At 43.3% G+C, this 72,089-nt stretch overlaps 1 long non-coding RNA gene across 1 annotated transcript; it reads right to left on the reverse strand.

Annotated features, from left to right (window-relative positions):
* Window positions 1-4,925: 4,925 nt before the first annotated feature.
* On the reverse strand, window positions 4,926-44,100 carry LOC133387578 (uncharacterized). The gene is made up of 6 exons (XR_009763521.1): window positions 43,999-44,100; window positions 36,440-36,539; window positions 31,249-31,322; window positions 15,953-16,024; window positions 8,040-8,153; window positions 4,926-4,997 (listed from the first exon to the last, which is right to left on the reverse strand). It is a non-coding gene; the product is annotated as an uncharacterized LOC133387578 (long non-coding RNA).
* Between the last annotated feature and the right edge of the window lie 27,989 nt (window positions 44,101-72,089).

Here is a 72,089-nt window from a genome sequence, read left to right on the forward strand (position 1 = left end):
TCCTCTGCTAAAAGAAGTGTGTAAGCAAGGTGAGGGGGCATGACAGTGCTATACAGCAGTTCCTGAGTGAACAAGAGGTAGAGCACCAGAACACAGTGCCCTGCAACCCACAGCAGAATGGTGTTGCAGGACATAAGAACTACAGATGGTTAGAGAAGGTGAGATGCATGCTGAAAGATGCGCAACTACTCACAAGATATGTTGGAATAGGCAGAGTTGCATGTTCCCTTGTAAAAGGGAGATGTTCCCTTTAAGGGATATTTGGGGAAATATCCCATGTACCTGTTTACCATGATGTAACTTCCTAATGGGTGGGGTTAGTTACCTGGCTTCCTCCTCCTTTGTCCTGGGGATTCCTGCATAATCTCCATTACTGAGCTTTTTACCTCTGGGAGAGGCCACATTGCAGATGCTCTCCTGAGAGCATCACTACCAAAGACTAAAATAGACTAAGACTTCTATTTTTCTTTCATCTAGGCTAGAGCCTATGTTTCCTGAACATATGAAAGGTTGTCAGTAAACATACTTTATCTTTTTACCTAAGAAGGTTGTGTCTGCTGTTATTTATGCCTAAGGAAAGGCAGGCTGGTTTATATTCCCACTCTGCTGCTTGCATTTATATCTCTATTTTTAAAATACCAAACAAGATATTGGGGAGAAGCAGCAGTTACCTACCTGCAAAACCATCTGCCAAAAAGGGCAACCAACAAGACACCCCATGAGCTATGGCATGAGTGCATACCCAGTAAGGTTCATCTGAAAGTGTTTGGCTCAAGTGTCTACACCCACATCTCAGCCCAGAAGAGGTCCAAACTGGACAACATAGCGCAGGAAGGAATACTAGTAGGATATTCCATAAAGGGATACACAGAGAGCTCCCAAAATGAAGAAAATTGGCATCCACAGCAATGTCTACTTCAATGAAAGCGAGAGCCCTCATCAACCAGACGGGGCACCATTCCAAGTAGATGATAGCAAAGAAAAAGAAACTGAAGTGCCAGCTAGCAGCACAGACTACAGCAACATGCCAGTGCTAGAGACAGTGGGGAAATTGAGCAAGAGGAGGATTTAGAACCAGAAGAAGCTGCACAGCCAGAAGGGTGGAAAAGCAGAGAGGAAGGCACCCCAAATGCACCACAGACAAGGAGAGGGGAACCCTCAAAGTGCCAATCCAGCAATCAGCCAAAATGAAAATAATAATTGTTTATTGCAGCGCGACCCATTTTGGGTAACGAAAAACCCTTTATCAAGGGCAATCTTGTGCAAGTAACATACTGCTATCTCATCAGTGTAACAAACTAAAAGCTAATCAGAACACTTCTAAGTGTTGTAGCCAACAGAAAGATGCACATAGAGCATCTAGACATAAAGACAGCCTTTTTGCATGGCAAGATAGAGAAAGGTATCTACATGCAACAACCACTAGGGTTCAAGACACCTGAAAAAGAAATGCTAGTATGCAAACTACAGAAAAGCATCTATGAGCTGAAACAAGCAGCAAGAGCATGGAATGAAAAACTGAACCAAATGCTCTTGAAAGAAGGCTTTGAATAAGGCAAATCAGACCTGTGCCTGTATAGTAGATTCAAAAACAACAGATGGACTTATATTCTGATTTATGTGGATGATCTACTGTTAGCTTATGAGAATCTAGAAGAAAAGAAGGAGCTCATGAGTCATAATGAACAAGAAAGTAGACGTTGTTACCAGCAAGACTACCCCCCTGCCAGTGAACGCATAGGGCTGAAGGTTCTTGCTTTCTCCCTTCCTCTGTATCTACACACAGTCCTTGTATGTCGAACGTTAGGTCACCTAAGCTCACAGGTTATCAACAGTAGTCATCTAGTGTAGGTGGAGAATAGAGGAGACCCCACTCAAGAATTCTTGGGTCTTGGGAAGTACCAGAAATTTTCTATTTGGGAGTCAGACTTCAGATAGCAGAGCAGTCTTCATAATATATGCTATTTATTCATATCTTGCACACTACAATAAAATGCATTCTAGGTGGCCTTAGCCATCATTGCAGAAACAGAAAACAGAAAAATAGAAATATATATATCAGCATGAAAAAAGTTGCTGGATATCCATTTAACATCAAGTATAAGACTCAGTCCTTCAACAATTGTAACTTGTTATAACTGAGTTAAACTCTAAGTCATATCACATAGCCAAAGTATCAAGAACATAGAAATGCAGGTCATGATACATCACTGATCAGATGTCATGGATGGAATAGATGGATGGTTCTTCTTTCTTCAACCCTCCACTCTAGCAGAGCTGAGGGGCCCTGAGTGCTATGAAACCTGGCCTTTTCTACTCTTTCTCTTCAAATGGAAGGCCTGTTCCCATAGTCTTATCTGCTTTTTACTACTTCTCATCAGGCTGTCATCCGATGCTCTTGCTCTCTATCTCAACTAGTCTGCTTAACCTCTCCATATAAGCATTTCCTCTTACTTCATATTTACTGTTTATATGATACACTGGCTGTCTGCCTGACCGGTTATCTTGTACTGTACTCAGCTTCATGAGAAAATAACGCTTTGTCTATTCCAGTTGTTTCTCAGGAAAATTACAACTGTAGTCAGGAGATGGAGGGAAAAAAGGTAAGCAGTTTTAAACTACTCCAGTTTTACTATTTGGCTCTTATGCATACAGCAGATTTTATACGCTATTTCAATAATTCTTAAGCATCTTCTAAGCAAATGTAAGCATATGTAAATCATTTCAGCAGATTTTATGCATATTTTAAGCCATAATCTAGGGCTTCTCATTACAAAGTGAAATGTCTGGGAGACATTACATACTACCTCAGGATCCAAGTGCAAGGAAATACTTCCTACTACACCAAATCCTTCCTACTACACCAAATGACAAAAGTGTTAAGACCTTCTCGAAAGTCTAGGGCTGACAGACACCCACTCAGCACCTATGCTGTTGGAAGTGGGATACGTGAAACCTGACCACAACAGCCAACTGCGGCAAGACAATGGAAGCTACAGCAATGCGATAGGAAAACTCCTATACAAAAGCACTGTAACTAACACAGACGTGGTGGGAGAAGTGGGATATCTTTGCGGGAAAACCAATTCACCAAGCAAGAAACTCTAGGAAGCAGTCAAAAGAGTGGGGAGATACCTAAATGGCACTGCAGACTTGAAACGAAAGCTATTAGCTAACAAAGATCCCAAACCACTAGGATATGCAGGCGTTAACTGGGCCGGAGATCAAAGGTCATTAGTCAAAGATCACAAGTCAACCAGTAGAAACCTATTGTGGTATGGAGAATCAGTTATCTACTGGGCAAGCTGGAAGCAAGAAACAATAGCACTGACTTCCACAGAGGCAGAGTATGTATCAGCTGCTGAAGACTGTAAGTAGATGATATGGCTACACAGACTACTACAAGATTCAGCATATGTGAACCAGAACCTATCAGGATGCTTGAAGACAATCAAGCTTGCATATGACTCATAGAAACAGAAGGGGTGAATTCACACACAAAGCACTTCGATGTGAAATTCTACTCTCTAAGACATATGCAGGACAAAAGACTTCTAGAATTGAAGTATTGACCAAGTGAAGAGATGACTGCAGATGCATTGACCAAAGCATTGGGCAGGGTCCAACACCAAAAACTGCAAGACAAGATGAATATCATGAACTGAAGCAACTTTCACTGGGAAGGGGTGTTGGAAGTGTTGGTATGTAACTCAACTTTTTGGTGGGTTTGCATGGGGTTAAAGTAGATGGAGAGGGGAAGCTGCAAGCTTCTTAGACTGTCTTTCTGACCTAACCTGTGCTGACTTGCTTTCAGGTGTGTAAACTCTTGGGGTTGCTGACCTCATTTCCTGATTCCTCCCTCCTCCTTCATACCACCTTGGGAGAGGAGGCATCTTTCTTTTGTTTCTCTCCCTTACAGAGATGAAAGAACAAGAATGGCTCTTTACATTTTAAACTTAGTTAGTTATAACTAGGAGCATATATTTCCTAGAATAAATGTAAGCGTTAGGGTTTTCCTAAATCTCAGTATAATTGTATCTAAGGAAAGATTTGCTCCTTCACCAAGATTCATGCACAGCTCAGCTATCACGATTGTTTTGCTGTTCTGCTAACTGATCTATTGATGTCACTGTGGCACTGGGTGAAGCCCTTTTTATTTTTTCCAGGCTTTAAAATTTTACTTGTTTTATTTCTGCTGACTGCTTTTTTGCTACTTTTTAAAATTGTATTGCTTTAATTTTTTTATTTTAATTTATTTGTGATTAAAAGCTAGACTTGTCAATCAAAATGAAAGATTCCCTCCATCTCTCCACCTCCTCCCCTCTCAAGCTCCAGATGTCAGCTTGGTCTTGTTTCTCAGTGCATTTTTTTAAAAGAAGCTGGAGCGTTCCTGATCCATCTGAAGACACTTTGTTAATGGCACAGTCCTACTCAAACATGAGAACCTTCCCTGAATCATCCTGATTCACTTCATAATTTGGGATACACACAGAGCTGATGCACACCTCTAGTACTTACTGGCACTTCTGGGGGTAATGTGCTCAGACGGATATATTCTGGGATCTGACTGAAAATGAAATTAACATTATAACCTGAAACACAATTAAAGATCCTTACTCTGTTTATTGTCACTATTTGAACATCACAATGAAAGTCTGTCTTCCAAGGAGCTAATCTAATATAGTGGTTGCTAGGTTAATCATTTTGCTGCATTGGAAGAATGCTGCAAAACTGACAGTGGATAGCTGGTATATATATATATAAAAGGTGTGCAGCAACTATGGAATACCAATTCATCATCTCAAAGTAATAAGAGGCAGGCCAAACTGGATTCTTTTCTTGCTATTTGGTTTGATTTTATGGATTTTTACAAATGATCAGAACAGAAACATAAATTAATCTGGCAAAAGCTATAATAATAGTTATATATTTTGGAGGTGTCCTAGATTTGTTTTGCTTTCATTATGTTTGTCAGGATATTTGTGAATAGCTGATACCTGCAAGAAAAAGAAAAAGAAAACATTTGAGAGTCAGTAATGATGACTAAGGCATGGCCACTTGGGAATATTTTGTTATATTGTTTATTTGTTAACATGTTTGTATTTCCTAAACTCATAATAAAAACATACACAAAAAGAGACAAAACCCAGAATAAGCTAGGTTTGAGAAGCAGCAGCTGGCCACTTTTCAAGCATGGGCAGCATTAAGTCAAACCATCTCCATAATTTTTGCCAATCTATCTTCACCTACTGTTAGGGCTACAAAGAGGGCATGGAAGAATCTAGGATCCTGTCTGGGTTTTGACCTTTATTCACAAAGAGAACCCACATGGTAGGGGAAGCCAGGCATCAGAACTAGTAATTAATCAATTCTTTGGAATTCCTAGGGTAAAGCAGGGATTAGGAAACAATCTCAGTGCATGAATAACAGACTGCTTTAAACCATTTGAGAATTTTAGGTCAGCTTTCTATCTACCCACACAATATATTTTCAACTAAGACATTGCCTCTGTTCCAGATTTGGCCCTGGTGCTTTTTAAACAGCAGAGCTTCTAAGTACATACAAATTGTTGTCATGTGTTCACACAATTTTTATACTCCTAGTTTTGCATAGCTCTAGGCTCAGACTTGATGAGCTACAGCAGTACAAATGTATGATGGATTTGTAATTGCACACTGTGATGTTCCTGTAGGTTAAGCATCTGTAAATATGGTAAGTGCGGGTCTATTGGGTGATGTATGGTAATTGACTGAGGGAGAAAGGGGTAGTACATGGGTGAGAAGCTGAAGTATGCTGGATGATGATTGGCTGAGTGGCTGGCTGGCTGAAGGTATAAATGGAGGTTTGTGAGTGATGGGGGGAGAAGTTGTTGAGTTGGTTGGAGTGAGGTCGTTTGGTGAGGGTTGGTTGGCAGAGTTCTGAGGGAAGTTTGGATTGAATTTGGCTGATATTTAAAGAGGATATATATGAACAGAAACATAAAGAGTGACCATATATGAAACCATACCCTTGTGAAACATTCCTAAAGTAATCTTGTTATTTCCTGTTGTTAGTAAATAAATACTTATTTGGTTTTCCAAAGGCCTGATCCTTGGCTGGGGAAATATACAGACCAGAAGGGAGGGCAAGGTAATTACCAAGGCTGAACAGAAACAGTATCTAATGGTGGCAGTGGTGAAGGGAGTTATTGTAACAAGTCAAGTATCCAGAGCAACCCAGAGTTGTATGCTTTAAATATAAAGATACAAGGGGGTTGGGAACAGCATAGGCACACAGTCACAAAGTAACAAGCTATAGAGAGACTGAGGCAAGGTCTCTGGGAGTATCGGTTACAGGAAGTGACTGGTGGTGCTGCCTAGCAGTGGGATCTAGTGAGATCTGTGCTAGAGTGGAGTGAGAAACCATATAAAGGACGGTCCTGACTGGTGGTGTCCCTGGTGGTGCCTAGTGAAAGGCAGTAGCCACAAGCAGGTGGGAACCTGACAGGGAGAACCAGGGATGGACGTCACACACACCAATTTAACTTTATCCTTAAAACAATTAAATATTTCTCAATGCTGCAATTACAACTTATACAGTAGAAAGTCCATCTAACCCTGGATGGATTTTATAGGCTAGAATCTGCAGACCACTGATAAGTCAAATGTTGTGGAGCTGCCTGATGGAGGTATTGCTCTGGTGTGAACATATGCAGTCAATCTGTACTGGGATTCTATATTGAACTCTGCAGCCTTTTATTTGATGCTGGGGCTCTTGCCATTTTCTTGGGAGACTGGATTATGAGGGTAGCCACAGTAGATAAGCACATGTTTCTTCTTAATTGGAAGGTGCCAGCCTCATTACACATGGACAGAAGGGATTATTGGTGTGTTCCCCCCCCTGCAATTGCTGAACAGGGGACCATTTAATTGACATGACTCAAGTGCCTCTGTATTTGGTCTCTGCTCATTGAACTTTATGAATTGTAGATCACTGATGCACTTATTTACAGACTTGCTGAACAAGTGATTCATCTTCACACACTCCCTTTTTTCTTTATTTCTTTATCTTTTGACTTGTCTCTGTGTAGCCTATTGTATGCTTGGTTGGGATTGGGAGCAGGGAGTTAGGGACTGGATATCCAGGGAGTGGGGTGGGGATCTTCAGGAGAGGGGAAATGTTTGAACTGTTTCTGAAAAATAAAGTTTAATTTAAAAAATAAGCATTTTCAAAAACATTAATCCATTTCTTTCTGTTGATAAAACTCTGTAAAGTAAACCTTACTCTTTCTCTTGATTTGTGTTAAGGGATTTTAAGTGGCTTGCTATGAAATATTGCATGAATAAGGAAAATGAAACACACACACACACTCCGCCCTATGTATTTTGCTACGCAACATCTGTTTTTCATTCTGCTTTTCCTGTATTATATTGTGCACTGCTGGAAAAGGGGAAGACAAATTATTTATGGAGATTGGACATAAGAATACAGTGAATTTTACTTATGCTAGCAAAAGTATTTTAGAATTTTAGTTATGCTAGCAAAAGATTTTTCGATAATGACTCCAAAACTCATACTCTACAGAAACATTCCTTGTCTCAGACAGTAAGGTTGCAATCCTAAGGTGTCTGTGCATATATAAACTGAAGGCAGTTGAATGTGCCTTATCCTATGCCCTGCTGGGCTTGTGTCAGCAGGGTGAAAGTGAAGGTAGAGGGAACTCTGCATTCCTCTGTCCATTTCCAGGCTAGTTTGTAAACAACAGGAGAGAAATGAGATGGATAGATGGTCATGCTCACAAGCTTGATTAAATATCTCCCCAGTTTGAGAGGGTTTTTTGATCTGGGGACCTGGACAACTTTGGATCCTTTTTATCAAAGCCACTTCCTCTAACTCACCTGACACACACACCATTTTGGCCAGGTTGGACAGGGCATTGGAAGAGCTGGTGTCATTTGAGAGGGAAGCTCTGACCTTGGATCTTCAGCTGACCTTCAAGATCTGTCTCTGACAGAGACCATAGGACTGCACCTTAAGGCTATAATCCTATAACCACCTACCTGGGTGAAAGCATCACTTTATTCAAAGGGATTTACTTCTGAGTGCTGTTAACTGGATTTTCATCAAATGTGTGAACAAAGTAAGGTAAATAGGCATGAAATAATCCTCACAACCTGTTAGCCAAGAACAAATAAGTGTTGAGAAGAAATTACATTTCATTCTTTAAAAAATTATTTCCAGCAAAATTGCAACACACTTGCCTTCTCATTTTTTATTTTTGTAGAAAAGTGGTATTAAAATTTAAATATTAAAATATTTATTTTGAAAATGCAAAAGGCCAGTGGGTTTGGCCAATGTGACAGTGTATTCAGTGAGAGAAAGCTCATCTAATATTGGGGGAGGGGATTATACAGCAGCTGCACCTGCAGAAGGAGAACAACTCACACCTTCCTTTTGTGCCTCTCTCCTGCTGTGCCAATCATAACTTACTAAGGGAGTGAGACCTATCCACGTCTCTGTCCAAGGCTCCACCTTGCAGGTTATTCCCAACCATCAAATTTATCTGAACACTGGAAACATTGCGCTTGAATCTAATGTAGCAGGTAAGTATGGCCCCAGTCTGGGAAGTATCAAGTTGCTCTTGCTTACTCATCATAGCTCATAAAGTGAAAATGGAAAAAAGGCAGTGATTTTCAGATGCATCCACAAAGGCTCATGACTGGTTTAGGCTATTCTAGTTTCCTGCCAGTTCACATAGTTGATAGCGGCTATTACAAATCAGTGAGGGAGGGGAGGGAAGAGAAATGTGCTGGAAGGATGGCTTATTCTGAGCATAGAGACACCCAGGAGAAAAGTGATTTCTGTGTCAGGGATGTTTTCAGTGCTCTCAGTTGGGCATAAGAACATGAGTCCTGCTGGATGAGGCCAAATGCTCATCTAGTCCAGCATCCTGTTCTCACAGTGGCCAATCACAGTGGCTCATGATACCAGATTAACTCATCAGACCACTGTTTTAGGACAATAAGCTAGTTCCTAATCATCATGCCTCCTCCGTTCAATTTTGTGGGAGCCAGCTGTAGTTTGTGAGGAGGAGTTGGTGGTGCTCAGGCTGCCTCACACTTTGATTGGGTGAAATAGGGGCTGCGCATTCTCCTTCTCAGGAAGCCAACTTGCAAGAACCTCCGTGTCTTTTATACCTTTAAAAAACAAGCACACCAGAGGATCTGGAGGCTTCACTTAAAAACCCTTCTCCCTGTCACTGACTCACTGTATGCTGTTGGGTATTTTACTCTGGAACCTTTTCAGTCAAAGGGGTAGCCAACTAGCCATGGCTTACACCAGAAAACAAGCAATCGTCAAACAGCACTTTAGAGACTGTACATAGGAACAGAAATAAAAACAATGAAAAGTACAAGAAAATGTCTCAAAGTAGTTATTTTTTAAAAAAAATGCTAGATTTTGGGTAGACAGTTTCAGGAAAGGCATGATAGGAAAAAAATGAAACAAGTATTTGTAGAAACTGCCAGATTCTGACCATAAAATGTTTAGCATCCACTAGATTGCCACCAGCCAGGAAAATTTATCCATATACACTACTAGCACATCAGGGAGAAGATTCTAGCCTAAAGTAAAGGTAAAGGTGTCCCCGCACTTATAGTGTGAGTCGTTTCCGACTCTTAGGGTGACATCTTGCGACGTTTACTAGGCAGACCGTATATATGGGGTGGGATTGCCAGTTCCTTGCCCAGCCTTTCTTCACCCCCCAGCATATGCCGGGTACTCATTTTACTGACCACAGATGGATGGAAGGCTGAGTGGACCTCGACCCCTTTTACCGGAGATTCGACTTCCTCCTTCCGTTGGAATCGAACTCCGGCTGTGAGCAGAGCTTCGGCTGCGTTACTGCTGCTTACCACTCTACGCCACGCAGGGTCTTTCTCTAATATGATCATTTTCTATGTGTAGGAATGCTTTTTGTGCAATAACATTGTCAAGTGGAGTAGTGGCTGGCACTCATTAGATCTGCTGGAGTGGCTTGACCACCAAAACGGCCACATGGGGGGGAGTGTCTCCCCATCCTCCTTCCTTGCATATGTATTGTGGATACTTAAGCATTGAAGCTGTACAAATACTTAGCATTTATTGTTGTTGTTATGTGCCTTCAGGTCGATTACAACTTATGGCGACCCTATGAATCAGCGACCTCCAATAGCATCTGTCATGGACCACCCTGTTCAGATCATGTAAGTTCAGGTCTCTAGCTTCCTTTATGGAATCAATCCATCTCTTGTTTGGCCTTCCTCTTTTTCTACTCCCTTCTGTTTTTCCCAACATTATGGTCTTTTCTAGTGAATCATGTCTTCTCATTATGTGTCCAAAGTATGATAACCTCAGTTTCATCATTTTTGCTTCTAGTGACAGTTCTGGTTTAATTTGTTCTAATACCCAATTATTTGTCTTTTTCGCAGTCCATAGTATGCTCAAAGCTCTCCTCCAGCACCACATTTCAAATAAGTTGATTATTCTCTTATCCGCTTTTTTCACTGTCCAACTTTCACATCCATACATAGAGATTGGGAATACCATGGTCTGAATGATCCTGTCTTTAGTGTTCAGTGATAGAACTTTGCATTTGAGGACCTTTTCTAGTTCTCTCACAGCTGCCCTTCCCAGTCCTAGCCTTCTTCTGATTGCTTGACTATTGTCTCCATTTTGGTTAATTACTGTACCGAGGTATTGATAATCCTTGTTAAGGTCAATGTCCTCATTGTCAACTTTAAAGTGACATAAATCTTCTATTGTCATTACTTTAGTCCTTTTGATGTTCAGCTGTAGTCCTGCTTTTGTGCTTTCCTCTTTAACTTTCATCAGTATTCGTTTCAAATCATTACTGGTTTCTGCTAGTAGTATGGTATCGTCTGCATATCTTACTGATATTTCTCCCTCCAGTTTTCATACCTCCTTCATCTTGGTCCAATCCCACTTTTTGCATGATATGTTCTGCGTATAGATTAAACAAATAGGGTGATAAAATACACCCCTGTCTCACACCCTTTCCGATGCAGAACCAATCGGTTTCTCCATATTCTATCCTTACAGTAGCCTTTTGTCCAGAGTATAAGTTGTGCATCACAGTGCCTCTTCCCTTTCTAAATCCAGCTTGGACGTCTGGCATTTCTCGCTGCATATATGGCAAGAGCCTTTGTTGTAGAATCTTGAGCGTTACTTTAGTTGCATGGGATATTAAGGCACTAGTTCAATAATTACTGCATTCCCTCGGATCCCCTTTCTTTGGAATTGGGATATATATTGATCGCTTACAGTCTGTGGGCCATTGTTTAGTTTTCCATACTTCTTGACAAACTTTTGTCAAAATTTGGACAGATTCAGTCTCAGTAGCTTGTAGCAACTTGTAGAGCTTGTAGATGGTATGCCATCTGTTCCTGATTTGTTTCTTCCAAGTATTTTAAGTATTTCACCTCACATTCTAAAATTTCTGGTTCTTCATCATACAGTTCCTCCATGAATGAATCTGTCATCCTGGCATCTCTTTTATAGAGTTGTTCAGTGTATTGCTTCCATCTTTTATTTCATCTCAATCAATCAGTGTGTTCCCCTGTTGATTATTCAACATCCCTACTCTTGGTTTAAATTTCCCTTTCATTTCTCTCATCTTTTGGAATAGGGCCCCTTTTTGTTGTCCTCTTCTATTTCTATACAATAACTATTGTAATAGTTCTCTTTGTCCCTACGTACTAGTCGCTGTATTGTTGCATATAGGGTTCTGACCATGTTTCTATGTCTTCTTGCTTTTGCTTTCCTTCTCTCTTTAACCTTTTTAAAGAGTTTCTTCAGTATTCCATTGAGGTCTTTCTTTTTAACTAGAAGTATTGTCTTTTTGCATTCTTCCTTGATAATGTCTCTGACTTCACTCCATAGATCTTCTGGTTCTCTGTCAACTAAGTTTAAAGCCTCAAATCTGTTCCTTATTTGATCTTTATATTCTTCTGGGATGTTATTTAAATTGTATTTTGGCATTATGATTGCTTTGTTGTTCTTCTTTAGCTTTACTCTGATTTTGAGAATAAGCTCCATGGCACCAGTGTAGCTGACTGGAGAATAAAATGCAGAGGATTGCATTAGTTCACAGCTAAGTCATTCCTATAAAACTATCAGAAACTCCAAAAGGGAGCATTTGTTTCTTTCATTTACTTGAAAGTAAGTCATATTAAGGCTCCACTCATATTCATTAAGGCTACACTAATAATGATAACAACAACTGATGGTGGTGATGATGACAAGGAAAACATTTATTCCAGCGACCACAATTGATTGTGCTATTGCCTTATATAGGCTGGAGTGGGTTTATGCCACAAAAACCATACACTCCTAACCATACACACCTAACAAACCATACACTCCTAATGTCTGCTCAGTAAGTGCCACTGGATTTAGGATAGCAGCATAAACTGCAATCCAGATACAATTCTCCACTGCAGATAGAAGGAACTGTGCAAGTGTTAAGAGGCACTATCCATTTCAGCCTCTTAGAGGTGAAAAGTGGAAATGGACTGCCTTCAAGTCCATTCCAACCTATGGTGACAGATGCTATTGGAGGTCGCTGATTCGTAGGGTCACCATAAGTTGTAATCGACTTGAAGGCACATAACAACAAACAATGAATAGGGTTTTCCTGGTAAGCGGTATTCAGAGGTGGTTTACCATTGCCTTCCTCTGAGGCTGAGAGGCAGTGACCTGCCCAAGGTCACCCAGTGAGCTTCATGGTTGTGTGGGGATTTGAACCCTGGTCTCCCAGGTCGTAGTCCAACCACTACACCACACTGGCTCTCCTTAGAGGTGAAGAAAACCAATATTTTTGTTTTGTTCCATTTTATTTCCAAAATGATAGACTTAAATGGACAATCAAAGTTTGATGTTACAGAGAATGATTATGGTAATGATGCAAGTTGGAAGGCCACAAGGTACTGTGGGGAGGGCCTATTGGAAGATCCCTTCCTTATTAGAACAGTGCAGGAACTGCTGAGCTCTGAAAGGTGAATAAGCCTACTGATAGGCATGGGATCATCAAGTTTACACAAGTATATACAAGTTGATGGCACACAAGGAATTGCAGTGGAAGACAGCAGAGGCTGTTGCCCAGTGGAACTGATAGGGCGGATCGCAAGAATGCCAGCAGTAGGGGGAGCCAGAGCAAATGGCTGATGGAGCTATAGCCAATGATAAGCAGAGCCAAGTAATTGCTTACCAGTACCAGATACTTACCATCAACAGATGTTCTTTGCTTACAGAGCAAAGAATACAATATTGTTACAATACGATCAAAACAATAAAAACAGTAAAATGCAGCCTTAAAAGAATTCCTTTTTAACAGCAGAAAAATCAAACAAATAAGCAGCTCACATTAAAAATGATTAAAAGGCCTGGATGAATAAAAAGGTTTTCACCTGGCTCTGAAAAAAATACCAGAAGAGGCTATTCTGGGAATGGCATTCTGTTGCTGGAGTGACACCACCAAGAGGGCCCTTTCCCTAGTAACTAACCATCCACCTCATTTTGCTTTGCAGGAACACACAGAGCAGGGAAGGTCACTCACCATATGCTCAGAGGCACATTTTACCAAATTCTTCCAAGCTACACAGGAAGTGGATTGGACTGTGAAAGACCAACCCAAATGGTGTTTGCATGTTGACCAATTTGTAGGGCAGTCCAATATCTCAGAGAGGAGTTCAGGTCTCCTGCTCCCCTGGTGCATTCACTATAGCTGCCCAATTTCCCTGCTTTTTAAAGTTTGATAGAATAGCTGTGGGCTATAGGTATGTTCTTAAACCGCAAGGTTTTTTGCCTATTAGTGAATTTCCCTGCTTTTTAATCCGGGAGGTAAGAAATGGGATCCTGTGCAAGTTTGCTGAGAATGGATGGATCATTTGCATGCTTATTGAGTTCAATGGGATTTACTCCCCTGCAATCATGCTTAGGATAGGTGAAACTGACCACAGAGGATGGGGAGGGGAGGAGGAGGAGGAGGGAGGAGAGGAAATGCAGAGGGGAGGACTGGGAGGGGAGCAGGCAGGATGGGGAGGGGAGGAGGACAGGTTTGATCATTTGCATGTTTATTAAATTCAGTGCGATTTACTCCCTTGCAATCATGCTTAGGATAGGTAAAACTGACCGGGGGGGGAGGGAGGGAGGGCTTGAGTGGGCATGGGAGGAGGAAGGGAGAGGAGAGGAGAGGGGAAAAGCAGGTCTGATCATTTGCATGCTTATTTTCAATGGGATTTACTCCTATGCAATCTTGGTTAGGATAGGAAACACTGACCATGGGGGAGGAGGAGGGGGAGTGGGAAGGAGCATATTGGAGGGGGGCAAAGGAAGGGGGGAGGGCAGATTTGATCATTTGCATGCTTATAGAGTTCAATGGTATTTACTTCCGTGCAATCATGTTTAAGATAGGTAAAACTGACCATGGGGAGGAGGAAGGGGGGGAGGAGGAAGGGGAAGGGGAAAGAGGGGATTGGAAGGGGATGGGGAGTGAGGGGCAAAGGAAGGGGGAGGGAAGGGGCAAGAGGAGGGGATAGGAGGAAGGAGAAGGGAGGGTGGGTTTGATCATTTGCATATTTTTTGAGTTCAGTGGGATTTATTTCTATGCAATCATCGTTGAAAATGAAAATGGACTGCCTTCAATCCCCACCTATTGCGACCCTTTGAATAGGGTTTTCATGGTAAATGGTATTCAGAGGTGATTTCACCATTGCCTTCCTCTGAGGCTAAGAGGCAGTGACTGGCCCAAGGTCACCCAGTCAGCTTCATGGCTGTGTGGGGATTTGAACCCTGGTCTCCCAGGTCGTAGTCCAACACTGACCCAGGGAAGGGGCAGGGAGTGGGAGGGGAGGAGACTGGGTGGGTGGGCACTGGGCAGAAGGGAAGCCCCTTTCCTTTCCAAAAGGAAAACATTGTAAACAGAATCATTCTTTTTCAGCCTTTCCCCCACCTTTTTATTCTACAGCAGACACATGTAGCCTCCCACCCAAATTTAAACCAAAGCTGTCCCTGGCCACATCCACACCAGGCCTTTGGACAGTCATGGCTTCTCTCAAAGAATCCTGGGAAGTGTAGTTAGTGAAGGGTGCTGAGAGTTGCTAGGAGACGCCCTGTTCCCCTCACAGACCTTCAATCAGAGCGGCTGACTGTTAAACCATTCTCTCAGGGGAATAGGAGTCTCTTAGCACCCTTCACAAACTACACTTCCCAGGATTCTTTGAGGGAAGCCACGACTGTCCACATGAAATCAAAGTCTGGTGTGGGTGTGGCCCCCTGATTAGCTGAGCCCAGCAGCTGTTAGAAGCACACGGACACATACACACACACCTTCCCTTGAGCAGCCAGAGAGTCATACATGTGACATTCTGTGCAATACACTGGAAAGCCCCCACACCCCTGCTGGTTTTCTACCTGCATAGCTATTTTTATCATTTATTGAGTTAGGTTACTAGGGAACTTGGGATTTGTTAGGTCAAAGCACGAAGGAGAAGAGTAGCTTGCCCTGCTGCTGAACTCACTTGGCTGAGTAACTCGCCTGTTAGCTTGACACTATCCCTGGGGCAGACATGCTTCATCAGCTGGGGCTTCCTCTAGCTCGTGAAGCAGGCACTCCCTCACAGGGTTGTTATGAGGATAAAATAGGTACAGTGGAAACCCATGAACACTGCCCTGAACTCCCTGAGGAATGGGCAGGATGAAAATGTAACAAAATGTCTCTTCAAAGTTTACAGGTGGGTGGTAAGAATAGTAGCATTCCCCTGTTGTTTCTCCCAACCATCTGAAATTCAGAAAAAGGCTATTTGTGTTATAACATCTTCCTCACACACATTCACATTCATATACATGAATCTTTCTTTTCAAATGCAGTAGAGATCTATAAACATGCTGGAGTCAAAATATTGCCACCACTTACCCTGATACGTCTCATGGCAGTCACAATCTCCACCCTGCTGTTTGGCCGGGGCACATCTAGGCTGCCAATATACTGGAAGAAAAATGTAAAGAAGTGAGGCAACACACCCTATTAGCAAAGATATGGTCAAACTTTCTTTTCGAACCAGCTTTCCAGACATACCTCTCCTACACTGAACTACCCTTTACCTCCTATTCTCTATACCCAGGTTATAATACCTATTGTCCTGACGACCCCCTACAGAATCAGACTCAGAACCACTGGTGTGATTATTGTCAAAGGCTTTAATCCAGGCTTGGCAAAAGACTGATACATAGATCAGACTACAGATTACACTGGCCTCTAGATCTCTAATAGGCACTGCAAGGTATGACTACTCAAGCACAGACATCACAACAAAGAACATGCCCCTAAAGACCTGCTTATGAAGAGTCAGGGTGCGCAAACTACTTGCATAGGAACTGTCTCTCAGGCCAGGACTTGCAAACAAGTGAGCACTCCTGTGAGTAGGCTGATGAGTGTGCTCAGTCTGCTCACGCCTACACAAACAGTGGCACATCCTTGGCAATGGAGGCAGAGATGCCTTGACCGCTCCCTGTCTCTGCCTCCAACCATACCTCCTGCTCTACAGACATATCAACTACAGGAGGCAGTGCACGGCTGGGATCAGGAAGCAGGGAGTCTACCGAGGCTGGAGTAGGAGAACTGGCCATTGCTAATTCTGCCTTCTCAGTAGCCGTCAGCACCTCAAGGGTGGGGCTATCGGCTGACAGATCACTGAGCTCCTCCTCGGTCTCAGCCACCTTGTTCAGGCCACTGGGCCCCTCCCTGGAATTCCAGTAGTCCTCCTCCTCTGAACAGCTCTGCTAAGAATTCTCCAAAGGGCTCATGACACCTATTTACTGATGTGGCCACTTCCTGAATCTGACTAAGTGGACTCCATGGTTGATTTGATTTAAATCATGATTTAAATCACTTCTCTGAAGAACACAAATTTAATGATTTAAATCACAGTTTAAATCACTAGCGAGGAAGATTCTATTTAATCATCATTCTTCAGTAGAGGTACCTTATTGTTTAATATAACCTTAATACATATTCACTAATAGGCAAAAAAACCTTGTGGTTTAAGAACATATCTATAGCCCACAGATATTTCTATCAAACTTTAAAAAGCAGGGAAATTGCGCAGCTATAGTGAATGCACCAGGGAGGGCTGGAGTGGGTAGAAGAGGAGAAAGAAGGAAGAGGGGAGGGGAGGAGGAAGGGAGAGGAGAGGGAGGGGAAAAGCAGGTCTGATCGTTTGCATGCTTTTTGAGTTCAATGGGATTTACTCCTATGCAATGATGGTTAGGATAGGAAAAACTGACCATGGGGGGGGAGGAGGAGGGGGAAGGAGAGTATTGGAGGAGGACAAAGGAAGGGGGAGGGGAGGGGAGGTTTGATCATTTGCATGCTTATAGAGTTCAATGGCATTTACTTCCGTGCAATGATGCTTAAGATAGGTAAAACTGACCATGGGGATGAGGAAGGGAAGCGGGAGGAGGGGCAAAGGAAGGGGGAGGGAAGGGGCAAGAAGGGGGTTAGGAGGAAGGAGAAGGGAGGGTGGGTTTGATCATTTGCATATTTTTTGAGTTCAGTGGGATTTATTTCTATGCAATCATGTTTGAAAATGAAAATGGACTGCCTTCAATCCCCACCTATTGCGACCCTTTGAATAGGGTTTTAATGGTAAACGGTATTCAGAGGTGATTTCACCATTGTCTTCCTCTGAGGCTAAGAGGCAGTGACTGGCCCAAGGTCACCCAGTCAGCTTCATGGCTGTGTGGGGATTTGAACCCTGGTCTCCCAGGTCGTAGTCCAACACTGACCCAGGGAAGGGGCAGGGAGTGGGAGGGGAGGAGACTGGGTGGGTGGGCACTGGGCAGAAAGGAAGCCCCTTTCCTTTCCAAAAGGAAAACATTGTAAACAGAATCATTCTTTTTCAGCCTTTCCCCCACCTTTTTATTCTACAGCAGACACATGTAGCCTCCCACCCAAATTTAAACCAAAGCTGTCCCTGGCCACATCCACATCAGGCCCCTATTACACTTTGGACAATCATGGCTTCTCTCAAAGAATCCTGGGAAGTGTAGTTAGTGAAGGGTGCTGAGAGTTGCTAGGAGACGCCCTGTTCCCCTCACAGACCTTCAATCAGAGCGGCTGACTGTTAAACCATTCTCTCAGGGGAATAGGAGTCTCTTAGCACCCTTCACAAACTACACTTCCCAGGATTCTTTGAGGGAAGCCACGACTGTCCACATGAAATCAAAGTCTGGTGTGGGTGTGGCCCCCTGATTAGCCAAGCCCAGCAGCTGTGAGGCTTTTAGAACTCTGACAGTTGGTTCATACTGAGCATGCTCCACGCTATCATTGGGTCCCAGCCAAAATTTATTAAATTAATTAACAATCAGCCAGGCATTTTTTAAACTTTTAAACTGCAGCAGATGAAGGTCAGAGTATGGGGCAAGGTCAGTATTAGGATTACAGGTACTCTGTGAACATGGCTGATTTTTAATGAATTTCAACAGATTATGAGAACTCTCAGAGAAAAAAGTCCAAAAGGGCTCTGAGGTTTCTCTCTCTCTCTTTAGACTTTGAACTCTCGATTCTCTCTGACTGTTTTGTGTATCGCCATGAAAATTGAGAGGGTTATTAAGCAAGCGTTTCTGAGTTCAGGGCTATAAGTTAAGTAAGGTTTTGTTTTGAAATGAGCTTATGGGAAGCATCAGAATGGCATGGGGGTATTTTCAATTTAACATTGCGGAATGTGAAAAATCCCTGCTGGCTATAGTAACAGCCACTCTCGTGGCTGTATAATTCTTAATGAGTGTCTGGTCTCTAGCTCCTGCTAAGCCTCTTTGCAAAGTTTTCACATTTGCCTTTTGAGAGGAGAGGGATTCATTAACATTCACCCAAACTTCTTGTGGTTTTGGCAAAAATTACTTCTAGGCTCTACCTGACTTCAGGGAAGCCTAGCACAGGAAAGATGTATCCTGGTGGCTAGGGGAACCATGCAATCGGCACCCCAAACCCCAAGGGTAGATCTAGGCTGAGGTTTTTGGTAAACTGGGAAATATTTTGCCCCTATATTCAGTTTAATGTTTTTAAGTGTATTTATTTAAACAGTCATAATTATTCAGTTTGTCCGTCCATCTGTCTGTCCAGCCAATGTTTCTGAGATCTGATAAAATAAAGACACAAAGTTTTCAGAATAGAATTGTACTCTAGAGCTAGATGATATTTCAGTCCGATTTCAAATAAAATTATTAAAATTTTAATTATAATTTTGATTATTACAAATCCCAAATCATCCATTATGCTGTTCTGCTTTTACTGTCACTTACCACCACATTCAGTATTGAAAGAATTAAGAAAACTCTTCAGTGAAGTTTAACCTGTGGTTACAAACTACTCCAAATCAAAAATGCTCTTTAAAACATGACTTTTACTTTAAGTTTTGAAAATTCAGTCGCTAGTTCTTTTAGATCCAGTTTTTCAGCAATTTCATGTTCTATTGACATCGTGGCAAATCCAGTAAGTCTCTCTTGCACCACTGTTGAACATAGAGGGCTCATCTACACAGTGGTTTACTGTGTGTCTGGTGCTACTCACATCTCCAAGTCACATGGTTCACATGACATTACTGGCAAACAAGCTATCACATAGTATGGATTTACAAGGGGGAAACTAACTCAATCCTCTGATAATACGAAAAGGGAAGAAAAAAAGTCTTCAGTCCGTATCTTTAGTGTTATGTTATGCAGAGCTTGGAAATGTTACTTTTTTGAACTACAACTCCCATCAGCCCAATCCAGTGGCCATGCTGGCTGGGGCTGATGGGAGTTGTAGTTCAAAAAAGTAACATTTCCAAGTTCTGATGTCATGTAATGTTATGTTATGGTTTATTTCTATGCCCCCTTTTGGCCAAAAAGGCCCTCAAGGTGGCTCACAAAAAATATAAAATACTAGTAGGAAATGAACAGTACAATGTACCAAAATTTAAGACAACAAAATGTTAAATTTTAAAAAAAAGCAACAACAGCAGCAAATAAAAACCAAATACATTCATCTTCCAAGGAAAGGCCAGTCCCCTGGAAGATGTTGGAAAGAGCAGGGGTGAGGGTACGTGGCAGGTAGAAAAGTTTCCCCCTGATAGTCCCAGTACAGTCTCACCTGTGCAGCAGTACCTCTCAGTTTGCAGCCAGGCCAGCCTTTCCCAACCAGTGTGCCTCCAGATGTTGTTGGACCACAACTCCCATCAGCCTCAGCCAGCATTGCCAATGGGCAGGAAAGATGGGAGTTGTGGTCCAACAACATCTGGAGGCACACTGGTTGGGAAAGGCTGGTCCAGGCAGAGGGGTGGGGCAGGGCAGGTGGACCCAGTACAGTCTCACAGAATACAGAAAGCCAGTTGATAACTAGAGAGCAGAGGTTCTCCATCGTTGACGTATGTGTTAAAGAGCATGAGGGCAAGACAGAACCATGCAGAGCACTTTAAGCCAAAGGCCATCAGGCAGTCTCAGTGCTTGCAGGCGCTTTGCTCTGATGCTTTCAGATGGGTGTGCCAATCTTGTGTTAGCTGGTAGAACAAATTCAGCATGCTCGGTTGCCAAGTAATCAGAGGGAGTGGAAATTAGAGGGTGTGATCATTAGGAAACTGTGTGATTGATCTTTCCCCTCAAGTGTGACTAGAAAACACTGTGTTTGCAGTGGGCATTGAGCTCTTACTGTGGATGGTGCAAATAGGAAACAGAAGAAAAAACCGTGTCTTTAGTACGAAGTAATGCTCCTGTGTGGATAAGATCAGATTTTTTTATATCAATTTTAACTTCGAGAAGCTATATTCCCCACCAGCTACGGAAACGGACAAAGTTAAAAGAATCCGTAGAGCTCTAAAAATGTTTGGAAAACTGTCTCTGAGTTTATTTTCACAAACAATTTTCATTTCTTAGTCAGTATTACTCAACCATTGCTCTTAAAGCACACATTTACAAAGGGAGTGACTTACAAGTTGAATGCTATATATGCCTTTAAAACAGTAAAAACAATGACTAAGTTAATAACTATGTATGGGGTCTTCAACTTTTGGGGCCCATGGGCACATTTGGAATTTTCAGAAAATGCCATGGATACTGCCACAAAAGGGCTGCCATAGGCAGGGCAGGGCCAGTCACAAAAGGGCTGCCGTAGGGGTGTGAATACTTGCAATATTTACTCCTGCAAACAAAACTTTCATTTCAAGGGAGCCTAAAGATACGTAACTTGCTCAAGAACCTTAGTAAACGGCTGAGGTGGGGCATACGAGCTTCAAAAATACAGCCACTCCTTTGAATCCAGTCTTCTGCTTCAACATAGCTTTAAGTTCACAGAAGACAAGTCATTTGAACAAATCATTTCTAAATAAAATACATCACCCATGACCACATGCACACCCTTTCCCTCCCACACAGGCCTTCATGTCTAGCTCCTCCGACAGCCCCTGTCCTAGATTCTCCATTTTTTTCTCTCCCCACAGTAACTAACTTTCCTTCTTCCACTGAGGTACAGGCATGACCAGCACTAGTGGGTGGCCAAGTGGAGCACTGGCCAAGGGTCTAAAAGCTCACAGGGGGCCCTTACCAGCCTAAGCCCAACCCTGCTACTCCAGTGCTTCTCCTTTTGTCACCGCCAGCGTCACCTTCATTCCCCTCAGAGCCAGGTTGGCCACTCTCCCTTCTGTGCAGGGCTGCCACTGTTCTTGGCCATGCTGGCTGGGCTGTGGGACTTGCCAGCAGATGGCAGGACTCGGGGCAGGGGGGAGGCTTTCACTTGCACACTTTCAGAGAGAAAAGGTGCTGCTGATGCCACCACCATGACCACTGCTCTTTTAAAAGATACTTCTTACTGTTACTCGTTGTTCAGACCTCTTAAAAATGTTTGGAGCAGCCACGTTAAAAGATAAGGGCAGGGTATTGCAGGCAGGGGGTTGCCAACCCTGCTTGGATATGGATGTCTTTGCAGAAGAACCCTAGTCAAGGTTTACCAACAGCACAATCCAAACTATATCTACTTAGAAGTCAGTCCTGTTGAGTTCTATGGGGCTTAATCCCTTAGTAAGTGTGTTTAGAATTGCAGCCTTCAGGAGCCTCCGTCTTTACTCCCCAAAGCTCCCATCTAACATCTCCACAACACTAGGCTCCTTTGTCCCTGCAGTGGCCTTCTGGTGACTGCCCTGGCCTGAAGGCACTTAACCCTTCTTGCTGAAAGCAAGTAGGCTAGATTAAATGTTCCCTACCCAGGCTCCATCTTTTAGCTCAGATTTCTATCTTAATTTCCAATCAGATATTTTTTTTAATTGTATGCTCCAAGCAACTGTGATTGATGCTTAATGTATCATGCTTAATGACATCACTGGGGCCCACCCCGTGACATCACTCAGGCCCACCCTGTGACATCACTCGGGCCCATCCTGTGACATCACTAGGGCCCGCCTCTCAAATCTCAGGTTTTGGGATGCTTCTGACCTGGCAACCCTAGTTAGAACTGTTCTCTCCGTTCTAATTAGTGTCTAATTGGAGAGGAAAGGGAACAGTTTTAACTGGTCTTCTCTCTGCTGGTAGTATCCTTTTCTGATTCTGTGGCCAATCATAATGGTAGAGGGCCTAAGAAAACTGTGCCAGTGAGAGTTAGGAAATGCTGGTGGCCATTGTAATTTATAATTGTGTGCTAAAAGGAGCAGAGACCCTGGAGGGCACTCTGGTAGGTCTCTGTGAGCACACTGGTGCCTTTAGGCTCTGCAGTGAGGACCTTGGGCCTGTAGCATATGTAGGGTCAGTGTGCTGTAGTGGTTAGACACTACCACCAGCAGAGTTTGTTTTGCAATTTTTTCCATTAGGTTTATGGTGCTCACGTTAGTGGGATTCTGAAAGAAAAGAGTTGGCAACAATGCAGAGTGCTAACATTCATGTGGTCCTCTGCATGTGTAAAGCCCCCTCATATGAGAGGCCCAGATAATTGCCCTCTGCGCCTCCCTTTAAAAAGCCCCTGGCTAACACTGTTACTTTTCTTTTATGGACCACCTAATTCATTTTCCCTCTGTATCTGCACAGGAATTGAAATAATGATATGTTCAACTAACTGTCCTGCTAGCAGGAGCCATTGCAAGGATTCCTACTAGCAGAACATGGCTACCCCCTCTCCTCCCCTTGTGCCCCCCCCAATTGGCCACAGAGTGCACCCAGGGGAGGGGAGATTGCTCTGTCAGGCAAACAGAAATGTTCGTGCTGACTGTGCAATCTCATTAGTGCTACATAGAACTGAAATAATGACATTTTCATTATTTGCATTCTTTTTAATTTGTATTTTTCCTTTGAATTTGGTGGGGCCTTAACTTGGCACCCTAGGTGACCACCTAGTTTGCCTATATGGACAGGCTGCCCCTGCTCGTTGGCAAATAAAACTGATATGCAGGAGCACCAGGCTGGCTTATTTCATAGAAATCACTTCAAACGGTACCTGCACTCCATAACTTTCTTTCTAGTAGGGCTAGTGACTTCCTTTTTAAAAAAAGAATGAAAGCTCAGATCCTGGGCTACCTGCAGGGAGCACCACTGAAGGTCTTTGCAGCCACCATGGCACCTATGGGCAACCAGTTGGCGATCTCCAAAGTAGAAACTGCCACAAAGAATGCCCTCTCCTGGGTTACCACTTCCACACTTCTGAGGATGGTAGAATACCAAGATGGCTCCCTCTTTCAATCTTAACAGCCAAGACTACTTAGGGAAGAAGGCAGTCTTTCAGATATTTGGGGCCTAAATGATATAGGGCTTTAAACACTAATGTGAACACCTTGAAATTGGACCCAGAAATGAACTGGCAACCAATGCTGATATTTTAAAAAAGGGGTAATACAAGTTCTGAATGGAACTTCAGTCAGTAATCTGGCCACTGCATTTATGGCCAGTTGAAGTTTCCAAGTAGTTTTCAAGGGCAGCCTTATGTAGAGTGTGTGGCAATTATCCAGTCAGAAAGTTACCAGAGCATGGAGTTCAGTGGCCAAGTCATCTCTGTTCAAAAAGGGCCATAGTCAGTGAATCCGCTGTAGTTGCAGATAGGTACTCCTAGCCACCTGTGACTCCACTTACAATGATGCATCCAGGAGTACCCCTAAGCTATGGATCTGCTGTTTCCAGGGAAGTGCTGCCCTGGGCTCCTATTGCGAGGAAGGGCAAGATACAAATCTAATAAATAAATGTAACCTCATCCTGAAAATGCTATATCCCCACCTCCTGGACTCAAGAACTTGGAACACACAACACTTCTATCTTTTCAGGATTCAGCTTCAATTTATTGGCCCGCATCCAGCCCATCACTGCCTCCAAGCGCTGGTGTAGCACCTCAACTGTCTCTTCCAATTCATAAGGAACAGAGAGATAAGCCTGGGTGACATCCACATACTGGTGACACTTCATTCCAAATCTCCTGATGACAGCTCCCAGTGGCTTCCTATAGCTATTAAAAAGTCTGGGGAACAAGACGGAACCCTGCAGGACACCACAGGACAGCTCCCATTGCACTGAATAGTGCCCCCCGTATCTACTTTCTGGAAATAGCCCTGGAGGTAAGAACAGAACCACTGAAGTACAATGGCCCCAATCCCTACACCCTAAGCTGCTCAAGAAGGATAGCATGGTCAGTGGTATCAAAAGGTGCTAACAGGTCAAGGAAAATAAGCAGGGTCACATTTGCCCTCATCACTTTCCCAACAAACGTCATCAATCAGAGTGACCAGGTGATATCAGTGCCATGGCCAGGCTTGAAGCCAGACTAAAATGGATCCAGATATTCTCCAAACATGCCTGAAGCTTGGCTGCCACCACCCTTTAAGCATCTTGTTCAAGAGGGAAATATTTGTCACTGGGCGATAGTTGTTTAACGCTTCTGGGTACAGGGAGGTCATCTTAAGGTAGGGACACACCATTACCTCCTTCAAGACAGATGGTACCTCTCCCTCCTCTAATGAAGCATTCATCACTCCCTGGAACCACTCAGTCAACCCCTATAGCTATCTCTAAGAAGCCCAGATGGGCACAGGTCAAGGGGGCAGGTGGTCGGCCAAACTTCTTCCAGCAGCTTGTCCATATCCTCAGGCAAAAATAATTGAAACTGATCAAGTACAGATGGAACAGCCAGCACCTTGGATGCCTCCGTCAGACTTGCTGTAACTGTGGTGTTCAACTCTGTTCAAATCAGCTCAGGACCCCAATATCTTCTGGAACACCTCTCCCGATATGAATCTGCCTGGATCCTTAAATCTTATTCTGAGGCCGTTCTCCAGGTCCTCCCTCTGGGGGAGGCTCAAAGGTTGGTGATAAGCAAGAGGGCCTTTTCAGTTGTGGCTTTCCGTGTGTGGAATGCACTCCCTGGTAAGGTCCACCTGGTGCCTTCATTGACATATTTTCAGTGCCATGTGAAGACTTATCTTTTTCCCCAGGCTTTTGATGGACTAAGATGATGTTGTTTGTTATTCGTGTGCTGCCATAGCTTCCTGTGTCTGTTATGGGGGTTGTTGCCTTGTTGTTTCTGTTCTGCTTTTATGGTATAGTATAGTTATTTGTGTTTTTAACAGTGTTGTTAAGTCACTTGGAGACCTTTGGGTAACAACAAATCTAAATAATAATAATGACTGGAGATGAGCAAATGTCCGTATTTTCATAAGGGCAGGAAAGGAGCATCTGGGAAACTACATACTGGTTAGCCTGATGTCAATACCTGGCAAAATTCTATTATTGGTCTGTGAGCATCTAAAAAAGAATGTGCTGAACTGATTACTAAGAGCAGATTGAGTTTATGAAGAATAAATAATGTCAGACAAAACCTCCATTTTTAATAGAGTTACTAGTTTGGTAGATCATGGGAATGCCATGGACATCTTAGATCTTTGATTTCAGCAAAACATTTGACAAGATCTCCAATGATATCCTTCTTGGTAACATGTGGTTTGGACTAGGGATGGATGAATCTGACAGTTTTGGTTTCTCTCATTTTCCCCATCTTAAATTCAGTTCTCCATGGACTTCCAGGAAGGGTGACTTCGCTTGTGCCTGCTTTTGAGACGGGCTCCCGCCTCAAAAGAAGCTTATTCAGATATAAATCAGTCAGAACATTTTTTTTTTGACTGATGAAATTTCTCCCGGGCAGGGAGAAACGTAGAGATCAACCTCAAAAGCCTGTTTTTGTTGGGAGGACTGGATTTCATTAATTTATGAGAAAAGGTCCAGCCAGCAATGCCGGACGGACTTCCGAACAAGCTCTATCTGATTAATGCGATACGTTTATCTTTTCTTCAAAGAGAAAACGGACTAACAGGCAAGCACCCTTCTTTCTATTATTTTTTTTACTTAGCTTAAATTGTTGCAGCAAAAAGAGATTTGTCAAATGAATCAGCTTTAAAGAACTTCTGGGTGAGCTATAACTCTTCTCTGCTATTTACGAAATTAACAGCTTATCTCTGTTTCTATTGCAAAAAGCTGTCCTGGAAGTGCATTCTAAAGATATAAACAGAAGAAGGATTTCTATTCCGAGGAACATTATATTGTCTGGGACTATTCTCTTTTTGGTCTATTTTATTTTGACGAATCTGCTTCTTCACGACGCCACTAACTGTTTTGATGCTGGGAACTAAATTTGTTTTGTATTTTTGAACATAGAGAGATAAGGCAGGCTGCTCTGTTTATACTGTGATGTCATCAAGCCTGGAATATTAACCCAATTGTTGCTGAAATAAGAAGTGGTTCTTCTTTATTTTTGTTTTGTTTTGTTTTCGTGGTTTTAAAAATGGCAATCAAGAAAGTGGCTGAGAATCTGGAAGTAATTATGTTTCAGAAAATAATGGATGAGATTGAGATAACGAAACAAACCCTGCGACAGGGCAGTAAGGAGCTGAAAATTGAACTGAGCAAAATGACGCAGGAGCTTAAAGAAATAGGGGATCCTGTGAGAGAGGAGAATGAGATCAGAGATGAGAAAAGAAAAAATAAAGGGAAGATACAAGCCCTGGAGATTGGAACAAATGTGGAATTGGAAAAAGATCTGGAGTTTATGGATTTTAGAAATAAAATCTACTGTTTGGAATTTAACGTTATCTCTGAAGAAATTAATGAAGATATTAGTGATAAAGTTATCAATGGCTTGGATAATCTTCTGGACTGGAATGACGTGATGGAGCTTGATATAGAGAAAATCTATGGAATTAACTGCAGCCATGTGACAATGGAAAAACTCTCAAGAGATGAGCCAGTACATTTTGTAAAAAAGAAGAACAGAGATATGACTTTAGAACAATATTTCAGCAACTTATTCAGAATTGATGGCAAGAAAATATTTGGGATAGAGGAAATTCCCATCAGACTCTTATTATATGACTATGGTTATGACAGCAAGATTATTATGGAATACTGATAATGGAAGATTGGACACTGAAATTACTGGACTTAACAGGACTATTGAAGATGGAAGATGGAATTAATATGGATAATGGAATAATGGCTATTGAAATTATTGGACCTAACAGATTTTGATGAGATGGATTAATCGATATGTTTATTTGGACTATGGTTATGACAATAAGATTATTATTATTATTAACGAGATGGATTAATCGACATGTTTATTAGGAGAAAAATTGATAGATATATTTCTTAAAGAATTGAAACCTCTCTTTGACTTTTTGTGGAAAGAATAAAGTAATGTTTATGAGATTTGATGATTAATTAAGATAACTACTGGAGGAAAGTGATTTTATAATATAATTTAAGAGACAGGATTGTTATATATTGTAGACCTATAACTGATTTGATCTGCGACAAATGGGAAGTCAACATTTTATTTTTTTGTTTAATCATTTTTGTTTTGTTTTGTTTTTTGTCTTTGAATGTTTTATGATTTTGTTTTGTATGTTTTATGAAAATTTGAATAAAAATTATTGTAAAAAAAAAAATTCAGTTCTCCACATTAGTTTCCATATATATATAAGTGCTCATGAAATTTTATCAGCATTTTAGTGCAAATTTCTCCCAACATACATATTTTTATGTATATTCAAATTTGCAAAATATATTATTTTTATATATGATACCACTCGTCAAGTACTTGAAAGGTTGTCACACAGAGGAGGGCCAAGATTTCTCCTCGATCATCCCAGAGTGCATGACACAAAATAATGGGCTGACAGGAAGCCAGATTTTGACTGAACAACTGGAAAAACTTCCTAACTGTTAGAACAGTACAGCAATGCAACCAATTATTTAGGGAGGTGGTGGGCTTTCCAACACTGGAGGCATTCAAGAGGCAGCTGGACAGCCATGCTTTAAGTTGGCTTTCTGCATTGAGCAGGGGGTTGGACTTGATGGTCTCATAGGCTCCCTTCCAACTCTGTTATTCTATGATTGTATGATTCTATATTGCAGACATATATATATTTACAAGCAATTTTCCCTTATATAATCCGTTTTGTATGTTATTTTCACTAATACAAGCGTTTTAATGCCTACATTAACCTGATTTATGCATTTTTGTACACATTACTTGGCTAGAGAACTTCATTGCAAAATTTAGAGAAATGTGAATTTTGAAAGATGGCACTTTCAGTTCATGTATTGTTTCAGGAAGTGTGAGTTAGGTAAGTTTGCCTTTAAATGCTAACTGAACCAATTTCCCCCCTCATCCCTTGGCTATATACTACTGTTAGGTGGATGCCAACTGAATGAGCAACTGTACCCAACAAATGGCTATGAATGGCTCTGCACCAACCTGGAGGGATGACATGAGTAGATTGCCACAAGGCTCTGTCCTAAGTCCTATGCTGTTCAACATTTTGAAACATGACATAGATGAGGGTATAGTAGGGATGCTTTACATAGTTGCAGATAACACAAAGCTGGAAGGGAAAAGTAACACCATAGAAGACAGAATATGGTAATGTCTCATTTAGATTATTGCAATGCATTATATATGGGGTTGCCTTTAAAAATGGTCCAAAAACTGCATTTAGTCCAAAACAGGGCTGCAAGTTCTTATCTGAACCATCCCTGGCATCACCCTACTTTTGTTTAACTTTTTAATTTTGCAAAAGTGTTTTATAGTCTTTTTATCAAATCAATCTTGAAATTGGAACAAAACAACAATTGGAACAAAACAACAAAAAGAAACTACTAGCATATTAAAGACTTATCTAATGTATTAGGCATACACTTTGTCAGCTTAAGTCCACTTCATCAGAGGCATCATTCTTGGAAATCCATTGAAGCTTATGCAATAATACATCTGCTAGCATTAAAACATAACTTGAATATTGTTTGGTTTTTGCTGTAAGCTATGGTTAGCTAGATACCCCTTTGATTAAAAGTGTACAAGTGTGATGTACCCAGCACTACACAATGAGCCAGTGCCAGAGAGGAGGGTTTCTAAGTTAGATCTTCAGATCCTGGTGTGCTTTGTTTCTTTGCTTGTTTGTTTGTTTGACAGCTGGCTTACTGAGAAGGAAATGTGCTGGCAATGTTTTTCTCAAAGTGTGATGCAGCCTAAGGGTTTAATTATTAGCACCACCAACTAGAGATGGGCAAGAATGTGGCTAATTTCAGATTTGGTACCAGTTTCCCCCATAATCTGCCTGTTCATTATCTCTGCGAAACAATCTTGTGGGCTGCAAGCTTCTGTGAGTTTTCCTGACACCAGATTGTATTTTTAAAACATCTCTTTGGCAGCTTCCTGCTTGTCCAGCAAACCCAATATTGTCTTCACTGACTAGCATTCATCCTCCTCACTAGGACTGTGCAACTCTCTTTCTTTAACCCTTATTCTGACTCCCCCCATTAAAAAACGATGCCCACAGAGGAGGTTTCAAAGCAGCTCTTCTTGCACAGACAGGAAGACACGACTCTCAGCTATGTTCTCCAGGAGAGAAGGGGTATTTCTTGCAGGCAGCAGCGAGACTGAATTGGGCCTCTCCCTTTCTGTGTTTAGGGTTAAAGTCACAGCTTCCATTCACAGTGGGGAGGAGGTTAGGGGGTCATCAGCACACGCACAGCCTTTTTCATGCTGGTAAGTTCCAAGGGGAGGAGCTTCCCTCAGAGAGAGGCAGGTGAAAGCAGCAGCAGCAGATCAGAGTGCACACTCACTTCCTCTCTCAGCATCTGTATCCTACAGCCTGGTGCCACTGGCTCTCTGCCACCCTTCCTGCTTCTGTGCCTCCCTCCGTCTCTCTCCATGACCTCCTACACTTTCTCCCACGCAGCAGTGCTGTATGCTCCTGTTCCCTCCCAACTCTCTATAGCAGAGAGTTAATGTTTTTTTCCTACAGTTAATGTTTTTTCTACCGATAAGAAGGAAAACATTGGTAGAAAGAACATTAAAAGTAACATTACTTTTCCGGCGCCAGGTCAAAACCTTCCTATTCTCTGAAGCATTTTAAGTTACACTGATTTACTTTTTAAAATGTTTATTGTATTGGATTGTTGATTGTATTTTAGTATTATTTTGTTATTCATTGTATTTTTATGCTATTTTATGTTCACCACCCAGAGAGCTATTGCTAGTCGGGCGGTATATAAATTTAATAAATAAATAAATAAATAAATAATAAAATTAAAAACAATATTAGATATCCATATTTTGAAATAACTGAACAGGCAAAAGCAGAAGAGAGACAGAACGATACTAATATGGAAGAGAATTGCCCACCAGTTCATAGGAATGTGAACAGACTGGCACCAACAGGCAGGTCCAAACCCTACCACCAACTCCTCCTCACAAACCACAGCCTCCTCCTACAGACTTGAGCAGGGGAAACATGATTAGGAAGTATGAGCTTCAGAAATAAATGGTATGAGCATGCATGGAGTTCACCTGCCTCACCAATAAGGAACCTTTGTTTATGATAAGCAGTTTCCACCACAGATAACTTTGTATAAATAGTTCATCTTACAATCACCACAGTAGAATAGCCTGCTGGATCAGGCCTTCTAGTTCAGCATCCTGTTCTCAAATTAGCCAACCAAACACATACACACAGAACATTTTTTAATCCTAAAGAAAAACAGGAATGCACCCTCCATAACACTCTCAAACTTTAAAGAAGCACATACATTTATGCCTGCAGTTCCACTTAAATGCAAAATACATCCAGAGAGAACATTTTTAAACCTAAAGAAAAACAGGAATGTTAAAACCTCCATACTTCTCTCAAACCTAAAGTCATATACATTTATGATACCTACAGCTCCAAAAATACACAAGTGTTGAAAGTTGGAACACACACACACGCCATCCACCATTTCTCTTTCAAATCCTCCTAAGAAAAAAGAGATAAATATTTATTATATAAAGAGACTTTTGCGGTGTCCACTGTTGCATTTGCTCACTCTTGCAAGGTCACAAAACAAATACTAAGCAAAAGCAAAGAATAGCAAACATTCCTCTGGCTACTAGAATGTGCTAGAGCTGTGAAACAGCTCTGAGCATGCTCAGAACAGATGTATTAGCTCCTGAATCTACAATAACAGTAGACCTGCTAACTTTAGATTCTGTGGCTGGATTGCCATCATGACAACAGGAAGGAGGGGTAAACTGCACAGCCAGGTAAACTGCACAGCCAGCAGCTGCAGTAAGATACACATTTATTATCACATGTTTTTTTTCTGCCAGGAGACAGACTGGTGGGACCTCCTGGCCATAGCAATACTTTTGGATTGAGATTGGCTGAGTGCTGTAGAGAGCTGAGCGGCTAGAGAATAGAAAATTCATAGAAATGTGTCCAGGAACCTCTCTAAATTCAAATGGATTATGGAAGGATGTGAGGAACAGGAAAAAGTGTAGCTTGGAGATTGGCCGGTGGGGGGACTTTTAAAAAAAATGTTTGGCATTTCACTCGACTTCCACTGGGTGTACTTATGTGGGACTGTGATTCCACTTTTCTCCTCCAAAAGGAGTTGCTCAGAGAAGCTAACTCCAGCCAGCTTCTTGAGATCCTCCTCTTCTTCAGAAAATATTGTGTCAGCAGCAGGATCAAAGTTGTCCGCAGTAAGTGTGAGAAACACCAAATGCACATGAAAATGTTTAGGAACTGGGTGGAAGAAAGCCTTAACACAAGATCTTCAGATGGATCACCTGAGAAAGAGCTTGAAGCCTAATTCCTAGCACTCATGCACAGCATTATTAAATAATTGCCCCGTTATCAAACGCCACTCTTGTAAAAGGCCTTTGGAAAGATTGCTGATGAGTTTCACTCAACTTTCAATGCATGTTTCAGCTCTCCCCCTCTGCAATCCACACCCTTCTTCTGCTATCCAGCTGGAACATATAATGGATGTAAAAGCCAAGGCAAATGTTGGTCCCACCCTCCACCATCTAATTGAATGCATGTTTAAAACCAGCAGGCTGCTCTAATTCAGCTTAGCACCTACAATATTGGCAATTCTTATTTAAGGCTTCAGTGCTGGTTTTTATAATTCTCCATTAATATAAGCTTTGATGTACAGTTAAAAAAACTACCATAAAAAACTACCGAGGAATACATTGTATTCCTTTCTAATATCACTCAGACTGAATATGAGCAACATCGCTCTATAACCAGAATGATTTCCCTTTTTAACAAAGTGCTGAAGTAAAATGGCAAGGATCTCTTTGGTGAGTCTGCTTCCTGTATTGCCGTTTACAGATGCTTGATAGTCTAACAAACTATCACATAAGTAACACTTGGTTGAACCAAAGCAAAAATGTTTTTAAGAAACATTGGGTTGGTTGAAGAGCATTTTTGAAGCTCCAGGAATGCCTTGTGTTATAGAGGAAAACATTGGATTCAACACAATTTGTTCACATCTATGAAACGTAATTTCTGCAATATTTATGTCACATCACATAACACTGAACTAGATGTGAAACACTCTTTGAAAGAAACCAAAAAGACTAAATACATAAAATAAAGCAACAGATACATGTATATTTTCAAAGTAGTTTTCCATTCTATACGAAGAATCTGCATTTCTTTCCTTTTCACTGCGATCAGTCAAGCAGAGAAAGTATTCAATGCTCCAAGTGGATTTCTTTTGTTTCTTAAGCAGTTTCCTATCCCTTCTGCAGGCTAGCCCTAGTTTTCCAAATCTCTGGAATGGGGAAATGATCCAGACAGCTGACCCAATTGCTCCTGAGTGTCCCCTTCTACTTAATAGAGCCAGGTTCCCCCAGGGTGGTGGCCCAGAAAAGGACATTTTCTGTGGCAGCCTCTAAGCTGTGGAATGCCCGCCCCACGAGGTGTGTCTGGCACCTTTATTATGTAGTTTTCATCATATGCTAAAAATACATCCCTTTACCCTGGCCTTTGGACATCTGCGATATTGATGTGTATATCTCAATCTACAAGCAACAAGAGACTCCAGGGGTTCCAGCGCGTAACCAGGGTTCAATTTCCTTGGAATGAAGGTCACTGGAGACTGTGATGTCTTTAGGATATATGGTTTTATTTACACATATATACAACCTGGGCATGAGAAGGGCTCATAGCATTTACACTCCAAAAGATCCTGCTTCTCCATTAGGTTCCCAGGGAAGCTTCCCAAAGCCATAGCTTTGAATTCAGCACAGAGAGCAAGCCAAGTCTCTGTCTCTTCCCAACTCCAGACCAGACTAGCCAAAGCTAGCTCCTGAGGTATTGTTCTCCTACCTACAAGATAACCTCCAGCCTGTTGTTTGTATGGCAACATGGCCAACTTCTTAGTCATACAGATAAGATGCTTGACAGACTTGGCCAGAGCCATTACCTGAACAACAGTTCACCATGTTCCTTCCACTACAGATCCTAACTTTACAGATACAAAATTACAGACTTGGGGGGAGACTCAAAGACATCATCCAGACCACCACCTTAATCCTATAAAAATATTTTACAGCCCACCCTATTCTGTTAACAAACAGGGTCTGATGGACACGTGTATTGGGTACTCTTGTGTGGACCCATCACCCTAATGACCCCTTAGACATGATACTCCAACAAGTACTTTTAGCTGGTGTCAAAACTGCACATGGCCTAAAGCGTGCATCTGAACCCTCCCAAGCTAGAAAAGGTGCTCCCACACAAAAACATAGAAAAAGAAGGAATTTATTGTAAGAAGGCAAAGGTAATTTTAATAATAAGGCAAAGCAGTATACATTTACAATATTGGGCATACATAAAATAAAATTCTAATATAGCCACATTTCTAGACTTGAAGAAATAAGAGTTCCTACCAGGGCTGTGCACTGGATTTGACCAAGGCCCGAGCCCCAAGCCAAATTGGAGGGTTTGGGACATCAGCTGAGTTGGTTTCAGACAGCAATGGATCACTATTGGCTATTGGGGTGGGATATTAGGCATAAGAGGCAGCCATTCAGTGGAAAATCTGCAAAAAGGCAGAGACCGAGAAGGTAGGTCCAATGCTGTGGTCTCCTTCCTGCTTGAACACTGCCCCACAGGATCAGTGCCTCTGCTTATCAGCTGCTAAGCTGAGGGAGCAATCTTGCGGGTTACAGGCAGAGCTTTGCTAGGGGATTTCCAGCAGGAAATCTGCTTGCAAACAAATACTGTGCTGGATGTTCCCTCGTCTCATCAGCTGTTGAGTGGAGGGAGTGATCCTGCAGGGTATGGGTGCTGGTTTGCTGTCAGTAAGGCAGGGGGAAGGAAATGTGACATCTCTTCCCCACCTCCTTCCCAGCCATGGCTCTAAGGTGGTGCAGGGGGTCCCCGAGTCAACCCAGGGCAGGTTGGCCTGCTGCCCCCCATGGAGCCATGGGGCAGATTGGGGGGGTCTGTTCACAGTCCTAGTTCCTACACTAAAAGGAGAAGACAGATAATTGCAAAGTTACCTCTTCTAGCACTGGCTAAAATGCTATTGAATGCTATGTGTGGAGGGGATGAAGGTGCTGCAGACCCAGGCATTCAGCTCACTGCAGTGATTTCAGATCTTTATTAGTTCAGCAGGATATCAGGCATAGACCCTTTGGCAAGCCTTAGGTCTGAAGTCCAGCAATGAGTTTAAAGGTGTTCTCTTGGAACAATGTAGAGAGGAAGAACCAGAGGCTCCAGATATTTAAGATGATCAGGAGAGAGGCTGTAACTGAGTGCACACTGGGAGTGGGGAGAGTCTACTATTATAGGATTGCAGGGTTGGTGGTCTGGATGATGTATTTGGGTTCCCTCCAAACCTGTAATTCTGTATCTGTAAGGTTGGGGTCTGTAGTGAAAGGAACCTGCTGAACTGATCAAACCAGTGCCTTTGTTAAGGTAATGGTGCTGGCCAAGTCTGCCATGCATCCTATCTGCATGACAAAGGAGCTGGGCATGTTGTCATAGGAACAACTAGCTGGTGATGCTCTTCCAGGAGGGGGCAGTCCCTTTCCCCTCATCTGGCTGGAGGCCACCTCATCCTGGGGCCAGGAGATAGCCTTTGTGGTATTATGATGAGCTTCCGCAGGGCCTTGAAAACCTGGCTCTTCAGGCAGGCTTTTGGGGTGGGTTAGGTTTTATTATTATTGTTTGAGATTTTTAATGCTCTAATGTAATTTGTATGTTTTATGTTGTATGTCACCCAGAGTGGCTGGATAACCAGCCAGATGGGCGACTAATACATTTAATAAATAAATTAATAAATAAATTAGCCTGATCTGGTAAGAGACAGAGAGGCTTGACTGTGCTGAATCCCGAGCTGTGGTTTTGGGGACTCCCCTAGGGAAGTTAGGGTTGTTTATATGTGTAAACAAACCATATATCCTAAAGACACCACAGTTTCAATTGACCTTCATTCCAAGGAAAGTGAATCCTGGGTAAGCATTGAAACCCTTGACGTTTCTCACCGCTCAACAATTAGGGTGTGTGCAAGACTACTAAGGTAAAACTTGTAGGTGATCCAAAAGCATGTCTAGGTGTGTTAGTACAATGACCAATGGGAAGAGGTCAAAATGAGGAAAGGGGTTTAGGCAAAACAAAGCAACAAAAAGGGATTGGTTAAAATGAGGAAATGAAACAGGATAGGGTAAAATCTAGGAAGGTTCTGATGACACCACTCTTACAATATCTTCACTGGCTGCCCATCCACTACCAAGAAAGGTTCAAGGTCTTTGTATTAAATTACAAAGCCCTGAACAACTTAGATCCAACTTAGGGACTGCCTGACCCTTATATCCCAGTTCAATCACTGAGATTATCTGGAGGAGCAGCTCTGATCATCCCCCAGGTTGGTGATGTAATGTTTCTCTGCTGCTATCATCATAACAGAGTATGTTCAATAATGAGCCCTTACCTGTGTTCGGTCATATATGCAGTGAGACTTATGTCATTTCCACTCTAGCTGTCTCCCAACCTGCTTTATAACCCACAGTTCACTGGTAAACTACATAGCCAAACAAGCTCTGGCCTGCAGAAGGAATCATGTCAATTACCTGTGTCAGCTCCGTATTCCATAGAGTAGTCATGGCTTCAACAGGAGCACCAACATCCCAAGTCCCTCAAGAATCCATCAACTGTATAGGTCCACTATTCCTGCAGAGGTAAAAAGCAACTGCCAATTTAAATCTCAAAAGGAAGTGATTGGCCAGATCTGTCACAACCAGATCACTATTCTTCCATCCTATTGGCAAAACCAAGACAAGAGTGTGATCCACTACATATATCATGTCAGTAACATTTGGGATAGCCCCATGGTTGTCATGAAATTCTGATCTACCCCTGATAAGATTGCCTCGTCATGTATGCTGAGATCCTGCAGAAACACCATGCAGGAGGTCCTCAGTGCCAATTCACAGACCACCACCATGAGCTCACAGAGACTGCTATCCCCTATCCTCTCTTTTTCAATAATAATAATAATAATAATTTTATTTATTGGTCGCCTATCTGTCCAGGTTAGTGGACACTCTAGGTGACTTACAATAGCTAAACGCTATACATAATCTACAATATACAAAACAACCACAGTCCTAAGCAATTTAAAACCAATTTCCAGTTAAAACATCATAAAATTAATCCTCCTCAATCCCATAGGCCTGCCTGAAAAGCCAGGTTTTCAAGGCTCGACGAAAACCTATCAGGGAGGGAGCATGTCGGAGATCATACGGAAGGGAATTCCAGAGGGTGGGGGCCACAACCGAAAATGCCCTCTCTCTGGTCCGCACCGGCCTAGCTGTTTTAGCCGGTGGGACCGAGAGAAGGTCTTGAGAGGCTGATCTTGTAAGGCGGCATAATTGGTGATTCTGGAGGCGCTCCTTCAGATAAACTGGGCCAAAACCGTATAGGGTTTTAAAGGTCAACACCAACACCTTGAATTGGGCCTGGTAAACAACTGGTAACCAGTGAAGATCTATTAATACTGGAGTGATGTGATCACGGCGACGGCTGCGCTTGATCAAGCGCGCCGCCGCATTCTGTACCAGCTGTAATTTCCGGACCGTTTTCAAGGGTAACCCCACGTAGAGCGCATTACAGTAGTCTAAGCAAGAGGAGACCAGGGCATGTATCACCTGTGGGAGCAGATGAACAGGGAGGTAGGGTCGCAGCCTCTGTATCAGATGTAATTGATACCAAGCTGCCCGACTCACCGCCGAAACCTGAGCCTCCATGGACAGCAGGGAGTCAAGGATGACCCCGAGGCTGCGGACCTGGTCCTTCAGGGGTAATCTCACCCCATTAAGCATCAGGTCTGTAATACCCAACCTTCCTCTGTCTCCCACAAGTAACACCTCGGTCTTATCGGGATTCAGCTTCAGTCTGTTCTCTCCCATCCAACCACTTACGGACTCCAGGCACTTGAACATGGTATCTACAGCCAACTCTGGTGAAGATTTAAATGAGAGATAGAGCTGTGTGTCATCCGCATATTGGTGACACTTCAGCCCAAAACTCCTGATGACAGCCCTCAGCGGTTTCACATAGATATTGAACAGCATGGGAGAGTGGATCGAACCCTGTGGCATTCCACAATTAAGGGGCCAAGGGTCTGAAACCTCATCTCCCAAAGCTATTCGTTGGTACCTGCCTGAGAGATAGGAATGGAACCACTGTAGAACAGTGCCCCCTACTCCCAATCCCCCCAGGCGATCCAACAGGATACCGTGGTTGACGGTATCGAAAGCCGCTGAGAGATCCAGGAGGACGAGGAAGGTATATTCTCCCCTATCCAACGCCCTCCTCATATCATCTACCAGAGCGACCAAAGCTGTTTCAGTTCCATGCCCAGTCCTGAAGCCCGATTGGAATGGATCCAAATAATCCGTTTCCTCCAAGTGTGTCTGTAACTGTTTGGCCACCACTCGCTCAATCACCTTGCCCAAGAATGGTAGGTTAGAGACTGGGCGGAAGTTGTTCAACTCTTGGGGATCCAAGGAGGGTTTCTTTAAGATGGGCTTTATCACCGCCTCCTTGAGGGCTGATGGCATAGCACCCTCTTTCAAGGATGCATTTACCACTGCCTTGATCCCTTCACTCAGTCTCTGTTTACAGCTCATTATGAGCCATGAAGGGCAAGGATCAAACAGACAGGTGGTTGGCTTCACAGTACTGAGCACCTTGTCCACTTCCTCAGAGGGAAGAGGCTGAAACCGATCCCATCGGACTGGAATGCAACTGGCCGACTCTGGCCCACTTCCTGTATCCACGGTGGACGGAATCATGCTCTTCAGATGCTCGATTTTACCAGCAAAGTGTTTAGCAAAATTATCACAGGACATTTTTGATTGCTCCATGGGTTCCGAAGACACTGGACCGACCAGACTTCGGAACACTTGGAACAATCTCCTGGGACAGCACTCTGCTGACGCAATGGAGGCAGCAAAGAAATCCTTCTTTGCTGTCTTTGTTGCCACTTGGTAGGCAGTTATCGCTGCTCTAACCAGTGTCCGATCGTCTTCAGTGCGAGATTTCCGCCATCGGCGCTCAAGTCGTCTCACCTCCTGTCTCAGACCCCGCAACCGTGGTGTATACCAGGGTGCTGTCTGAGTTCTGTTCAGGGGGAGAGGACGTTTCGGAGCCACCCGATCCAAAGCCCCAGTGATCTCCCTATTCCACTCCATCACCAGGGCTTCGACCAGGCGACCTTCAGTCAGCTCCAAATCACCCAGCGCATTCAGGAATCCCTGAGGTTCCATCAGGCGTCTGGGGCGGACCATCCTAATAGGTCCTTGTCCCCTGTGGAGGGTGTGTGGCATCGAGAAGTCTATATTCACCAGATAGTGATCTGACCATGACACAGGGTTAGAAGAAACAGCCCCCATTTTCAGAGCACTTCCCTCCCCTCCCGAGACAAACACAAGGTCAATCGCATGACCGGCTACATGGATGGGCCCTATATTACTAAGGTGCAGATCCCATGAAGTCATGGTTTCAATGAAATCCCGAGGGGCTCCAATGAGTGCAGTCTCAGTGTGTACGTTAAAATCCCCCACAACCAATAAGTTGGGGGAAAGCACCCGCACGCCCGAGACCACCTCGAGCACCTCAGTCAGGGAGTCTGCTGTGCAGCGGGGAGGACGGTACACAAGCAGAATCCCTAAACTGCCCTTTGGGCCCAACCTCCAGTACATGCAATCAACAAACTTGGTCTCATGGAGAGGGGGTCTGGTGAAAACCAAGGATTCCCGATAGATGACTGCCACACACCCTCCCCGTCTACCAATCCTCGGCTGCTGTGCGTATTGGAAACCGGCTGGACACATGGCCTCAAGTATAGGAGCCGAGGCCTCATCCAGCCAGGTCTCCGTAATACATACCAGGTCTGCGTTCTCATCCAAGATCATGTCATGGATGAGTGCTGTTTTTTGTACCACAGACCTGGCATTACACAACAGCAGTCGAAGATTGGATGGAGTCCTGCATCCCCCAGTTATCTTCTGGTTGTGGACAGGTCCGGAACAAGGGATGGATATTATGCATCTATCCCTTGTTCCCCTATTCAAGCCTTCCCATATTTGTCAACTGCATTCATATTTCTGGTTCAGTCACAATTTTCTATCCCAGGCTTTTCTCCCCTCTCCAAGAGTTTTTGTGCCAAATCTTGACACCATCAGCTGCAGGGTTCTGCAGGGGACATGGCAGATGCAGCCATCAGACAGGTGTTGGTTTTACAGGTTATCCTCTCCTCCTAATAGGAGTGCTACTGTCATCCAGCACACTCCATTACCAACACCAACACCCACACCCACACACATAACCCATTTTTCTTTTTCAAATGACATTCAGAATTCTATGGCTGTCATGGGCCCCATGTAAAGTTCATGGTGGAGTGATCAGGAAGAGAAGAATGATGACTGGGACTCAGCCCTCTTCACTCTAGTTATGACTGAAAAAATGCTGCATGATAATAAACAGGTCCTGGTCACTCCTGCCTTGTCACTCATGCTGCCACTTGCACCTCCTCCAGATGAGGAGGAGCTGAAGGCTCAACCAAAGGTGATGTCAGAGTAGAATCTGACTGAAGTGCCGCCATCTCTGTCACCAAGGACATGGCGGCAGATGCGCTGGTACAAGCAGTTAGCACCAACTTTTCAACTTTTCTGTAGGAATGCTTGCATGCTTACACAGTCCCGTTCAAAGAAACATTCCTCACACAAATAGAGAGAGACCACCCCAAGACTACTTAAAGAGTCTCAAGGGGTGTGTCTAATTGCTGCGACAGTGTCCTAGCTTGACTAATCATGCCTAGTTATGCTGTGTAGAGACGCATGTATAATCTGTAAACTGATCTAGGAAACACCCTAAACTGAGATTTCACATTAATTTTAATGGAGAAAAACACACCAGTGAGTCTGAGTCTGCATCCAACAGGGCTGGCCAGGACAATAGTACCTTGAGCATTATCAGTCTTCATTGACAGTTTTGAGGGGTTTGCCCCTTTTAGGTTTTTTTAAATTGTTATACTTTAGGGTTCCCCTAAGGATGCCAGTTCCTTTCTCCTGTATCTCAGTTGCTCTGTTTTGGCTCTAAACCTGTCAGCACTCACCACCTGAGCTTGCTCTTAGAGAATGTGACATATTTATGGATTGATTGATTATTTGATTTATATCTCACCCTTCCTCCCAGCAGTTATATAGTTATACAGCAGTTATATGTAGTTTTGTGCTCTGACCTTCCCTGCATGGTAGGACATTTCAGGGACAGCTTTGTAAGGGTCAATTTCCTTAGGAAGAAAGAATATTGGAGACTTGTTTTGATGCATGTACTTATTAATAAGTAATAAAATGAAATATGTGCAACAGGCACATAGAAAGAATACCTTGTTTCATTTATGTAGACATAATTTTTTCACACATTTTTCATAATGTAATGTGCAGTAATCTTTTTTAGACTGGCATCTGGTAGACATGCAGTTGTCCTTAAACTCCAGTTACACATCAAGAGCTGGAGTTGTATGTCTAAACCTTAAAGGGTTTACTAGTTGTATGACCTCTAAACCCTAAAGGGTTTGCTAAAGAGGGCAGAGACCTTAGGTCAATTGTGATTATTTTTTTCATAAAGCATGAGCCAGAGACATAATTTTTTTAAAGCCTCAAGTGCTTGACTAAAACTGTCCTCTCCTTTTCCATGTTTTTCCATTAATTTCAGAGACATGAGAGTTCCAAGTGCACCTTCCAAAAAGTTACATTATTTTGGAGTATCCAAGGAAAACCATATTTCATTGAAAACAGAATGTGCCAAGCACGGCAGAGAGAGATAGGGAGCTAAATACACATGAAATGCAAGGTATCGTTTTAAAAGAAAAGGTTTGAAAGAAGGGAATGGAGAGCAGACAGCATATGAGTAACCTTTTGCCTGCCCATTTTTCTCTGTTGAGACTTGGTATAATACAAGCAAAGAAGCAGCAGGTAAAGGAAAGAGTTAATTCCCCCCCAAGCTGCTTGTCTTTTAAAGGCATAGGGGCATTGTTACATATAGTTTCATGCAATGTATAGCAAGGGTTCCTGAAATGAATTGCATTCAGGTGGTCCGTGGTGTGTTTAGGGATGAAGACGGGAGACGGCACATCCGTGGCTGTCAGTATATACTGATTTTTAATTGTATTTTTATTACTTCTTTTGTTTCCTGTATTGTGTTTAATTGTATTACAATTGAAATTCTACAGAATAAAATCATTAAATAGTTCACCAAGACCCTCAGCAAGTTTTACTTGGACTGTGGGGGGAAATGTTTGGGAATCGCCAACATATAGTTAGTTCCTGGTTTATTTATTGGCCTGAGCTTTCAGGCAACAGCTAGCTTCTATCAGACACATGATGTATACATTTTAAGATGAAACTACTTTCAGGTTTAACTTGTGGCCGGTTAGACAACATCAACCCTCTGTTGTTAGTCATATTATTTCCAAGGGCTTCCCTTATTTAAGAAAAAAGAGAAATTCTTTCCCCATGAGTCACTAACCAAGTGGTTGTTTTTATATAAACTTTCCTTCAGTCGGTTAAAATTGGAACATGGCCATCTTATCTCCCACTCTTTCTGAAGCTGCTTTTTCTTCATTTCTTTAAACCTTTCTGCAGCAATGTTTGGATTTGGTGGTGTGTTTTCCTTCTGACACCTATTTTTAAATAGTTTTTGCCATGTAGTTTCAGCAGCCGCACAGTGAACATAATTTATCATTGCTAGAATGAGAAACATCCTATCACATTTTCTTCTCTTAATTTAATTTCTGTTAGAACTAAGATTTTAATTGCTTGTTTGCATTTTCACTTAATATTTAAATATATTTACACACTAAAACATCAGCGAAGATGCCTTTTTGAGGATGTCAGAGACAGTTTTACTTAATGGAAACATAGTTTATACTATTCAAAAGTAGCTACAACATGTTAGAAGGAAATGCCATCTTTAATTTTTTAAATCAAATTATGGGAAAAGGAATGTCAAACATATCTTCTTACATTTATTCAAAATTTGACTCAAAAGATGAAAAAAAGTTCAAGACCTGTCCATATTATGAAAGACACTGGTTTAATATATCCATTCACATTTACCAACTTCTATCCTTTCCTCCCATACACATTGACAGTGCTATATAAATAATAAATTTGATTTCATCTGAAATAAAATAAAATAGATTAAATAAAATTTAAACTTATTAAATGAAATTCAAAGGATCAAATGGTTATGTCACCCCCTGGGTATGCTGGGGGGCAGGGAGGGAGGAATGGTTCTTTAAGAATGATTCCAGGTAAGCAATAAAATGATTGACAACAGCTGCGTTTAGTTGCTTTTATTCAGCTAACAGATTGTGATTCTACAGAGCAGATGAATAGATATAAGCACAGCATAAAATATCTCATGCTCCTTATGGGCAGTATTTGGGAGATCCCATTGCATAGATCTGAGCAGGGGGGGCTGTGGTCTGCCTCCACCATTTTCTCTCTCTCCTAGAGCTTGACCTGTTTGTGTCACAAGCATGCTACTGTGTCTCTCTTACAATCTCAGGGAGGCACTAGCCCCTTCCTTATAGTGGAATGAATCATGTGTCATGAACCTCAGAGGAGGCCGCCAGGATATGTCTGGGCTTATGCCTATGATGTAATACAAGAAAGAATGTGAACTCTTGTAAGAGAGTTCACAGTTTGTTGTCTACACAGCTCTTTACTATGCCATATTGGTACAAGCCATTTCAGCCCCCCTAATAGTCACAGATGAGGACATAGGAAGGGGGAAATTGAGGGACTCCACATATCTCAAAACAATTAATGATACAAAGTTCACCCTTTTGCAGAATGAACTAAGTCAGTCCAATTTCATGCTTAAGTCCATAAAAAGTTCATCCTCAACATCTCCCACCTCCTAGCATTCAGAATGTTAGAACCTACTGTGCTGAAGTATAAGCTCCAAAAGTAAATCAGGAGTCACACACAAGTAATAAGATGTCAGGAGGTTTTCCATAATTGTATTTTGATACTAGAAAAGGTTTACCCTGTTTAACCTGTGCCATCTACACAACTTTTAAAGGCACAAAGCATCATTCACTTTGTCTCTGTACCTGTACTTCTCACTGCAAACTGCTCCTGTTGGAAGAGAACAAATCTTTTCAGCAAGGAGATATAGGAAATGTTTCACATCCCTTCCTTCTGATTGCTTTGCAGCTATGATCATGTGACTGTGTTGAACAACAGCAGTGCTTCAGTGTCTGCCTAATAAGCCTCAGAACAATGTTTCCATGTTTTGTTTTCTAACTTTCTTTACAGATGTCCAGTTGTTTTACTTTTTTAAAAAATGAAAGCTAAGTACAGTATTGAGGGAGGAAATGGATGTGAAGATGAACTAGAAATCACTCAAATTTCTATGCCCAAAGAAACTTAATTCACATTTAGTTCACCCAGCAATTATCAGAACTACCTTCAGGTGTAGTTCAGATATTTTTGAATTAATTCGGTCAAGTTTGTTCAACTGAACTAGTTCATTCAAAGCATGCGTTAATGCTGAAAAGGGAAAGACAGAATATTTTCATGCATGTAGACCACAAACTGGAAGGAAAAGATATATTTCCAGGTTTCTTTTCACTGCATTTGGCACAGAGAGGACCTCAGCATTCCACCAGGCCCAATACATTTTGCTGCCTGAGGCAAAAAAGATGATCCAATCAGACAGAAGCTGGCTGGATTGACAACCTGGAATTCTGAACTGGAGTACTCCACATTACAATTTTTTTTGCGGGACTCACCTATTTACATCTAATATTAATGTTTTATTGTTGTTGTGTTTAAATTTTTATTTCACCCTGAAGCACTGGGATTAGATGGGCTAAAATTACAGATGAATAAATGAGGATGTGAAATAAACCCAAGCAATCTCATTTATTTATTTATTTTATTTATTTATTAGATTTTTATACTGCCCGACTAGCATAGCTATCTGGGTGGTGTACAACAGAAAATACAAATACATCTCATAAAATCCCATATTAAATACAACAAAAACATGTAAAAAGAAGAAACAATCTAAAATCAATTACACAAATTTTAAAATTTAAATTAAAACGCCATAGAAAAGAGGCAAGTCTTAAGCTGGCGCTGAAAAGACAGCAGCGTCGGCGCCATACACACCTCATCAGGGAGACTGTTCCAGAGTTCGGGGGCCACCACTGAGAAGGCCCTAGTTCTTGTCACCACCCTCCGAGCCTCCCTATGAGACGGGACTCGGAGGAGGGCCTTCGAGGTTTTACCTGACAATATGCAAAATGTGTAATGTGATTCACAGTAAGTAGTTCTGGGATGGTCCATGGCCTAAGCCAGGCCTGCCAAATTCACAGCTACTGAGCCATATACAGCTTATCAGCTGTCCCCTCTCCTACCTGATAGTTAGTCAAACACAAGTAATTTTTGCAGACTTAGTGTTTTTTGACCATCTTCAACAAACTAGGTCTAAAACAGGGGTGGGTAACCCCTTGGTCCAAGGGCCTAATCTGGCCCCTAAGACCCAAATGATTTTGGCTGCAGCAGTAAAAGTTTTTTTTAAAAAGTAGACATGGCCCTGGGGTGGGTGGAGAGGCTTAATCTCTCTTTCCAGCCCAGCACCATAATGGGAATGTAAATTCCCCCCTTCCCATTAAGGATGAGGGATAAATTTGATGCAGTTCTCATTTAAAGCTGAATCTGTCAAAAAAAATCTGTCAAAACACAATCATCCTCCAAAATTTGGGAACAGCTGCAGCATTGGGGGACTGGAGAGACCTGCCCTGGGAGTGAGTTCTTGAGCATCTGGGTGCTTGCTTGCTTACTCCTCTGGGTTGCTGTCTCTTGAGACAGCTGAAGTCCCTGGTAAGTGCTGCAAGGACTGGCACCCCCTGCCTGACCCTGAATCCAGAGAGAGGATGCAGTCAGTCTTGAAGCTTCTTGTATCAGCTCCTGGTTGGGTCATGAGGCATAACAGCTGGCAGCTCTTGGGCAGTAGGGCTGCTGCTGTTACACAAAGGGTTGATTTATCACCCGGTGGAAGCACCCAATAATTCACCAGACGGGAGACCAGCGCTGATCCAAATCACCTTTACCACCGGCTTTTGCAAAAGGAGACTGACCCTTGGCTCACGCCCAAAGGTTCAAGTCTGAAGCATGGTTACATGGTCAGGGATTATATAGGTTTCTTAACACTCTCCTCGCTCCCCCTCCCATCGACAGCAATTCCTGTTTCTTTGTCATAAGACTGCATGGAGCCACCGCCCCTTTGGTCATCTGCCAACTTCATATGTGTTCCCTCAGTGTTTTCCACACAACCTGGGGTGACTTTTCATGCTTGTCACAAAATGTGCTTGCTCGAGCACAAGTCTCTTTGTGGCTAGATCAGCTGCCTTTCGGCACATAGCAGAACGGTCCTATAATGGTCAGGCGATGCCTGCCTGATATGTTTCACCCTTGTTATTCCATCTGCCTATGGAAAGGGGAAGTAGCTGAGGCCAGTGTCGGGGGCTTTCCTACTGCATGATTTTGAGCAAGTAGTTGTAAGCAATCATAAAAATTTTCATTTTATTAGCTCCCCTTGATTTGTTTTATATGTTCCCCTTAAATCACACCTATCCCACCTTGATTGGTTTCATTTTCCCTCCCCTCTTGTATCACACTGCCAGCGGGGTCATTACTAAAGGGGCAACACCAAAGGGTACTGTCCCTTGGAGAGCCCCCTAGGGAGTGGCAATGGCATTACCCTTTCCTATTTTTTAAAACTAATATTCTGAGCCCGTGGTTCTGAAACTCACTTTGCCAGACAGTCAACTCAATCTCTCTCTTTTAATCAGAACTATTTTATTAAACCAGGAAACACAAAGGTATACAAAAACTTCAAAGAAAGCATACAGTCTCTGGGGATGATGAACTGAGGAGGGTGATGATGATGAAGAAGATTGGTAGCAGGTAAATTATATTGTAGGATTGTTGATGAGGTAGATTAAATGGAGGAGAGTTACCTTCTGAAAAAGAAGCTTTTTGAAGAGGCAATTCTGGTAGAGAAGTATCTTCTGAGAGAGAGATAGGTAGAATCATAGAATCATAGAGTTGGAAGGGGCCTTGTAGGCCCCCACCCTCTGGAACTTACTTCCATTTGACCTTCGGCATGCCCCCTCCCTGTTGACTTTTCGCCGAGCCTTGAAGACCTGGCTCTTCAGGCAGGCCTATGGGATCTCTGGGGTGGGTTAGGTTTTATACTATGTTAGCGTAGGATGGTTCTGTTAGATGAGATGTTATGATATTAATACTGTGATGATTATGTATATGTTGAGATTGTATTTTATATTGTACGTCACCCAGAGTGTCTGTTCAGTCGGACAGATGGGCGTCTGATAAATAAAATTTTATTATTATTATTATTATTATTATTGAGTCCAACCCCCTGCTCACAGCAGGAAATCCACAGCTAGAGCATCTCCCGCAGATAGCTGTCCAGCCTCTGCTTGAAGACATCCAGCGAAGGGGATCCCACCACCTCCCTAGGCAGTCGGTTCCATTGCCGAACTGCCCTTACTGTCAAGAAGTTGCTTCTAATGTCCAATCTGAATTTACGCTCCTGCAACTTAAAACCAGTAGACCTAGTCTACTATGGCAGCAGAGAACAAATCTGTACCCTCCTCTATGTGACAGCCCTTCAGGTACTTAAAGAGTGCAATCATGTCGCCCCTCAGCCTTCTCTTCACCAGACTGAACATGCCAAGTTCCTTCAACCTTTCCTCATAAGACTTGTTCTCCGTACCGGCTATCATCCTCGTCGCCCTCTTCTGAACCCGCTCTAACTTGTCTATATCTTTCTTAAAATGAGGCGCCCAGAACTGAACGCAGTATTCCAGATGAGGCCTGACCAATGCAGAATATAGTGGGACTATTACTTCCCTCGACCTGGAAACTATAGCTCTGTTTATGCATCCCAAAACCGCGTTTGCCTTTTTTGCCGCAGCATCACACTGCTGGGTCACGTTCAACTTGCGATCCACTACAATTCCAAGGTCCTTCTCACACGCACTACTGCTAAGCCGGGTATTTCCCATCCTGTACCCGTGCATTTTGTTTTTGTGGCCTAAATGCAGAATCCTGCATTTGTCTTTATTGAATGTCATTTTATTAATTTCAGCCCAATTTTCTAGTCTATCCAGGTCCCTTTGGATTTTATTCCTGTCTTCCATTGTGTTAGCTATCCCTCCCAGTTTCATATCATCCGCAAACTTCATAAGGCTTCCCTCCACCCCATCATCTAAGTCATTGTTAAAATGTTGAAGAGTATCGGCCCCAGGACAGAACCCTGTGGCACTCCACTCGAAACCTCCTTCCAGTCCGAAGCAGAGCCACCAACGACCACTCTTTGAGTACGGTTTTCCAACCAGTTGTGAATCCACCTGACAGTATTTCCATGTAGTCTGCATTTGACGAGTTTGCTAATCAAAAGGTCATGGGGGACTTTGTCAAACGCCTTGCTGAAATCTAGATAGATGACATCTACAGCATTTCCACCATCTACTAAGCTAGTGACCCGATCAAAAAAAGAGATGAGATTAGTTTGACAGGATTTTTTCTTGACAAACCCATGCTGGCTCCTTCTAATCACAGCATTGTCATCTAGATAGTTGCCAATGGACTCTTTTATTATCCGTTCTAATATCTTTCCCGGTATTGAAGTCAGACTGACCGGCCTGTAATTCCCCGGATCTTCTTTTTTACCCTTTTTAGAGAGCGGGATGATGTTTGCTCGTCTCCAATCCTCCGGCACCTCTCCCGTTCTCCAGGATTTCTCAAAGATGATGGCAAGAGGTTCCGAGAGTACATCCGCAAGTTCCTTCAATACTCTGGGATGCAGTTCATCAGGCCCTGGAGATTTAAACTCATTTAGGTTAACTAGGTATTTCCTGACTATCTCCTTATCGATCTCGAACTGCAGTCCCAACCCCTTCCTGAGATTGCTACCGATGCAAGGTTGCACACTGTTCCCTTTTTGGGAGAAAACGGAGGCAAAATAGGTGTTGAGCAGTTCTGCTTTTTCCTCATTATCTGTCAACATTTTGCCATCTTCATTGAGCAGCAGTCCCACCGTTTCCTTGGTCTTTCTCTTGCTTCGAACATATCTGAAAAAACCCTTTTTGTTGTTCCTTGCTTCCCTCGCCAGCCTCAGCTCATTCTGGGTTTTAGCTTTCCTTACGCTATTCCTGCAAGCCCGAGCCGCTCATCGGTACTCTTCCTTGGTAATGCGTGTGATGTTCCTATATATTAGTGTATATATGGAAAGTGCTGGTTGTTTAGAGTATACATGGTAAGTAGTGAAAGAGGAGGGGGAGTGAATGGGCAATAGAATGCTTGATGATTGGCTGAATGTTTAAAATGGCTGACAGTATAAATGAAAGGATGACAGGTAAATCTGGGTGAATGTGAGGTGGTGAATTGTGGAATCTGGGGGGAGAAGAGAAAGAGTGGATTGCTTGGTGGGGTTTGAGAGAGTTGTTTGCCAGGAGAGCGTGAAGAAGGAGGGAGGTGGAGTTCGGATTAGTATTGAGTAAAACCATATGCTTATGTGCCTTAAGAAGAAATCTTGTTAATCTTGTTAGCTTTGTTATCTGTAATAAATACTTAATTTGGTTTACCAAAGGCCTGATCCTTGGCTGGGGTTTCACAGACCAGAAGGGAGGGTAAGGTAATGACCAAGGCTGAAGGGGAACTGTAACAAATGGTGGCAGCAGTGAAGAGAATAACAATACCAGTATTCAGAGTCTCTGGGAATACTAGTATTGGGACTTTACTGGTGGTTGCCTAGCAGGGGGATCTGTTGAGATCTGTGCTAGAGCGGGGAGAGAAACCATAAGAGAGTGCGGTCCGGACTGGTGGAGTCCCTGGTGGTGCCTAGAGACAGGCAGTAACCACGAGCAGGTAGGAACCTGACAGGGAGAGCCAGGGAAGGACGCATCACAATACGTCCTTCCTTCCATTCTTTATACATGCTCTTTTTTACTTTTACCTCCTCCACCAGTCTTCCATGTAGCCACACTGGCTTTTTCCAATGTCTTCCATTTTTCTTCCTCTTTGGAATTGTTTGCGATTGTGCTTTTTGTAATACGTTCTTCATGAACTCCCACGCTTCTTGGGCTCCTTTTTTCTTTAGTCTATCTAGCCACGGGATCCTACCCATCATTTCCCTGAGCTTGCTAAAATTGGCTTTCCTGAAATCCAAGGTCCATGTTTGACTATATTCTTCTTTGGCTTTCCCCAGAATCCCGAATTCCAGCATTACGTGGTCACTTTCCCCCAAGGTACCGACCCCTTTAATTCCCGTGACCAATTCATCCGTGTTAGTTAAGATCAGGTCCAGGATTGCTGATCCCCTTGTTCCTTCTTCTACTTTTTGAAAGAGGAAATTATCAGCAAGGCCCATCAGGAATTTGTTGGAGGCTTTGTGCTTCGCAGAGTTTGTCTCCCAGCAGATATCTGGGTAGTTGAAGTCCCCCATCACTACTACTTCTTGCCTCCTTGAGATTTCAGAGATTTGTTTGAGAAAGGCCTCATCTACCACCTCTTCTTGGCCAGGGGGTCTGTAGTAGACACCTACTACCATGTCGGTTTTATTTGTTTCTCCATTTATTTTTACCCAAATGGTCTCTACCGGACCCCTTTGTTCGCTGTCTTGGATTTCCATAGAGGTGTATTTGTCTTTGCCATATAACGCTACTCCCCCTCCTTTTCTGTTGCTTCTATTCTTTCTGTAGAGTTTATATCCTTGAATGGCTATATTCCAATCATGGGAGTCATCCTACCAAGTTTCTGTTATCCCTATCAAGTCATATTTGCCTTGATGCACTAAGACTTCAAGCTCCCCTTGCTTGTTTCCCAAGCTCCGTGCGTTGGTATATAGACAGCAGAAGTCTCTTTTGTCCCGATTGGATTCCTCCATTAATATACCGTGAGCTTTGCCCTGCATCCCTTTCTCTCTCCCAATGTCTCCTGTACCCTTCAAATCCTTGCGTTTACAACCCGCTGTCTTTGGATCGGTCTTTAAGCTATCATCTCCATCCCCCAGAGGCTTTAGTTTAAAGCCCTCTTGATGAGTTTTGCCATACTTCTGCCCAAGAGATTCTTCCCAGTCCTCGTGAGGTGCAGCCCATCTCTTGCCAACAGTCCCCCCTCCAAGAAGCTTAGACCATGGTCCCAGAATCCAAACCTCTCCCGTTGACACCATCTGCGTAACCAGTCGTTGACCTGCAGTATCTTCCTTTCCCTTTGTAGTCCTCTATCCCTTCACGGGAAGAATTGATGAGAAGACCACCTGCGCCCCCAAATGCTTGACCTTCCTACCCAGAGCCTCATAGTCCGAGGTGATCTGTTCCAAGGTGTTTCTGGCTGTGTCGTTCGTGCCCACATGGATGAGGAGAAAGGGTTACCTATCTTGTTTCCCAATGAGCCTCGGCAGGTTGTCAGCGATGTCCCAGATGCGTGCCCCAGGGAGACAACAGACTTCCTGATTCATTTTGTCCAGCTGGCATACCAGTGCCTCTACCCCCCTGAGCAACGAGTCTCCAACCACCAGCACCCTCCTCTTTTTGCCGCGAGCAGTGGCTGCATCAGCTTCCTTCTTCCGGGGTGTGGAGTCTTCCTTTGCAGTCAGTGTCTCTTGATGCAGGTGAGTTTGTTGAGGGTCTTCAGAGGTGCTGTCTGCCGAGAGACACTGAAAGTGATTTGTTAGTTGCAGCAGTTCTCCCTCCTGTTTTTCCTTGCCCTTACAGTGACAGTCCTCCACGGGGATTTGTTGCTGTTGCAGTCCTGTTCTTCCTTGTCACTTTCTTCCTGTACTTTGTGTTGCTCCCTTAATTCCTCTTGTGTTCTATCGAGGAAGTCCTCATCTTCTCTGATAAGTCGCAGGGTGTCTATGCGTTGCTGCAGCCCCCTAACCTTTTCTTCTAGGAGCGAAAAAAGGATTGTTGTCCTCTTGGGCTACTAGGCCTGCTGCTAGCTTCACTGATGACTGAAACAAACTGAGGCAGGTTTTTGGAGGGAAAAATAACTAACTAATTAAAGAGAGGGGTGATGTCACCTGACAAGAAATTACTGTAAGGCTAAGGGAGCATAGAGACAGCCCTCTAGAGTTCCATAACTCTAACCTAATAAATGCAGAGCTTGGAAGTAACTAGTTACAAGTAACTAATTACTTGTAATTCATTACATTTTTGAGTAATGAGTGGGTAATTCCTTTACATTTTGATTGTAATAGAACTAGGAGTAATTTTACTACTTTTGTGGAGTAATTGTAATGTTTCCAGAATTACTTTTGGGCATTACTTGGGGGGGAGCAGGGGAAGTCTTCTGCTCCTCTGATTTGTGGATGAAAACCATGTGCCTCAAACTGGGCTTCTGTGCAGAGTCGCTGTTCCCTCATGCTCTGTGGATGGGTAGGAGGCAACGAGGGAGGAGGCGCAGAGTGAGACGGGGTGGAGTGGAGAAAACAATTATTTTAAAAAATGGATAGTGGTGGTGAAGAATGGAGTGGAGGGGGAAAGGATCCGGAGGTCAAGAACATGGATAAAGGAGGAGAAGGAGGCAGCGGCAGAATGGAGATAAAGAACTGTGGGGGTGAAAGATGATTCGTGTGTGTGTGTGTGTGTGTGTGTGTGTGTGTGTGTGTGAGAGAGAGAGAGAGAGAGAGAGAGAGAGAGAGAGAAATACTGTGTTTGCACTTGGCACACAAAGTAGCCTCCACCACCCTCTCTGGCTACTGTGCTGCATTTGCAATATTTCAACTTTTTTGCATCTCAGGGGAAAATGTTGGCTTGAGTGAGTGTCCCTTAGTTGGTAGCAGGGCAGGGTCCAGGAGGTGGTTAAGTGAGAGAGATTATGCTGGCTGGCTGAGTGGGGGGGGGTTGCACTTGGTTTAGCATGCAAAGATCTGAGTAGTGATCTCTGCCTCCCTCCGCACCACCCTTTCCAGCAGAGAGACCACCATTGCTATCTTATGAATAAAAATAATTATTCTACTACCGGTTTATTTTTAATGTTGTTTTAGGCTACTTAGATGTGCAGCAGCCAAGGCCACCACCTTGTAGGCTTTTTTTGAAAAGTAACTGAAATGTAATTGTAGTGATTACTTTGGAGGAAAAGTAAAGTAATCAGTTACTTTCAGAGCAATTGTAATTTTAACGGTGATTACTACTTTTTTGGGCCATGTAACTGTAACTGTAATTTATTACTTTTTAAAAGTAATCTTCCAAGCTCTGAATAAATGCCTTATTTAACACAACAGAAGGAGTATCTCTATATACAATTCTAACCCTGCAGAGGCAGCACAACTAATCTAGAGGAAATTGGTAGTGGGGAGGGCGTAAGGCACATATGTAGTTCCTGCGCAGGGTGAGAGCCTATTCAGTGAACTGAATGATAGGAGAAAGTTGCCAGATGACTTCAGAGTGAGAGTCTGCAAACTGGCAGAGGGCTGGCCTTCCCTGGGGCGTGAGATGGGGGGGGAGTAGATGTGCCCTGTGTGAAAGATATTGAGTGGGTCTGACTGTTCTCGATTCTCTCAGAGGCTGGTTGTGATAACTGGTTCGGGTAGGTTTTGTTGGTGGGCTCTTGCTGTGTCCATATCAGGTGTTTATGAGGAGACATGGGTGATGCCACCCCAATTTCAGTGATCATGGGTAGAGGGAGGTATAGCCATGGGGAGTGATGAGCTACCATAGAAGCCAAAGGCAAGGCTATCTACTCCTTGTTCCTCGCTCCCACTCCTCCCATAGACAGGTTCCTCATTGCTCATCTGTTGTGCCCACAGGTCTCTGTCTGCTGTTGCTTACAACCAGATCGGTACACCATAAGACCACACTCATCCATGATTTAATCATGAATGAAGGTGCTGATTTGGTGTGTATTACCAACACCTGGGTGGGTGAGCTGGGAGGAGTTGATCTGACCCAGCTTTGCCCACCTGGATACTCAATGCAACACCAGCACAGGCTGCAGAAATGGGGGGGGATTGCTGTAGTCTACAGAACTTCTATCTTTGTCCCCAGAAAGGACCGGTGGAATATAAACGTAATAACTAACTAAATAAATAAAAATTCGCACTAATACAAATTTTGCAATGCGTTTTTTCAGCCAACCAAGGTTTACAAAAATGCATATATTACAGGAAAGTTTGCATAAAAAATGAATACAGTACCTTAGCAAAAATAACATACAAAAATGCTTGCAAAAACGTGTACATTACTGTTTATTAGGAGAAATTCTCACTAAAATGCTGAAGAATTTTCATGAGACTTTTTAAAAAAAATTTTTAAATTGCTGCAGAAATGTGGAGAATTGAATTTAAGATTGAAAAATGAGTAACTGAGAGAACTAAAATGTACAGATCTTTCCATCCCTACTCTGCACACATCAATCATTTGAATGCAGCAACTGAGGAGGGGTGCTGTGGTATATGTACATGCAAGAGTGTGGGCAGCCAGACCCAGCACTAGGATGCAGCCCCCAGAGAGTTAGCCAAAAGTGAACGTGGCTGTTAGGCCAAAACACTTTAGACTCCAAACCCATTCGTTCTTTTCATAATTGATCTGCTTGAAGAGCAGAGCAAGTGAGTCTTTTTGCAATGGTTACAAGGAAGTTCTTAGCAGGAGCCTCCAAATCTAGCCAATCGTTTTGTTTTAAGTGAAACTCAGTAACATCTTAGGGATGTGCAAATCTCCCCCACCCATGCCCAAAGAAAATTTTGCTACATTTATTTAAATTATTTTGACTCCCTCAAAATTGCTTGGATGTTTCAGCCAAGCAAGAACATCCAAATTATCTGTGAAATTTCATATTTGTGGCCACTCTAATTCTAGGAGGAATTGCTTGTAAGAACATAAGAACATAAGAAGAGCCTGCTGGATCAGGCCAGTGGCCCATCTAGTCCAGCATCCTGTTCTCACAGTGGCCAACCAGGTGCCTGGGGGAAGCCCGCAAGCAGGACCCGAGTGAAAGAACACTCTCCCCTCCTGAGGCTTCCGGCAACTGGTTTTCAGAAGCATGCTGCCTCTGACTAGGGTGGCACAGCACAGCCATCATGGCTAGTAGCCATTGATAGCCCTGTCCTCCATGAATTTGTCTAATCTTCTTTTAAAGCCATCCAAGCTGGTGGCCATTACTGCATCTTGTGGGAGCAAATTCCATAGTTTAACTATACGCTGAGTAAAGAAGTACTTCCTTTTGTCTGTCCTGAATCTTCCAACATTCAGCTTCTTTGAATGTCCACGAGTTCTAGTATTATGAGAGAGGGAGAAGAACTTTTCTCTATCCACTTTCTCAATGCCATGCATAATTTTATACACTTCTATCATGTCTCCTCTGACCTGCCTTTTCTCTAAACTAAAAAGCCCCAAATGCTGCAACCTTTCCTCGTAAGGGAGTCGCTCCATCCCCTTGATCATTCTGGTTGCCCTCTTCTGAACCTTTTCCAACTCTATAATATCCTTTTTGAGATGAGGCGACCAGAACTGTGCACAGTATTCCAAATGCGGCCGCACCATAGATTTATACAACGGCATTATCATATAGGCTGTTTTATTTTCAATACCTTTCCTAACTATCGCTAGCATGGAATTTGCCTTTTTCACAGCTGCCGCACACTGGGGCGACATTTTCATCGTGCTGTCCACTACAACCCCGAGGTCTCTCTCCTGGTCGGTCACCGCCAGTTCAGACCCCATGAGCGTATATGTGAAATTAAGATTTTTTGCTCCAATATGCATAATTTTACACTTGTTTATATTGAATTGCATTTGCCATTTTTCCGCCCATTCACTCAGTTTGGAGAGATCTTTTTGGAGCTCTTCACAATCCCTTTTTGTTTTAACAACCCTGAACAATTTAGTGTCGTCAGCAAACTTGGCCACTTCACTGCTCACTCCTAATTCTAGGTCATTAATTAACAAGTTGAAAAGTACAGGTCCCAATACCGATCCTTGAGGGACTCCATTTTCTACAGCCCTCCATTGGGAGAACTGTCCGTTTATTCCTACTCTCTGCTTTCTGCTTCTTAACCAATTCCTTATCCACAAGAGGACCTCTCCTCTTATTCCATGACTGCTAAGCTTCCTCAGAAGTCTTTGGTGAGGTACCTTGTCAAACGCTTTTTGAAAGTCTAAGTACACTATGTCCACTGGATCACCTCTATCTATATGCTTGTTGACACTCTCAAAGGATTCTAATCGGTTACTGAGACAGGACTTTCCCTTGCAGAAGCCATGCTGGCTCTGCTTCAGCAAGGCTTGTTCTTCTATGTGCTTAGTTAATCTAGGTTTAATAATACTTTCTACCAGTTTTCCAGGGACAGAAGTTAAGCTAACTGGCCTGTAATTTCCGGGATCCCCTCTGGATCCCTTTTTGAAGATTGGCGTTACATTTGCCACTTTCCAGTCCTCAGGCACGGAGGAGGACCCGAGGGACAAGTTACATATTTTAGTTAGCAGATCAGCAATTTCACCTTTGAGTTCTTTGAGAACTCTCGGGTGGATGCCATCCGGGCCCGGTGATTTGTCAGTTTTTATATTGTCCATTAAGCCTAGAACTTCCTCTCTCGTTACCACTATTTGTCTCAGTTCCTCAGAATCCCTTCCTGCAAATGTTAGTTCAGGTTCAGGGATCTGCCCTATATCTTCCACTGTGAAGACAGATGCAAAGAATTCATTTAGCTTCTCTGCAATCTCCTTATCGTTCTTTAGTACACCTTTGACTCCCTTATCATCCAAGGGTCCAATCGCCTCCCTAGATGGTCTCCTGCTTTGAATGTATTTATAGAATTTTTTGTTGTTGGTTTTTATGTTCTTAGCAATGTGCTCCTCAAATTCTTTTTTAGCATCCCTTATTGTCTTCTTGCATTTCTTCTGCCAGAGTTTGTGTTCTTTTTTATTTTCTTCATTCGGACAAGACTTCCATTTTCTGAAGGAAGACTTTTTGCCTCTAAGAGCTTCCTTGACTTTGCTCGTTAACCATGCTGGCATCTTCTTGGCCCTGGCGGTCCCTTTTCTGATCTGCGGTATGCACTCCAGTTGAGCTTCTAATATAGTGTTTTTAAACAACTTCCAAGCATTTTCGAGTGATGTGACCCTCTGGACTTTGTTTTTCAGCTTTCTTTTTACCAATCCCCTCATTTTTGTGAAGTTTCCTCTTTTGAAGTCAAATGTGACCGTGTTGGATTTTCTTGGCAATTGGCCATTTACATGTATGTTTAATTTAATAGCACTGTGGTCACTGCTCCCAATCGGTTCAACAACACTTACATCTCGCACCAGGTCCCGGTCCCCACTGAGGATTAAGTCCAGGGTTGCCGTCCCTCTGGTCGGTTCCATGACCAACTGGTCTAGGGAATAGTCATTTAGAATATCTAGAAACTTTGCTTCTTTGTCATGACTGGAACACATATGCGGCCAGTCTATGTCCGGGTAGTTGAAGTCACCCATTACTACCACATTTCCTAGTTTGGATGCTTCCTCAATTTCATATCTCATCTCAAGGTCTCCCTGAGCATTTTGATCAGGGGGACGATAGATCGTTCCCAGTATTAAGTCCCTCCTGGGGCATGGTATCACCACCCACAACGATTCTGTGGAGGAGTCTGCCTCTTTTGGGGTTTCGAGCTTGCTGGATTCAATGCCTTCTTTCACGTATAGAGCGACTCCGCCACCAATACGTCCTTCCCTGTCCTTCTGATATAGTTTATATCCAGGGATAACCGTATCCCACTGGTTTTCTCCATTCCACCAGGTCTCCGTTATGCTCACTATATCAATGCTCTCCTCTAAGACCAAGCACTCCAGTTCTCCCATCTTGGTTCGGAGGCTCCTAGCATTAGCGTACAGGCACTTGTAAGCAGTGTCTCTCTTCAAGTGTCTTTGGCACTTGTGGTTTGGCCTGTGGTAATTTTGCTCTTCTGAATTTATATTCTGTGCCCCTGCTCTCACAATGCCTACTTCTAGGCCTACCCCTTTTAAAATTTCATCATTTCTTTGGTTTTTATCCCAGGGGGGAGGTTTATTCCAAACCAGACCTTTCTCAGCTCCTGTCGGGTTTCCCCCCTCAGTCAGTTTAAAAGCTGCTCTGCTACCTTTTTAATTTTAAGTGCCAGCAGTCTGGTTCCATTCTGGTTCAAGTGGAGCCCGTCCCTTTTGTACAGGCCCGGCTTGTCCCAAAATGTTCCCCAGTGCCTAACAAATCTAAACCCTTCCACCCGACACCATTGTCTCATCCACGCATTGAGACTGCAAAGCTGAGCCTGTCTGTCTGGTCCTGCGTGTGGAACTGGTAGCATTTCAGAGAAAGCCACCTTGGAGGTCCTGGCTTTCAGCATCCTACCTAGCAACCTAAATCTTGCTTCCAGGACTTCACGGCTGCATTTCCCCATGTCGTTGGTGCCAACGTGCAGCACGACCACTGACTCCTCCCCAGCACTGTCTACCAAACTATCTAAACGACGGGCGATATCCGCAACCTTCGCACCAGGCAGGCAAAACACCTTGCGGTCTACACGCCCATCACACACCCCACTGTCTATGTTCCTAATGATCGAATCACCCACTACAAGGATCCCTCCACCCCCTGGAGATATATCCTTGGCACGACAGGATAGCTGCTCATCCCCCAAGGAATGGGTCCCTTCTAAGGGATCGTTTCCCTCTTCCTCAGCTGGATGCTCTCCTTCCCCGAGACCATCGTTCTCCATGATAGCAGGAGAGCTATCATCGTTGGAGTGGGACACAGCTATAACGTCCCTGAAGGCCTCCTCCACACACCTCTCTGCCTCTCTCAGCTTTTCCAGGTCCGCCACCTTGGCCTCAAGGAAATGAAGTTGTTCCTGGAGAGCCAGGAGCTCATTGCACCGAGAGCACACCCACGACTGCTGTCCAACAGGCAGATAGTCGTACATGCTGCAGGCAGTGCAAAACACTGGAAAGCCCCCACACGCCTGCTGGCTTCTTACCTGCATAGTTTTGTTTGAGGTTTATTACGTCAATGGGTTGGAGACTGTGGTTTAGTTGAGGTCAGGGAACAGAAGGGCAGAATGGGGGGCACTGGCCTCCTCGCCCTGCTGCCGAACTCGCTCTGCTGCTTAACTCGCCTTGACGCTTCGTCAGGTAGGGCTCCCTCTAGCTCGTGGAGCAGCTCTAGCTTTATTTGTTCCTGGTTTCTCTATGCTTTTTGCCTTACCATCAGTTTTACTGTACAGTCCTGATGGGTCAGGATTCATAATATATATAAGTTCCAAAATACCTTTATTAGGCCAACCAAAATGTCACAAAATACATAGGATCAAAGGAAGCTGCCCTATATCAAGTCAGACCATTGGTCCATGTATTGTTGACACTGACTAGCAGCAGACTAGCAGCAGACCAGTATTGTTGACACTGACTAACAGCAGCTCTCCATGGTTTCAGTCAGGACTCTTTTTCAATCCTACCTGGAGATAAAGGTAAAGGTGTCCCCGCACTTATAGTGCGAGTCGTTTCCGACTCTTAGGGTGACATCTTGCAATGTTTACTAGGCAGAGCATATATATGGGGTGGGATTGCCAGTTCCTTCCCCAGCCTTTCTTTACCCGTACTCATTTTACCGACCACGGATGGATGGAAGGCTGAGTGGACCTCGACCCCTTTTACCGGAGATTCGACTTCCTCCTTCCGTTGGAACTGAACTCCGGCCGTGAGCAGAGCTTTGGCTGCGTTACTGCCACTTACCACTCTGCACCACGGAGATACAAGGGATTAATTTGAATCTGGGGCCCTTTGCATGCAGAACACATGTTCTACTGAGGAGCCACAGTGTGCAGACTGTGAAGTTACATATTATGCTTCAAGAGAAGAAAATACTATCTAGAAGGAAAGCCTCTTCAACTTCAGCTTCTTTAATCCACAGCAGAAACACCTGAGACCATTCTATTGTCTCTGGGCTCATCTACACAGGGTTTTACTGTGTGTCTGGTGCTACTTGCATCCCCTTTAATTTGCATGGTTCACATGATGTTACTGGCAAACAGAAGCTATCACAGTTTCCCCCCTGTAAATCTGTACTAACCTAATTCTCTGATAACTCAAAAAGGGAAGGGAAAACATTTTCATTCTGTATCTCTAGGGCTTGCAGACGCTTTGCTCCAATGCTTTTAGGTGGGTGTGTCAATCGTTTCCCTCTCCACACTCACTTCCTCCTCCTCCTTTCATTTCATTTCCTGTGGGCTGTTCCGCTTCTCTCTCCCATTCTGCAAGCTTCTTTTATGTTGCTGCAAATGGTGCCTTTATTTTCTCCCCCCCCCAACTTGTGCACAAAACCATAACACTGCTCAAACAAAGATTTGTATTTCATCTGTATTGTACCAGTGAAAATACAAATAACTGCACTTGTGGGTTGTTGTTTTTTAAATGAAACTTACTGGTAGAACAAACTGAGCATGCTTGGTTGCCAGATAAACAAAGGGAATGGAAATGTTAAATTAGAGGGCGTGATCTTAAGGAAACTGTGTGCTTCATGCTTCCCCTCCAGTGTGACTAGAAAATACCGTGTTTGCAGCTGGCATTGATCCCTTACTGTAGACAGTGCAAACAGAAAACGGAGGTAAAAACAGCATCTTTAGCACGAAGTTATGCTCCCACGTGGATAAGCCCAGTGTCTCTCTTTCCTGCTGAGTTTCAGTATGAAGCAAAAGTACTAAAAAAATCCATAAGGGGAGTGATCCTTCCATCTATTGTTTTCAGTAGCTTAGTATATATTTTGAGAAATTTGCCTCTTCATAAGCAAGCAACACCCTCCTAACATATGTTGCGCGCTTCCTCCAATCTCCGAGTGGTGAGATTTCCGGGGTCCCTGCGCTCCTCCAGGTTTTGGTTTCCTTTGGGAAGAAGGTCAGCGGAGACTGCGGTGTCTTTATGAAATATGGTTTATTTATTTACACACATTCCGACCTGAGCTCAAGGATGGAGGGGTTCAATGCATTGGCAGTCCAATATCCAGCTTTTTCATCTGGGTTGCAGGAGGCACCCCAAAGGCCATGGTGCAGAGAGACAGTCTCTCTCTGCCTGCCTTCCAGTTCCCAGCAATTCTCTAGACACAACTCAAACTACAAGCCTCTGCTGGGCTCTGAGGGGGGGGGATCCTCTCCTGAAGAGTTTCAATGATAAAAGGGTCTCCCTGGCCCATTCACCGTTGCTAGGCAACTGATCGGCCCATTATCTTACCTGGCCAATCTATCTGGTTAACAAAAGACTCATTTGACCAGCAGAGAGTTCCTCATTCCAAGGCACAGGATTCCAAATCAGAGGCTGGAAAGGGGACCCACAGGAATCATCCATCCCAACCCCCATGCTCATAACAATATAAAAAAAAACCCAGGCTTGATTTTACCAGCCTTTGATCATAGTCATTCTGTTTTAAACAAGCCATATGCCTTTGTTGCTTCTCATTCAATGATAGAACATGGTGAGGATGGAAGGTAACTTTCTTCACTGCCCCTCAAGCTACTTTAAGCTAAGTGAGCTGTGAATAATTTCCATGACACATTCATTAATTGCACTTGTGGCCAGTGGCTTTCTTCCAGCAATACTCAATTTCTTTCCTATTGGGTTTGAAAATGATGAGGGCCAGAACATTTGTATAATGGAGGGGGAGGCACTGGATCCATACAGCTTCTCATGAGGGAAGTTTGCTGAAGTAACGCATTGTAGATGTGTACGATTAAAAAGGAGACTGGCTAGAATGCGGCTAAGATGATGGCATGTAATGGGTCCAAGAGCACTTGATACTTGCAAAGAAATCTGTATGCTAAGTAGAGAAGGAAGGAGTCAGTCTCTTTCAGTTCTCTCAGTTTCTCATTTTCCAATCTTAAATTCAGTTCTCCACATTTCTGCAGCAATTTGTGATTAAAAAAATGAAAATACTCCAGCATTTATCATAATAAACCCATTTTATAGGCAGTTTTGACTAATGTACACAATTTTGCAAGCAATTTCTCATCATATAATGCGTTTTTGTATGTTATTTTCATTCATATATTCATTTTTATACACACTTTCCCCTAACATATGCATTTGTGTAAGCATTGGTTGGTTGGTGAACTGCAGTGCTAAATCCAAATAAGGGCACATTTTGAAGGATACGTTGTGGTTCCCATATTGTTTCAGAAAGTGTGAATTTGATAGATTTGGCTTGAAATGCAAACTGAATTGAATTTTTCACCCATCCCTAATGTCAAGTCACTACCTCTACTATCTACCTGATCTTTATACACACCCTAAATGGTGTGTGAATCCTGTCTGCCACTAGAGAAAGATGCATCACTTTGAGTCTTCATTCTTGGCCTGTTGCTCCCCACTTAAAAAGGACTTTGAGACGGAGATAGAATGCACACTTAATTTAATTTTATTTAATTTATTGGATTTCTTAGTCACCCATCTGGCTGGCCATGCAGCCACTCTGGGCGACGTACAAAATGAACAAAATACCACAAATGAAATGAAAGCAGTTTCTAATGCTCTTGTGATAGGTAGGCAGGGCCATCTCATGGGTTTTTTTGCCAAACAAGGCAATTCCATTTTGTTTTTAAAAATATAGAACTAAGGCCATAGTAAGTTAATTAAATAAATAATAATAAGTCCAACCATGTGAAGAGTCGCTTTTTATTTAAGAACACATATTTAAAAAACAGAAGCACTCCAATTTGGCTATATGTAACATAACATTTTCTGAACCACATTGCTTTTCCTCATGGTGAATGAGCGTTTGTTATCTGGCCAAGAGAGCATTGCTTTGACACCCTTGGCAGCCTGCTCTAACAACTTTACAAGGCACTTTAGGGATAAAATCACTGAGATTCAGACAGAATTGGATGCCATAGTTAGAGCAAGTCCAATTGAGGCATCCAGTGTACTGTCTGGTCCATCTTTACTGGATCAGTTTCAATTATTGCAGCCTCATTCCCTGATCACCACACTTTTCCATTTTCCCCCCAGTGTCCATGCCTTTATTTATGGGCACTGCTGCTGGAAGAAGTGGAGCAAACCATCTGTTCCCTTGATACTTGCCCATCTGGGCTTCTTAAAATTAGCTGTAGGGGGGTTACTGAATGGGTCCAGGGAGTGATTGATGCTTCACTGGAGAAGGTATTATCTGCCTGGAAGGAGGCAGTGGTGCATCCCTCCTTAAGAATAATAATTATTTTCATTTAAATTAAAATGTATATCCTGCCCTTCCTCGCAAAGGATCCCAGGGTGGCAAACACATCAACAAATTTAACCAAACAAGAAAGAAAAGCATCCCCAAAACAGTTAAAAACATTCTAAAAACAATTACAGTTTAAAAAATATTTCATTAGTGATCATCAGGTTGCCAGGAACAGTCTCCTTCAGCCATTAAAAGCTTGAGTTAACAGAAATCTTTTCAAATTCCTCCTGAAAATCAGTAGTGATGGAGACAGACCTACCTCACTGGAAAGGCATTCCACAAGGAGGAGCCTTGTTGCAGGACAGAGCCAACTGGGAAGCCCTCAGTGGCATCACCACCATCTTGGATTGCTGGGTCCAAGATGGTTGGTACTGGGGAAGGTGCTTTTTTAGGGACTTGGGTCCTAAACCATTGAGCGTTTATATGCTAGCATTAACACCTTGAATTGGGCCCAATAGCTCCTTGGCAGTGGCAGCCAGTGCAATGCTTTTAGGACCGGTGACGCATAGTCCCCTCAAGCTGTCCCATTTACCAGCCTAGTGGCCATATACTGCACTAGCTGCAGTCTCCAGACTGTCTTCAAGGGCAGTCCCACATTCAGGTCATTACAGTAGTCCAGATGGGAAGTCACCAGAGGATGGGCAACTGAGGCCAGGCTATCCTGATTCAGGAATGGCATAGCTGTCAAATAAGGTGGGCATAGTATTTCTAGTCACAGAAGCCACTTGGGACTCTAGTGACAAGATGGAATCCAGAAGTACTCCCAGACTACGAACCTGTTCCTTTAGGGGGAGTGCAACCACTCCCAGAAAAGATTGTACACCTAATTCCTGGACATGGGAACCACTCATACATAGCACTTCTGTTTTAGCAGGATTCAGCCTCAGATTCCTGGCCACCATCCAGCTGATCACTGCCTCCAGACACCTGTCTGAAGATGCAGAAGATACCTATCTCTATCTCTTTGTTCCAACTGAATTGGGAGAGGCAGTTAAAATGTTAGTCTGGTGCTTGGAGGTGGTGATGGGCTGGATATGGACCAATAAACGGAAGCCAAATCCTGAAAAGACAGAAGTGTTATTCCAAGTTCTTACATCTAGGAGGTGGGGAGACAGCCTGTAGCTTGGGGTTGCACTTCCCTGGAAGGAGAAGGACTTTAGCTTGGGAGTGTTCCTGGATCCAGCACTGTCACTGGAGGCTCAGGTGGCCTTGGTGGCTAGGAGTGCCTTTTCCGAACTACAGCTGATTCACCAGCTACGGCCCCTTTGGGACAGAAATGGCTTGGCCACTGTATACCATGCTCTGGCAACTTCCAGACTGGATGATTGCTGTGCGCTTTATGTGGGGCTTCCCTTGAAGATGACTCAGAAATATCAATTGTTCCAAAATGCAGCGGCCAGATTACTGGCGGAGGTCCATTTAGATTTCATGTAACCCCAATTTTACAACAGCTGCATTGGTTGCCAGTTCATTTCTGGGTCCATTTGTAGGTGATGTACGGTATCAATCATATGTTCCTAACCACATCATTAGCAGTGGAAGTCTAACTATGATGGGTGAGCTATGAGCAATGACAAAAACACAAAACGTTATGGCCAAAACATGGCTTTGGAATGGTGTACTATTTAACTATCCCACACAGCTATTTCAAGCCCATTACATATTTAATAGCCAACTCATTTCCTATAATAAGCATGGAATGTCCAAATTGGATTGAGATGTGCCAAGCTATGATATGAAATAAAAAAACACAGCCATAAGATGAAAATATAGATACAAATGAACAAACAGTCCCATAGTAGTGAGGAAAAATAAAGATCAGCATTCTTTATTGCTGTTATATTCAGAATAAACTCCAGGATTGAACTCTGGGAGCTGTGTCTCATATTAAATAGACCTTTGGTGACTGAATGCCTATAAGTCTGGAAGTAAAATGGATAGCAGATGGAAGGGGCTCACAGTGGATGAAAATCCAAGGTACACAGACATATATTTATAATCTAAAATGAACAAAAACTTCTGGCAGGAATGTGTGTGACAAGGGCCTTTGAGCTTCTAGAACCTACAGAATCGTGAGGGTGTCAGTTTGGAGGGGGGAGACGGAGCAAAGAGGGGGAGGTGTATGTTTCCTTGCATCCCCAACAGTTTATAATAACACACAGGTCATGAACATTAGGGCCAGGGATGGGGATATGGTCCATGAGATTTAAAAAACTCCACTTCCTGTGCTATAAGGCAAGTTTCAGAATACCATCGGAAAAGGCTTGCTGGATCAGAGCAAAGGCCCATCCTGTCCTCACAGTGGCGAATCAGATGCCCCTGGGAAGACGACAGTGAGACATGCAGACAGTAGCACTCTGCCAACTGATTTCCAGAAAGCGGTGTTCAGAGGCATGCTGCCTCTGATACCTAAAGTCATATATGTAGCCCTCATGACTAGTAACCATGGGTAGCCTTATTCTCTACAAGGGAGGGGGGAATTATGTAGGACCCTCTCCCACTAACATTGCAAGAAAAAGCTGTCTGGAAGTCCCAAACCTGAACTCTTGAGCACGATATAGCACAGGGAGTGAACATGTCATTCAGGAGGCTGAGAAAGCCCCTCCTTGCAAATAAATCCCAAACCGTGCTATGAAGCTCCTATTCCAAGTTGGCTGACACACTGAACAGAAGCCCTGTTGTTAGGGATTGGGGATACACTGCAACCTTTTGTTGTGGGTCCCCACTTGTACCATCTAATACCAAACGTGGAGAGTACAGTTTGAATACAAAACACAATTATCTTAAAATAAGCTAGTGATATCCATATATTCAGGGAAATTATATTAGCACAGAGGCTGCCAATTCTTTTGGCAACAGGAGATGGTTATACTTCCATAAGCTGTCTCTTGAAACTAAAGATGGCAAGCCTGCTTCATTTCCCATAATAAGCATGTGCTACTAAATGGCATTTCTATCAGGAAAATACAGATGGGAAGAAAGCAAGATTCTTCAGATCTGAAGCTGCAATAGTACTACTTTTCTGTAGATTTATTGATTCTGCATTTCATACAACACAGAAACCAAATGGGAGGAGTGTTTAGGGATGGGTGGATCATCCTCTGCTGTCCTCACAGCATTAACACTCCAACAGATCTTGCTTTCCCATAAGGCTTCCAGGGAGGCACCCTAAAGCCACAGATTTGGATTCAGCACACAAAGGAATCAAGCCTTTCTATGTCTTTTCCGTTTCCCAGTTCCAGACCCGACTAAAATACACACAGGCTACCTCTTTGCCCTTGGATTGGGGGGGGGGAAGGCCTACTCACTTATCTAGGGAGGTGGTGGGCTCTCCAACACTGGAGGCATTCAAGAAGCAGCTGGACAGCCACCTGTTGGGAATGCTTTAAGCTGGATTCCTACATTGAACATGGGGTTGGACTTGATGGCCTTGCAGTTCCCTTCCATCTCTACTCTTCTATGATTCTATGAAAGAGCATCACCAGCCAGTTGTTTCTATGGCAACATGCCTGCTCTTGAACAGGTACTTGACAAACTTGACCAGAATCCATTAGCTTAACAAACAGACTGGTTTGACCAGTTCAACAGGTTTCTCCAATACAAACTTTATCCCTATAACTACAGAATCACAGGCTTGGAGGAGGCTCACATACATCATCCGTGCCAACCCTCTAGTCCTATAACAGTGTTATTTTGAACTGTGAGAAGTAATTCTGCACAAATCTTTTCAGGTATAAGCATTGAAAAATACTTGCATTCTCTTTATGAAAAAGTTGGTTTTACGTATTTTCATTTTTAAAGATTGGGTGTGGAGTGCTCTGCCAATCAAAAACTAATTTAACTCTGAATTGCATATGCTTGTGAATTACTTTTCAGTTTAAAATGATACTTATTGACACAATACTTATTGTGCGTCATCCGCAAATAAGTTTATTTTGTGCTCGACTCCCCATATTGAAACCCCGATTCCTGTATCTGTTCTAATCCTGTTTACTAGCATTTCAATAATCAAAGTGAATAAGAAGGGACACAGGGGACATCCCTGTTTCATTCCTCTTTCAAGCTGTATCTCCAGGGCTTTTATCCTGTTAACCCCGATCATTACTATGGAAGGTGAGTACAGCTGGTATATCAGCAACATAAAGTCTTTGCCAAAGTTCATTGTGTCAAGTAACTGGTACAGAAAAGTCCATTCAATGCGGTCAAAGGCTTTGTAAATGTCTAATGACTTAATAGCAGTGCATGAATCTGAATGCTTCACCTCCTACATTACATTGAGAACCCTGCATATGGCATCTGCTATATTTCTATTTGGGATGAACCCAGACTGGTCAGGGGAGATATAACTTCCAATAAAAGCATTCATTCTTTTTACCATGATGGCTGAAACAAGTTTAGAGTCTACATTAATCAGAGCTATTGGATGGTATGACTCGACCTGGTCCAGGTCTTTACCTGGCTTAGGGAGCACCATCATGCCGGCCTGTTTCCATGTCTGTGGAATATTCCCTCCCTGGACAATGCCACTGAATAATATTGTTAACCAGGAGGGTTAGATCCTGGTAAAATGCTTCAAAGAAATCCCCACTAAACCCATCAGGTCCTGAGGACTTCCCTTTTTTAAAACCTTTTTATTGCCTCCACCACTTCCTCCTCCCAAATTGGACTGTTAAGAAGGTCCCTGTGCTCCTCAGACAATGGTGTTAAGAAACCCTTCAAGTTGTTTTGGGAGGGGTTGTCTGAGGAGTACAGGGATGCATAAAAACTAGCAAATTCCTTACTTATTTCTTCTGATGCATAGCACCAGCCCCCCTCTTTTATGCAGAGCTGAAGAATAACTTTCTTGGCCCACCTTTTTTTTTAAAGCATGCGCTAGCATACAAGAAGCCTTGTTACCAAATTCATAGTACTTGCTGTGCAAATGTGCCATTGCTACATAGATTCTGCCAGTCTCTAGTGCTTGAAGTTCATTGCGTTTTAATTGCAGATGTCTGTAGGTTTTGGTAGAACCACTTTGCCTGAATTTCTTTTCCAGCTTTCTGATATCTTCTATTAGAGCTTTTATTTATTTATTTTAATTTATTTATTTATCTAATTTATTAGTTGCCCATCTGGCTGGCTGTCCAGCCACTCTGGGCGACAAACAAAATAAAACATACAAATACATTAAAACATTGACTCCTTACCTCCCTCTCTCTCTGAAGTCTGCAGCCTTCACTACTGCAACAACCATGAGCCGCTGTCTTCATTGCATCCCAGATTAAAGGCACTCCCAGATGAAGGGTGACCTTCTCCTTGAAATATGCCCCTATTGTTGCTTTCAGAGTCTCTTTAGTAATTGCATCTGCTAGCAAATTAGAGTTAACGTTCCATCTGGGTGGTTGGGGGTGAAGGTCTCCCAGTACCAGTAGCAAGGAAATTGGGGCATGGTCAGAAACAGTGATGATGCCGATGTCTGTCTCCTGAATCTGTGGCCAGTCCTGAATGAGACTTAAAGCAGCGGGAGAAGAATGTGTATTCTCTCTGGGTAGGGTACATAACTCTCCAGGCACCCAGCAAGTCAAAGGCTTCCAGCACTTTCTGCAAGGATTTACCTCTGGGGGAGGTTGATTGATAGGAGCCACTTCTGTCAAACTCCTTGTTTATACAGATGTTGAGGTCTCCTCCTATCACTACTTCTCCAGATTTGAATCCATTTAGGATAATGAGAGTAGACTGAAGGAACTGAGCCTGGTTTGTGTTTGGAGGGTAAAATGAGCCTAGTGTTAGGCTAGTGCTCCTTTCACACTCCTTTCACAAATAAATAATGTCCCTCTGGAGCAGCCAGGGTTTCCTCTATGACAAAAGGACACTTTTTGCTATTAGGATAGCTCTGCCTCCAGCTTTTGAAGAACCTGGAGCATAAAACTGGTCACCTACCTGTTGGCTTTTGAAAAGTTTTTGAGAAGAGTTTTTTTTCCTTGTGGGTCTCCTGAAGCATAATTATATCAGGATTATCTCTTTTTAATGCCAGTTCCATGTGTGAGTGCTTAACCACTGTGCCTAGCCCATTCACATTAAATGATACAAACTTCAGTCCCTTGAAAGGGATGGCTTTAGGATCTGTCAGGAGTTCCAGCGTGCTTCTGCAAATCATTTATTATTATTATTATTTCTTTGATTTATATCCCGTCCTTCCTCCCAGCAGGAGCCCAGGGCGGCAAACAAAAGCACTAAAACACTTTAAAACATCATAAATAAAAACAGATTTTAAAATACATTAAAACAAAACATTTTTTTAAAAAAGCTTTCAAAACATCTTTTTTTAAAAAAAGGTAAAAACTTTTTTTAAAAAAAGGTTTAAAAACATATTAAAAAGCAATTCCAACACAAATGCAGACTGGAATAAGGTCTCTACTTACAAGGCTTGTTGAAAGAGGAAGGTCTTCATTAGGGACCGAAAAGATAACAGAGATGGCGCCTGTCTAATATTTAAGGGTAGGGAATTTCACAGGTAGGTGCCGCCACACTAAAGGTCCATTTCCTATGTTGTGCAGAACGGACCTCCTGATAAGATGGTATCTGCAGGAGGCCCTCACCTGCAGAGCGCAGTGATCGACTGGGTATGTAAGGGATAAGACAGTCTTTCAGGTATCTTGGTCCCAAGCTATATAGGGCCTTGTACAGCAAAACTAGAACCTTGAACTTGGCCCAGTACCAAATGGGCAGCCAGTGCCATTCTTTCAGCAGCGGGTGACATGTTGGCGATACCCTGCCCCAGTGAGCAGTTTTGCCACCGCATTTTGCACCAGCTGCAGCTTCTGGACCAACCTCAAGGGCAGCCCCACATAGAGCACATTACAGTAATCCAGCCTGGAAGTTACCAGTGTGTGCACAACAGCGGTCAGGCTATCCCGGCTGCAGCTGTCTTACCAGCCGAAGCTGGTAAAAGGCACTCCTAGTCACGGAGGTCACCTGGGCCTCTAGCAACAAAGATTGATCCAGGAGCACCCCCAGGCTACGGACCTCCTCTTTCAGAGGGAGTACGACCCCATCCAAAGCAGGCAACTGACCAATGATCTGAACTCAGGAACCACTAACCCACAGTGTCTCCGTCTTGCTAAGACTCAGTTTATTGTCCCTCATCCAGCCCACCACAGAGTCTAGGTATGGGTCCAGGGCTTGCACAGCCTCTCCCAATTCAGATGTTACAGAGAAATAGAGCTGGGTATCATCAATGTACTGCTGACACTGCATCCCAAATCTCCTGATGACCGCTCCCTAGGGCTTCATATAGAAGTTAAAGAGCATGAGGGACAAGATGGTAGGTACCCTGCAGTACCTCACAGCACAACTGCCAGGGGGCCTAAGGACAATCACCCCATGCTATTCTCTGAAACTGACCTTGGAGATAGGATTGGAACCACTGTAAAACAGTGCCTCCAATACCCATCTCACCAAGTCGGACCAGAAGGATACCATAGTCAATGGTATCAAAAGCTGCTGAGAGCTAAGAGTAACAGGGTCACCCTGTCCTTCTCCTAATAAAGGTGATCCATCAGGGTGACTAAGGCCGATTCAGTCCCATAACCAGGCCTGAACCCAGACTGGAATGGGTCAAGATAATCTGTTTCATCCAAGAGTACTTGCAATTGCTGCACCACAACCCTCTCAATCACCTTCCCTAAGATGGGCTATTTGCGACCAGTTGGTAATTGTTGCAAACCAATGGGTCCAGGGTGGGCTTTTCCAGGAGCAGTTGGACCACGGCCTCTTTCAGGGTGGCTGGAACCACTCCCTCCCACAATGATGTGTTGACCACACCCTGGATCCAGTCGGTCAAACCCTTCAGCAAGCTTTAATAAGCCAAGAAAGGCAAGGGTCAAGAGCACATGTTGCTGACCACATCATCGCAAGCACCTTGTCTACGTCATCAGGCCACATCAACTGAAACCTTTCGCAAGATGTTGCAGCAGACATTGCACTGGACACCTCATCAGTAGATGTGGATGGGGCATCAAGACTGCTATGGAGGCGAGCAATTTTACCCTTACAAGGTGCCTTGCAAACAATTCACAGTGGGCCTCCAAATGGTGTAAAACTGTATTTCCCGGAGTTGATGTCAACAGACCCCTGACAATATGGGAAAGCTCCACTGGACGGCTACCTGAGGATGCGATGGAGGTAGAGAAGTGGGCCGTCTCTGCTGCCCTCACCGCCACACAGTAGGCACGGTTATGATGTTTTACTCGTGCCCAATCAGCCTCACAGCACGTCTTCCACCACTTGTGCTCTAGCCGTTGTTTAGCCTGTTTCATTGCCCTTAGCTCACTGGTGTACCAAGGTGTAAACTGGGCTCCACAATGCCAGAGAGGGCGCTCGGGGACAACCGTGTCAAGAGCCCAAAGTGCCTCACTGTTCCACAGTATGACAAGGGCTTCAACGGGGTCACCTGCTTTATCTACTGGGAACTCCCTCAGGGCATTCAGGAATCCAGTGGATTCCATTTATCTCTGGGGATGAACCATTTTAATCTGTCCACCACCCCTGCAGGGACGGATTGGAGCCATAAGTCTAAAATTCACCAGGACGTGGTCTGACCATGACAATGGGGTGACATCCACCCCTCTATCTCCAGACCACCCCTTCCTCCATCTGGAGCAAAAAACAAGTCGAGGGTGTGTCCTGCCCTATGTGTTGGGCCAGTAACAAGTTGAGACAGCCCCATGGTCGTCATGGAGGCCATGAAGTCCCGAGTCGGAACACTAGAGGCAGCCTCAGCATGGACATAATCTGAGTGGGATAGTTTGGCTTGTGGTTTCCGAATCGGTCTTCTTTGTGAACAGAACTGGAACAACTTGGACAGTGCCCTAACAGGGGGACTGTCAAGAAAACTCCGCAAACTCGTGACCTTGTGCTTGGGCATCATGGGGCAGGTTGGAGAAACACCCCAAAGCCCAGGTTAGTTTCA

Source organism: Rhineura floridana, chromosome 1 (assembly GCF_030035675.1).
Source record: "Rhineura floridana isolate rRhiFlo1 chromosome 1, rRhiFlo1.hap2, whole genome shotgun sequence".
Taxonomy (NCBI): Eukaryota; Metazoa; Chordata; class Lepidosauria; order Squamata; family Rhineuridae; genus Rhineura; species Rhineura floridana.